Raw genomic sequence first — 72089 nt, 5'->3', positions numbered from 1 at the left:
CGTATCAGCTATCAGCCTGCAGAGAGGTCGTGTGTTGAAGCTTCCAGTTTGTATGTCAAGGTCACATCATTAATCAAATGTATCATTAGGGGACCTGCAGAAACCTTCAGCATACATTTGCATATTGAATGACTGCAGAAAGGCCTCACACGCAAACACACACACACAGACACGATTTTAACTGATTCTCTGCTTTAACTCCCTGAGATATCATGATTGGATTCCACAAAATACCAGTGCAGTGAGTGATTTATTTCAGGAATGCCAAACAGTGAATAACAACGTCAACAGTGTGAAATGTGTGCCTGCTTCCACTCAGTAGAAATTAGCTGGAACATTTAATGAGTCGAAATATTACTTGGATTCATTCAATCTGTCCAGCATCCTGTTATAGCCTATCGTAAACAGGTGGGAAAAAAGTGACAGGACTTGTAAACAAAAATAACGTTAAGTACATGAAAAAATGACTCCAAGCAAAGTTAAATTCTCACGTAGTTGAAAAGCAAAATCCTGAAGACCACAGCAAGATCAAAGAACAGAAACAAACAAAACCACACAAAAATAAGAAGAAAGAAAGAAAGAAAGAAAGAAAGAACGGGGGATAAGAGTGTGTCGGAATACAACTGCTTCAGGGATGAAAAATATCAAGAGCTCCGCAAGCACGTATATTCCAGTGGTTGAATTCTGTGCATCCAACATTAGAATCATTGCATTCAGAAAATTAGAACACACCAGTAAAACCAACATTTCTCATCTCTGAACACCAAGACAAGGAGGAAAATAGGATTAAATTATGTTTAGGAAAATACCATGAAGAAGGTACTCACCGAGTGGGAGAAATTGTTGTCAATTAAAAAAGAAATTGGGCGTAAAGCAGAGGGGGGATGGCGGTGTGTAGGTTTGTGTACCGGAGAACTCTACCTCCCTCGCGCGCGCTCTAGTTCACTCTGCCGCTAGCTGGTCATGTGATAAGGATCGGCCCCGTTTTTTTATTAATCCACTGCACTGGTAGCCTGTAGTTCTCAACTTTATTGTGCTGTTCATTGCAGTTATTTATTCCTGAATCTGGAGCTGAACTAGACTCAAGACAAATGTATACATATAAGTGCCAAATAGGGTTGTTTGTGTTAGCCAACTCCATTGTTTGGAACCAATGTCTTTGGAGGCTAAACAAACAGTGTATAGCTTCGAAATATGATTAAAACTATCACACTGACCTCGGACTGTCCTTGTTTCCATAGCTCCATCTATGAATATGAGAGTGGTTACATACCTCTTGCCCCATTCCTCAACTTTATAACAAACCAAGAGCTGGAGGCTGATTTCAGCACCAGGGACAGCAGCCAACACTGTCATTATGAAGGGAGCATGATAGAAATGTCCTCTGTCATTGATAGTCGCTTTCTGTTCAGCGCACATGGTCATTCTCTGGTACTGCCTGGCAGGGCTCCTAGGAAATATACAGATAGATAAACAGTAGCACATCTGCCAAGCAGGGCTCATACGCTGTCTGACACCACATCAATGGCCATGTATCTATGGAAGAGGGAGGCACATCTGGTCTTATAGGGAGCCACAATGTCTGCCATTTTGTTTTGGTTTTGGTTTTTGAGATATCATGGCCTCTTTTTCTCCATCACTTTTCCTTCTTTCTCCGTCCTCCTTTCTCCGTCCTCCTTTCTCCGTCCTCCTTTCTCCGTCCTCATTTCTCTGTCCTCCTTTCTCCGTCCTCCTTTCTCCGTCCTCCTTTTCCGTCCTCCTTTCTCCCTTTCTCCGTCCTCCTTTCTCCGTCCCCCTTCCTCCGTCCTCCTTTCTCCGTCCTCCTTTCTCCGTCCTCCTTTCTCCGTCCTTCTTTCTCCGTCCTCCTTTCTCCGTCCTCCTTTCTCCGACCTCCTTTCTCCAGTGTTGTCCACAGAACCAGACACCGCTAAGGCAATAATACGTTTAGGATCAAAGGATCCACTGTTGCCATATACAGTAATTTCCTAGTAAATACCAGGCAATAACCAGTGGATACAGGACCGTAAAATGAAGTGTTGCCGAAATGTCTTTGCTTTTTATTGATACAATACCAAGAGCCTTACATTCTATGCATTATATACAGTAATATGACAATAGGACACTTGGGCACCACTCTATCCTCCTTGTTCAGTCAGTATGGGCCCGATTCGGACTTGAGAGAAGTTGACTTAACATGGACTTAAGTCCATGTTAAGTCTACTTACCTCAAGTCTGAATCAGGCCCTATGTGAGGAGAATGGTTGATTCAGAGAGGGTTCAGATAGGTGTCCGGACTGTATCCATCTGTTTCATTACTCTGTCGATATGGCCGCCCATCTGGTCAGAGCTTTTAGTCTGCTCTCACATTAACCTGGTTCGAAACCCCGGGTCTCCTGTGCAGCGCCACAAGAATGTGTTAGCCCTCTGAGCTAAAGACTAGGCATTCACAAGGGTGTCTCTGAGAGATTTGACCTTGTGTTTGTGTTGTGATTAGAGTGACAGTGTGTCTCACCGGCATGTTGACATTGCAGCACTCAAAATGATACTGAACTAAGTAAACAATTAAGTTGCCAACATTCTGAAATAACACTTACACAAAGCCATGAATTTGTATGAGTATACAAAATATAAATATCTCAATGTTCTTTTCTCTATTGTTGAGAAAAGTGTCCCCTGGTTTTTCATTTGGAAAAACGTGTTCATTCCAACCCAGAGAGATTGCTATTTTCAATGTAAATCAGGTAGGAGTAGACAGTCTGTGAATCAATACAGTATCCGAGTGAGTGGAATTAGCTGTCATGCCTTGGGGACTCTTAAATTACACTAGTTTATTACACAAGAGAGAAGGACAGCGGTGTGGATTTCCTAGTGTCAAAATATTGGCTTGGTAAATTAGTATGCAAAGGCCTTGAGATATAATTTGGCCACCTAGCCTTATGTTGCCCATAGTAATAGAATTTATAGAACGGATGTCCCCATTTTATTTCTATGGTTTTGCCATCCATACCTTTTAAATGTGTACAAAGCAAGGTCTTTATGTACAAACATGCATATATATTTATGTTATGGGACATTTTCATCAGGGAAGGGAAAGATATCACTTAACTGCGATTCTTTCACCATTATGCAGAAGTTAATGGGGAAAGAGTGTTTAAAGTTCTATAAGAAACACATTGTGCCCCAGGACACGTTAGTAGAGATGCACAGAGCTCTGCTCAACCCTGAAGAGCACTTAAGAGTTCTTAAGATCTTGATTAATTTAAGTTCTGTAGAAGTTGGATGAAACTTTCTTTGCATTGGCCTAGATATGAGATGATTAAACAAAGTACACCCACACTGAAAATAGAGAATGTTTTCAATGTTGTTCACTGTGTTAAAGTAGCAACTGCAAGCTGAGTAGTGAGTACAACTAGAATGATTATTTTAATATTAAAATGTTGCAAATGTACTAAAACACTAACAGACACAACCTATTGTCACGTTCGTTGATGAACGGGAAGGACCAAAACGCAGCGTGAAATGCCTCCATGTTTATTGAACATAATAAACATACAAAAACAACGAAACGTGACGTCGGAAGGCTAACACTAACAAGCCACACTAACCGAACACAAACAAAAACCCACAACACAGGCAGGAAAACTGGCTGCCTAAGTATGATCCCCAATCAGAGACAACGAGCGACAGCTGCCTCTGATTGGGAACCACACCCGGCCAAACATAGACATACAAACATAGATATTCACACCCTGACTAGCTAGAGTTCTATAGGCCAGGGCGTGACACCTATACAATTAATATACAATAAAAATGATCAGAGAGAGGTGAAATACAGTGCATTCGGAAAGTATTCAGACCCCTTGACCTTTTCCAAAGTTCGTTAAATAACAGCCTTATTCTAAAATGGATTAAATAGTTTTTTGTCTCATCAATCTACACAAAATACCTCATAATGACAAAGTGAAAACAAGTTTTTTGACATTTTAGCAAACGGAAATACCTCTTTTACATAGGTATTCAGACCCTTTGCTATGAGACTCGAAATTGAGCTCAGGTGCATCCTGTTTCCATTGATCATCCTTGAAATGTTTCTACAACTTCATTGGAGTCCACCTGTGGTACATTCAATTGATTGGACATGATTTGGAAAGGCACACACCTGTCTATATAAGGTCCCACAGTTGACAGTGCATGTCAGAGCAAAAACCAAGCCATGAGGTCGAAGGAATTGTCCGTAGAGCTCAGAGACAGGATTGTGTCGAGGCACAGATCTGGGGAAGGGTACCAAAAAATGTCTGCAGCATTGAATGTCCCCAAGAACACTGTGGCCTCCATCATTCTTTAATGGAATAAGTTTGGAACCACCAAGACTCTTCCTAGAGCTGGCCGCCCGGCCAAACTGAGCAATCGGGGGAGAAGGGCCTAGGTCAGGGATGTGACCAAGAACCCGATGGTCACTCTGCCTGCCAGAGCTCCAGAGTTCCTGTGTGGAGATGGGAGAACCTTCCAGAAGGACAACCATCTCTGCAGCACTCCATCAATCAGGCCTTTATGGTAGAGTGGCCAGACGGAAGCCACTCCTCAGTAAAAGGCATATGACAGCCCGCTTGGAGTTTGCCAAAAGGCACCTAAAGGACTCTCAGACCATGAGAAACAAGATTCTCTGGTCTGATGAAACCAAGATTGAACTCTTTGGCCTGAATGCCAAGCGTCATGATTGGAGGAAACCTGGCACCATCCCTACGGTGAAGTATGGTGGTGGCAGCATCATGCTGTAGGGGTGTTTTTCAGTGGCATGGGCTGGGAGACTAGTCAGGATCGAGGGAAAGATGAACGGAGCAAAGTACAGAGAGATCCTTGATGAAAACCTGCTCCAGAGCTTTCAGGACCTCAGACTGGGGCGAAGGTTCACCTTCCAACAGTACAATGAACCTAAGCACACAGCCAAGACGACGCAGGAGTGGCTTCGGGACAAGTCTCTGAATGTCCTTGAGAGGCCCAGCCAGAGCCGGACTTGAACCCGATCTAACATCTCTGGAGAGACCTGATAATAGCTGTGCAGTGACACTCCCCATCCAACCTGACAGAGCTTGAGAGGATCTGCAGAGAAGAATGGGAGAAACTCCCCAAATACAGGTGTGCCAAGCTTGTAGCGTCATACCCAAGAAGACTCGAGGCTGTAATCGCTGCCAAAGGTGCTTCAACAAAGTACTGAGCAAAGGGTCTGAATACTTATATAAATGTGATATTTCCGTTATGTATTTCTAATACATTTGCAAACATTTCTAAAAACCTGTTTTTGCTAAGTCATTATGGGGTATTGTGTGTAGATTGAAGAGGAAAAAAAAAACATTTAAATAAATTTTAGAATAAGGCTGTAATGTAACAAAATGTGGAAAAAGTCAAGGGTTCTGAATACTTTCCGAATAACAAAAACTAGTAGCTTTGAAAATCTGGTACATTCAGTAATGCAGTAATGCAGTAATTCAGTAATGCAGTAATTCAGTCATTCTCTTCACAACAAGCCCATAAAGTACCAGTGTGTCATGTTACCAGAACAGAGAGAGACAATGAATTCTGTGTAGAAGGTGATAAGGGGACAATGAGTTCCGTGTATGTCACGGGGTGCTGAAGGTGGGTGTGGTGCAGGAATCAAGCGCAGGACGCAGAAGCTCAGTCCAAAAGACTTTAGTGAAATATTCACGTAGAAAATAAGCACAATAAGCCCGGAGGCGAAATAACGGCGCACACAGGCGTCAAACAAACGGCGCACTAACATGTGCGAAAACCTCTCCAAACACTGGAGGGAAGTACGTAGCTCCAATACCAAAACAGAAGAACAATCACAGGCACACACAACGAGAACTAAATAGGACACTAACGAGGACTAACTAGACACAGGTGTACAACATCAAGACAAAACCAAACGAACATGAAACATAGATCGGTGGCAGCTAGTACTCCGGGGACGACGACCGCCGAAGCCTGCCCGAACCAGGAGGAGGAGCAGCCTCGGCCGAAACCGTGACAGTGTAAAAGGTGATAAGGGGACAATGAGTTCCGTGTAAAAGGTGATAAGGGGACAATGAGTTCTGTGTAAAAGGTGATAAGGGGACAATGAGTTCTGTGTAAAAGGTGATAAGGGGACAATGAGTTCTGTGTAAAAGGTGATAAGGGGACAATGAGTTCTGTGTAAAAGGTGATAAGGGGACAATGAGTTCTGTGTAAAAGGTGATAAGGGGACAATGAGACTGCAGAGAAAATGTTTATGATAAAAATGACAAAGTTATCCTGCATCCACTTGACTGCACTATGTATCTAAAATACCATACGACATACCATCCTTAGCATACTCTTTCAAATAGTTTGGGTGTGCATACAGCAAACCATGGTTTCAAATAGTATTAGATTTTTGTTTTTAATATTTTGAGCATTTGATTGAGCCTGCCTGGAGTGCCAGCAGATGGGTTTGCAGTTTTTGGAACTATTCTACTGGATTCCATTAAGCCAGGCTAAAGTATTTTTAAGTATTCAAAAAAAAGAATCACATACTATTTGAACCCAGGTACTTTAAAGTTACCTTACATGTCATCCTGTAAGGGTTAGTATGGGAATTTCAGAACCAAAATCTATTATTATTTTCTGTGCCTCTCTCTCCTCTTCTTTCCCTCTTGTCTCTCACTCCTCCTCTCCCACATGTCACAGATGAAAAGAACTGAGTTCATCTTTTATAGATTTCAAAAGGCAGCGAGCAGGAGCTCCATCTTAAATCGAATCTTGAAAATAATCATCTTCTTGGCAGCTGCCTCAATGGAAGTTGAGACGTTGATAGTTTCAGAGTGCTCCTCCATTCAGGGCAGGCTGATTCATGTTCTGTCATTCTCTTGGGACCTGTCACACCGTGTGATATTTTATCAGACCTCAAACCCTACGCTGTTCAGAACTGCTATTCAGTATAACATTGAATATAACTTTCTTACCCATTGTTGAATGGAAATGTATTTTTGCTGCCACGTTGCAGGCTACATGGGGGGGGGCAGGGGCCACAGTTGCACGACCGTTTAGGACACACCTGTTAAAAAGAAAGTGAAATCCTCTGACAGTTGGTCAACGTCAAGAATGTTGTTAGCGGGACATCTGGCAAGAATCTGGTAGTCGATCATGACATCTGGTGCTGAGCTTTGTGCTGGGTAACATGTATCTGAACAGACTATAAAAACACAGAAACAAACAAAATAACTGTTCTGAATACTTTTGAATGCGTGTATAGTACAGATCAGTTTGCCTCCCTCCATCGGTGCATTCCTGTTTCACGGTTTACAACTGTGATTGCTCACATTGCTCTGCATTTCTTCGTATTTTTTTTGTGAGTCGCTAAATGCACATGAACAAATGGAACACGAGAGTCAACACGAATGAATGGTAGTCTTCAGAGCAGAGTCCGCCTACCCGACTGTTCAGTTTACCTGCCTCGGGCAATTGGGCAACCGTTAATGTCTATCCCCGTGTTGACACTTCTGTTACTTTTGATGGAGCATTGGGAGACAGATAGTTCAGCAGTCTAACATCTGCTGTCAGACTATAGCTGTGTTGTTGACAGGCTGAGACAGACAGCTACTGTAAAGAACCGAGAAAACTCTACTCTCTGTCCACATTGACATTCTCATTCTGTATCTGTTGGGATCCTTCACCCAAATTTTTTTTACATTTGAGTTTGAATCAGCATCTTGACAAGTGAACCAAGAAACTTTGTTCACATCCTCTTGTTGAGGCAATGGGATTCTATCTTGTATTAAACTTTGATGAACAGATTCCTCGCCGTCCGCTACTCTCAACTCATTCGTGTACTGAATGTAAATGTACAGTACTGCATATTAAACTGCAGAAACATTCAGACACACACTGTTCAGCTCAGGTTTAAGTTAATATTGCCTTTTGATGAACGTGTACGAGGCTATTTTCAGTTGGTTAATGTGACCGACCAGGGTTTGAAACCCAGGTATCCTGCGGTTAAAAACACTGTGTTATCTCTCTGAGCTAAAGCCTTTCAGTTCATTCACTGCCTCATTACCAAACCTAGCTAGCCCTGTTTGAGCTAATTATATTCCTATAGGGTCTCCTGGGGTGCTGAGGACTCGCAGAAGTAAAGTCAGCACAAACGCAGCCCCAATGCTGACTCAAGCACCCCGGGCTAACGCTAGGTCTTCTCAAGCCTCCAAGGCCATGACTTAGGGAGGAACGACCACGGCAAGTCAGCTAGAATCTGCACCACAACACTTGAGTGGGGTTGCCCAGTGAATAACAACCAGCTAAATGATTGGTTACACATGCACACACACGCACGCACGCACGCACGCACGCACGCACGCACGCACACACACACACACACACACACACACACTTTCTTTCCCTCTCTCTCTTCTTCTCTCTACACTATCTGATAGCAGTGTTACTGTTACCCCTGAGTTGGCCATCGTTGGCAGGCAGGCATACTGAAGTGGGATAGATCGATGACAAGGGTTGTCACAGCGCCTCAATGTTACTCACAGCTTGATTGTGTTTGAAAGACTGTGTGCCACGCAGCTAATGAATGAAAGAAGTGCACAGTCAAGTCTGATCAGTTCTCCTGACAACCCTCATCAGTACTGTCTGTTAGAACAGCAGCGCTCCCATTGGACAATGTGACGGGTGAGTCATGACACACACCGTCTTCAGAACTGGTTGGATCCTCCGCCAATCCGCACGGTGGACATGGTTGATGTTACTAGAGGTTATTGTCATTATTTTTTTTTACCTTTTGATACAGAAAGAAGAGAATAGCTGAAACGTGGTCATTTCGGACGGTGCATATCTTTCTCATTCATTTGGAGTTGGACCTACACAATAGATTGTGTGGGGGACAGGGAACTCATCTCACCATTAGGTTACTATTTTGGTCTGAAAACATTGGATAATCTTTGGTTTTGGAGAACACTATCCCTTTACTGCCCTCAAAACACTGAAGGAAGTGCACTGAAAAAAACACCACCAAAACCAATTAGGCTGCTTTCCCCCACTGCTGCAGCGAATGTTTATGAGCGAAAATAGATTTGAAAAGCACTAGCAATAATATGGGAAAATCTCCATGGGACCTTTCTACACTGTTATGCGTTTGCTAGCCTGCTGTGAGGCACCACAATGTTTAGGAATCGAACACTTGTAAAAACTCAGAGGAAAACATTTTAGATGAATATAGATGTGGCTTTATATCTTTAATTGCTGACTTGTCTCCCTTCTCACACCCACAGTCTAACACACAACTCTTCTTCAACCCACGGCCTAACGCACAACCCTTCTTCAACCCACAGTCTAACTCACAACTCTTCTTCCATCACATTACTTCTTCTATACTTTCTCCTCTCACTCTCCTGTTCTCATTAACAGAGCCCATATGTGTAACAACATCCCCTGGCTGTTTCATATGTAACTCTGGGTACTATCTCCATATCATTCTCAATGTATAATGTATATCCATAACATTCTACTTTTATCATTGAAATATTGTAGCAGATGGTTTGGTTAATATCGATACTACCTTCCTGAAATCTGTAGGCTACTGTCAGTCCCAACCTAGAAATGCCTTGTGTTTTCTGTATCAGTGGTATTGACAGTGTTCCTGGAGTAGGTGGCGTTGCGGCGTGGGTTCGAATCTCGGGTCCACCGTAGTAGGGATGGACCATTATATAATAACACTACATAGAGGTTTATCCAACATGCAGTATTTACTCATGTTTTACAAGATACCTAGATTTGTTGTTTTGTTAAAGACATGTTGTGTTTGGCTGGTGTAGGGCTAATCAGAAGTGTGTCACTGTGTTCATATCTCCTCTTTATATGCTGTACACGGACGCAAACCTGCATGAACACACACACACACACACACACACACACACACACACACTGGTTATAGTTACAGCACTGGCAAAACTAAGACTAGGCCCCATCTTGTTTGGGGCATATAACTCAATGACACACAGATGTATCAATCATCTCAAAGAAGGAACAACACACTGAATGATCAATGCAACACATTCCGACTTGACATTACAGCAGAGATGGAGCAACATTAGCTCTATTGCTCCCTCTCTGGTGTGATGTCACAAAGGAATGCACTCTGGAGTTTCCCTCACCTTCTACTTCCTCTCTGGCAGTGGAATTCCTATGTGGTACACACACCCTGCTGGATAGCTATATTTCCATCTTCAAGCATGTCCCATTATACTGTATTTAAGACGACAATTCATTACCAGCCAATAATTACTACAAAATACAACAACAATGATGATTAATTACAAATGTGTTCCAGTGTGAGATGCTGCTTGAAGCTTATCATAATAATATCGTGATAGCATAATTCAGAGCAATTAGTCTTTACCGAAGCGTGAAATTGATTCCAAATATTCTCTGCTCTATCCATAGTATTTTATTTCTGTTCCTCAAAAGGAAATATTGTTCATTCAACTTTTGGGCAGATTCGTCGAAATGCGGTTCCAATATATTACATTTGGTAGATTATTAAACTGATTGGTTTCTGAGGCAATATAAGCATTCTTGAGGAGTCAACAGTCACAACATTTTACTCCAAGGATGTATAGACAACGTTTTGAAAAATGTTTTTAAAAACATACAGTTGTTTTCCAGATAAAGCCACAGAAAGGTATTGCTTATTATTCAAGAAGTATTCCCTATTACGCAAGAAACAGTTATTTTGGCACTCAAAACTTTCTGCACACTAACCCAGGTTTCTCTGGTTACTTGTGCCATCTTGTGGAGGAAGCATATCATTGCGAAGGTGTGTTTACAGTCTTGATATACCTGGAGACATTTTGGCATTCTATCTTTACAGTTTTGTTGAGGGTATGAAGGGCCTAGCTAAATCCACTTAGCCTGCTCAAATCACTTCAAAGTAACATCAAACTAAGTAATTTAGCTAATTCCTTTGATGTGGGATTGGAGATGTGTACAGTAAATGCCCAGTATCAATCAAATATAACATTTATTTGAATTATACGTTAAAAACTATTTGAGTTTTAAAATTAAAGCAATTTTTAGTTGAACAATGTTTTCCAAAATACTTAACTGGAAAGTGGCAGAATGTTTGGTATGAGATTTTTTTTTTACTGCAAGGTATTTAATGGCTAAATGAGCTGGGTTTAATTCACTGAGATTACTTGTTAATGTCTAAATGAGCTGGGTTTAATTCACTGAGCTGACTTGGGTATGCAATTTACAATGTTTTAACATGTTTTGCTTCAAGTTTCACTTTCACATTTATCTGTCACAGTACAGACTTTTGAAGGATGAAATGACGGACACTGCATCATTCAGAGACAAAGGTAAGAGCAGTAAAACCTCAACAATATATATTTTGGCCTTATGTTCATCAAATCTTGTAACTTATCATTCATATTGTTGGCCTACATGTCTAACTCAATATGGCAAACTGGCAAAATAAATGTTTTTGTTGGCTCATCTTGGGCAACTGCTCTTCGTCTAGTATGGCCTACCTCAATCTCTACCCTTCAGCGCTGTATCTTTGGAAAATACATTTACAGGAAATATCTGAAACAAGTGGTTCTGGAGAAGGCATCATGTTATTGTTTTCCAGTTTATATTTATAAAAATGTAACACCTAAAAAATAATATTTTGGTTTAAAAATTACTTTCAACATTCTATTAAGCAACAATGGAATTTGGTGTAAGTCGATGAATCTGCAATGCTACAAAGGCCATAGAAATAACTGAAAAATAATAATTATATATACAGTGGGGAGAACAAGTATTTGATACACTGCCGATTTTGCAGGTTTTCCTACTTACAAAGCATGTAGAGGTCTGTAATTTTCATCATAGGTACACTTCAACTGTGAGAGAATCTAAAACAAAAATCCAGAAAATCACATTGTATGATTTTTAAGTAATTAATTTGCATTTTATTGCATGACATAAGTATTTGATCACCTACCAACCAGTAAGAATTCTGGCTCTCACAGACCTGTTAGTTTTTCTTTAAGAAGCCCTCCTGTTCTCCACTCGTTACCTGTATAAAAGACACCTGTCCACACACTCAATCAAACAGACTCCAACCTCTTCACAATGGCCAAGACCAGAGCGCTGTGTATGGACATCAGGGTTAAAATTGTAGACCTGCACAAGGCTGGGATGGGCTACAGGACAATAGGCAAGTAGCTTGGTGAGAAGGCAACAACTGTTGGCGCAATTATTAGAAAATGGAAGAAGTTCAAGATGACGGTCAATCACCCTCGGTCTGGGGCTCCATGCAAGATCTCACCTCGTGGGGCATCAATGATCATGAGGAAGGTGAGGGATCAGCCCAGAACTACACGGCAGGACCTGGTCAATGACCTGAAGAGAGCTGGGACCACAGTCTCAAAGAAAACCATTAGTAACACACTACGCCGTCATGGATTAAAATCCTGCAGCGCACGCAAGGTCCCCCTGCTCAAGCCAGCGCATGTCCAGGCCCGTCTGAAGTTTGCCAATGACCATCTGGATGATCCAGAGGAGGAATGGGAGAAGGTCATGTGGTCTGATGAGACAAAAATATAGCTTTTTGGTCTAAACTCCACTCGCCGTGTTTGGAGGAAGAAGAAGGATGAGTACAACCCCAAGAACACAATCCCAACCGTGAAACATGGAGGTGGAAAAATCATTCTTTGGGGATGCTTTTCTGCAAAGGGGACAGGACGACTGCACCGTATTGAGGGGAGGATGGAAGGGGCCATGTATCGCGAGATCTTGGCCAACAACCTCCTTCCCTCAGTAAGAGCATTGAAGATGGGTCGTGGCTGGGTCTTCCAGCATGACAACGACCCGAAACACACAGCCAGGGCAACTAAGGAGTGGCTCCTTAAGAAGCATCTCAAGGTCCTGGAGTGGCCTAGCCAGTCTCCAGACCTGAACCCAATAGAACATCTTTGGAGGGAGCTGAAAGTCCGTATTGCCCAGTGACAGCCCCGAAACCTGAAGGATCTGGAGAAGGTCTGCATGGAGGAGTGGGCCAAAATCCCCGCTGCAGTGTGTGCAAACCTGGTCAAGACCTACAGGAAACGTATGATCTCTGTAATTGCAAACAAAGGTTTCTGTACCAAATATTAAGTTCTGCTTTTCTGATGTATCAAATACTTATGTCATGCAATAAAAAGCTAATTATTTACTTAAAAATCATACAATGTGATTTTCTGGATTTTTGTTTTAGATTCCGTCTCTCACAGTTGAAGTGTACCTATGATAAAAATTACAGACCTCTACATGCTTTGTAAGTAGGAAAACCTGCAAAATCGGCAGTGTATCAAATACTTGTTCTCCCCACTGTATATACAGTGGAGAAAAAAAGTATTTAGTCAGCCACCAATTGTGCAAGTTCTCCCACTTAAAAAGATGAGAGAGGCCTGTAATTTTCATCATAGGTACACGTCAACTATGACAGATAAAATGAGAAAAAAAATCCTGAAAATCACATTGTAGGATTTTTTATGAATTTATTTGCAAATTATGGTGGAAAATAAGTATTTGGTCAATAACAAAAGTTTCTCAATACTTTGTTATATACCCTTTGTTGGCAATGACACAGGTCAAACGTTTTCTGTAAGTCTTCACAAGGTTTTCACACACTGTTGCTGGTATTTTGGCCCATTCCTCCATGCAGATCTCCTCTAGAGCAGTGATGTATTGGGGCTGTCGCTGGGCAACACAGACTTTCAACTCCCTCCAAAGATTTTCTATGGGGTTGAGATCTGAAGACTGGCTAGGCCACTCCAGGACCTTGAAATGCTTCTTACGAAGCCACTCCTTCGTTGCCCGGGCGGTGTGTTTGGGATCATTGTCATGCTGAAAGACCCAGCCACGTTTCATCTTCAATGCCCTTGCTGATGGAAGGAGGTTTTCACTCAAAATCTCACGATACATTGCCCCATTCATTCTTTCCTTTACACTGATCAGTCGTCCTGGTCCCTTTGCAGAAAAACAGCCCCAAAGCATGATGTTTCCACCCCCATGCTTCACAGTAGGTATGGTGTTCTTTGGATGCAACTCAGCATTCTTTGTCCTCCAAACACGACAAGTTGAGTTTTTACCAAAAAGTTCTATTTTGGTTTCATCTGACCATATGACATTCTCCCAATCCTCTTCTGGATCATCCAAATGCACTCTAGCAAACTTCAGACGGGCCTGGACATGTACTGGCTTAAGCAGGGGGACATGTCTGGCACTGCAGGATTTGAGTCCCTGGCGGCGTAGTGTGTTACTGATGGTAGGCTTTGTTACTTTGGTCCCAGCTCTCTGCAGGTCATTCACTAGGTCCCCCCGTGTGGTTCTGGGATTTTTGCTCACCGTTCTTGTGATCATTTTGACCCCACGGGGTGAGATCTTGCGTGGAGCCCCAGATCGAGGGAGATTATCAGTGGTCTTGTATGTCTTCCATTTCCTAATAATTGCTCCCACAGTTGATTTCTTCAAACCAAGCTGCTTACCTATTGCAGATTCAGTCTTCCCAGCCTGGTGCAGGTCTACAATTTTGTTTCTGGTGTCCTTTGACAGCTCTTTGGTCTTGGCCATAGTGGAGTTTGGAGTGTGACAAGTTCAAACAGGTGCCATTAATACGGGTAACGAGTGGAGGACAGAGGAGCATCTTAAATAATAAGTTACAGGTCTGTGAGAGCCAGAAATCTTGCTTGTTTGTAGGTGACCAAATACTTATTTTCCACCATAATTTGCAAATAAATTCATTAAAAATCCTAAAATGTGATTTTCTGGAAAAAAAAATCTCAATTTGTCTGTCATAGTTGACATGTACCTATGATGAAAATTACAGGCCTCTCTCATTATTTTAAGTGGGAGAACTTGCACAATTGGTGGCTGACTAAATACTTTTTTTCCCCACTGTATATATATAAACCAATAGGCCATTACCTAATACAAGAACTATGATGCACCTGCCTATTTATTCATAGAAATATACATATTGTAATGTCTTTGAGTATCCACATGTGATAATGATCAATAGGCATGACTTGCACTTTACATTTGCAACATAGTTGGGAGTTAAATTAGTGGCTAAATTTACTTAGATAATCACTGATAAAAGATCCATCATGAACTAATTTACTGGAATGACTTAAGCTAGCTGTTGATTCATTATTTGTTTACTAAAATGACCGTAGCATTTTTGTGTTTTCAACATTGCCGAGTGCCGACCAGAATATAGTACAGTAACCACAGCCTAGGTAGTTGGCTGTGTGCTGCAGCACTTGAATGTGCCAGAGCCTGTCATAGAATGGTCTGGAATGTGGAAGAAGTGCACAAGCTGCACCCTGCCCATAAGATCAGGGTGGCATTTCCATCAGCTTGGCAGAGATTCTGTATGCGACATAGATACGCATCCAGTCATCACACTAGCTGACTAACCAGTTAAGTGAGTGCTTTGTTAACTTTTGCCTTGATGTGCTTTGTTAACTTTTGCCTTGTTCAGACTAGCAGTTTGAAGTGACCCAAATCCGATTTTTTCACATATCTGATACAAATTCAATATTTTTCGTGAGGTCTTAACAGCCAAAAAGCACATGCTCAAATAAGATTTTATCACATTCATATGTGTTTTGAAATCAGGAAAACATCTGATACCTGGCCTTGCGACGTGTCTGATCGGTCAGATCGGATTTCTTTGCCCTCGAGTGTTTGTTTTTTTACTCTCTCCGTGACACACTGTTGTCTGACATCATCACTTCGCGACACAAAGAACAAACAAACACTGAGGACAACACAAGCATCTGAGATATATCAACACATATGTGACTGACCGGCTCAATTCGGTCTTATGTAGCAAAATTTAAAATTGTGTTTTTTGGATAAAAGTAGAGACTCAGAGCTAGAAAAGTGTATATCATACACTACAGTTGAGGAACAATGGGAAAGTAATTCTGCTTTGAAAGTTGATAAACTTGTAACCCCACTTTTGAGAAAATGTCCCTTGAATGTTTTGGTACAACTACTGCAGAGCTTTTCTTTGTCTACACCCATTCAGCATAGTTCACACCCTCTTAAGCCTTAGCCCCACCCATCTCTTTAAGGATTCACATGTGAGGCCATGTGCTAAACAAACAACTAAAGATTTCAAGACTAAAGGCTGGTTTATATTACATCTATTGACGTGTCTGTAGACAGTTGTCGCAGTGACATCATTAACATTATATTGTCGTCCGACATCAAACTTGTGGTTGTCGTTATGAAAAAGTATAAACACAAAAATGACAAGCTGCGTGACATCAGAAGCTTGGGGGTCCAAAATAGCATAACTGGTGTATTTTAATACCAATAAACCCATCCGTTTACCATCCGTTTATCTACCAAACCAGGCAACTAAAAGCAGCTTTGTAAACAATGTTTTGGTTCGTTTCTAGCTTGTTATCTAGCTAGCTATCGTTAAGTTAGCTGACTAGCAAGTTCAAATAATGACCATATCGTATAGCTGACAATGTTCTAACCTTAGCTAATTGGTATTCATTATTACAGGAAAATAAACTCACAACAAGAGCATTTTTACAAGTTAATGGCGAGCTAATTACAGAAAATAGCTTACGGTTATGAGTGTGGCGAAATTCAAGCAGGTCATTCTACCTGAGAATTGTAGAACTTGGACACAGTCTCATTGGCCTAACGTTATATCCTAATTTGACTGGTGCAGGTCATGTTCTTCACATTACCATCTCTGGTAAACACACACTATATCAAATAAAATCAAAGTTTATTTGTCACATGCACAGGATACAGAAGGTGTAAACGGTACAGTGAAATGGTTGCTTACATAGTGTAATATTTTGTTTGGACATGTAGCTAGCTAGCTAAACAATGAACCATAATCCAAAATGGCTCTGAGATACAAATAATATTACTACACAGATCATACACGTAATGTTGGCTAGCAAGCCAGCCAGCTAACATTAGCTAGCTAGAGAACAGTACGCTTTAACTTGCAATGAAAACGACTTTCTGACAAAATTAGAAACGTATAATAACTGAACATGTAGCTAGCTAGACTCTCTTACCCGTATACATGGATGAACGCTTCTCCCTCCGTCATGGATGCAATGGTTGCCCTTAGTTTGAAGATGTAATCCAGAGACAGGTGTTTTACACAATAGCTTGCTGTGTGTTCTCTTTTCGACTCCCTCCACATATTTGCAATCAAACGCCAGGATTTTCTACATCTCCTTAGCTATCATTGGGCTCCCGAGTGGCGCAGCGGTCTAAGGCACTGCATCTCAGTGCTTGAGGCGTCACTACAGACCCCCTGGTTCGATTCCAGCCTGTATCACAACCGGCCGTGATTGGGAGCCCCATAGGACGGCGCACAATTGGCCCAGCGTCGTCCGTGTTTGGCCGGTGTAGGCCGTCATTGTAAATAAGAATTTGTTCTTAACTGACTTGCCAAGTTAAATAAAGGTAAAATAAAATAAATAAATACTCTGCTTCCACCGTGGCTAGACCAACTAAGCTCGTAATTTAACAATTGTATTCGTATTTACAAATGGCATAAAAGTTTGTTATTAAGAATCATGAAAGTTCAAATGTTCCAGAAGGCATTTCTGCAAAAGAAAAACGCATTTTGATTTTTAAAAATATTGTTTACATTCACAAATCTCTCCCTCCTCAGTAATTTGCCCTGTCTTTGCATTAAAGTGCGCTGAATGCGTTCCTGACTGCGACTAGCCATGATTCCCTAAAGAGAGACAGAGTAACCCCGCTAACAATTCAAGGGAGACAGAATGTTTTTGTTTCCCGTAATGTTCACCTGATGGCTTATATCAATCTCTATGCTACTGTGCTGTATCTTCGGAAAATAAATGTACAGGAAATATGTTGTATTTGCAAGGTATTTCATGGCTAAATGAGCTGGGTTTAATTCTCTGAGATGACTTGGGTATGCAATTTAAAGTACTGTATGCCAGGTGGAGAAGATTCAGTCTCATTGTTATTCTGACTACAAATGCTCAAGTTAGTGGTTTGTAAACATATTCAACATGTAGATTGCAGTCTCTCCACAACTCCACAAAACTCCACAACTCCCTTTAACAGGTAGGAAAATTTTTTTCTTCAAGTTTCACTTTCACATTTATCTGTCACAGTACAGACTTTTGAAGGATGAAATGACGGACACTGCATCATTCAGAGACAAAGGTAAGAGCAGTAAAACCTCAACAATATATATTTTGGCCTTATGTTCATCAAATCTTGTAACTTATCATTCATATTGTTGGCTTACATGTCTAACTCAATATGGCAAACTGGCAAAATAAATGTTTTTGTTGGCTCATCTTGGGCAACTGCTCTTCGTCTAGTATGGCCTACCTCAATCTCTACCCTTCAGCGCTGTATCTTTGGAAAATACATTTACACCAAAGTAATGTACTTAAATAAAAGGTTGGATTTTTCTCTTTTTTTGCATTTGGGTTCTATGTTGTTTTAAAAAAAAGGAGAATTTTTGGAAGTCCTCGACCACATCTTAAACAGGGGTGCCAATAATAGTGGAGGGCACTGTATATATATATATATATATATATATATATATATATATATATATATATATATATATATATATATATATATATATATATATATATATATATAAACCAATAGGCCATTAACTAATACAAGAACTATGATGCACCTGCCTATTTATTCATAGAAATATACATATTGTAATGTCTTTGAGTATCCACATGTGATAATGATCAATAGGCATGGCTTGCACTTTACATTTGCAACATAGTTGGGAGTTAAATTAGTGGCTAAATTTACTTTGTTATATAATCACTGATAAAAGATACATCATGAACTAATTTCCTGGAATGACTTAAGCTAGCTATTGATTCATTATTTGTTTACTAAAATGACCGTAGCATTTTTGTGTTTTCAACATTGCCAAGTGCCGACCATAATGTAGTACAGTAACCGCAGCCTAGGTAGTTGGCTGTGTGCTGCAGCGCTTGAATGTGCCAGAGCCTGTCATAGAATGGTCTGGAATGTGGAAGAAGTGCACAAGCTGCACCCTGCCCATAAGATCAGGGTGGCGTTTCCATTTCCATCAGCTTGGCAGAGATCCTGTATGCGACATAGATACGCATCCAGTCATCACACTAGCTGACTAACCAGTTAAGTGAGTACTTTGTTAACTTTTGCCTTGATGTGCTTTGTTAACTTTTGCCTTGTTCAGACTAGCAGTTTGAAGTGACCCAAATCCAATTTTTTCACATATCTGATACAAATTCAATCTTTTTCGTGAGGTCTTAACATCCAAAATGCACATGCTCAAATAAGATTTGTATCACATTCAAATGGGTTTTGAAATCATGAAAAAATATGATACCTGGCCTTGCAACGTGTCTGATCGGTCAGATCGGATTTCTTTGCCCTCGAGTGTTTGTTTTTTTACTCTCTCCGTGACACACTGTTGTCTGACATCATCACTTCGCGACACAAAGAACAAACAAACACGGAGGACAACACAAGCATCTGAGATATATCAACACATATGTGACTGACCGGCTCAATTCGGTCTTATGTAGCAAAATTTGAAATTGTGTTTTTTACATTGGATAAAAGTAGAGACTCAGAGCTAGAAAAGTGTATATCATACACTACAGTTGAGGAACAATGGGAAAGTAATTCTGCTTTGAAAGTTGATAAACTTGTAACCCCACTTTTGAGAAAATGTCCCTTGAATGTTTTGGTACACATACAGCAGAGCTTTTCTTTGTCTACACCCATTCAGCATAGTTCACACCCTCTTAAGCCTTAGCCCCACCCATCTCTTTAAGGATTCACATGTGAGGCCATGTGCTAAACAAACAACTAAAGATTTCAAGACTAAAGGCTGGTTTATATTACATCTATTGACGTTTCTGTAGACATTTGTCGCAGTGACATCATTAACATTCTATTGTCGTCCGACATCAAACTTGTGGTTGTCGTTATGAAAAAGTATAAACACAAAAATGACAAGCTGCATGACATCAGAAGCCTGGGGGTCCAAAATAGCATAACTGGTGTATTTGAACACCAATAAACCCATCCGTTTAAAAATGAATTTAGTATATGTCAATCTACCAAACCAGGCAACTAAAAGCAGCTTTCTAAACAATGATTTGGTTAGTTTCTAACTTGTTATCTAGCTAGCTATCGTTAAGTTAGCTGACTAGCAAGTTCAAATAATGACCATATCGTATAGCTGACAATGTCTTAACCTTAGCTAATTGGTATTCATTATTACAGGAAAATAAACTCACAACAAGAGCATTATTTACAAGTTAATGGCGAGCTAATTACAGAAAATAGCTTACGGTTATGAGTGTGGTGAAATTAAAGCAGGGCATTCTACCTGAGAATTGTAGAACTTGGACACAGTCTCATTGGCCTAACGTTATATCCTAATTTGACTGGTGCAGGTCATGTTCTTCACATTACCATCTCTGGTAAACACACACTATATCGAATAAAATCAAAGTTTATTTGTCACATGCACAGGATACAGAAGGTGTAAACGGTACAGTGAAATGGTTGCTTACATAGTGTAATCTTTTGTTTGGACATGTAGCTAGCTAGCAAGCTAAAAAATGAACCATAATCCAAAATGGCTCTGAGATACAAATAATATTACTACACAGATCATAAACGTAATGTTAGCTAGCAAGCCAGCCAGCTAACATTAGCTAGCTAGAGAACAGTACGCCTTAACTTGCAATGAAAACGACTTTCTGACAAAATTAGAAACGTATAATATCTGAACATGTAGCTAGCTAGACTCTCTTACCCGTATACATGGATGAACGCTTCTCCCTCTCCATCATGGATGCAATGGTTGCCCTTAGTTTGAAGATGTAATCCAGAGACGGGTGTTTTACACAATAGCTTTCTGTGTGTTCTCTTTTCGACTCTCTCCGCATATTTGCAATCAAAACGCCAGGATTTTCTACATCTCCTTAGCTATCATTGGGCTCCCGAGTGGCGCAGCGGTCTAAGGCACTGCATCTCAGTGCTTGAGGCGTCACTACAGACCCCCTGGTTCGATTCCAGCCTGTATCACAACCGGCCGTGATTGGGAGCCCCATAGGACGGCGCACAATTGGCCCAGCGTCGTCCGTGTTTGGCCGGTGTAGGCCGTCATTGTAAATAAGAATTTGTTCTTAACTGACTTGCCAAGTTAAATAAAGGTAAAATAAAATAAAATAAATAAATACTCTGCTTCCACCGTGGCTAGACCAACTAAGCTCGTAATTTAACAATTGTATTCGTATTTACAAATGGCATAAAAGTTTGTTATTAAGGATCATGAAAGTTCAAATGTTCCAGAAGGCATTTCTGCAAAAGAAAAACACATTTTGATAAAAAAAAATATTGTTTACATTCACAAATCTCTCCCTCCTCAGTAATTTGCCCTGTCTTTGCATTAAAGTGCGCTGAATGCGTTCCTGACTGTGACTAGCCATGATTCCCTAAAGAGAGACAGAGTAACCCCACTAACAATTCAAGGGAGACAGAATGTTTTTGTTTCCCGTAATGTTCACCTGATGGCTTATATCAATCTCTATGCTACTGTGCTGTATCTTCGGAAAATAAATGTACAGGAAATATGTTGTATTTGCAAGGTATTTCATGGCTAAATGAGCTGGGTTTAATTCTCTGAGATGACTTGGGTATGCAATTTAAAGTACTGTATGCCAGGTGGAGAAGATTCAGTCTCATTGTTATTCTGACTACAAATGCTCAAGTTAGTGGTTTGTAAACATATTCAACATGTAGATTGCAGTCTCTCCACAACTCCACAAAACTCCACAACTCCCTTTAACAGGTAGGAACATTTTTTTCTTCAAGTTTCACTTTCACATTTATCTGTCACAGTACAGACTTTTGAAGGATGAAATGACGGACGCTGCATCATTCAGAGACAAAGGTAAGAGCAGTAAAACCTCAACAATATATATTTTGGCCTTATGTTCATCAAATCTTGTAACTTATCATTCATATTGTTGGCCTACATGTCTAACTCAATATGGCAAACTGGCAAAATAAATGTTTTTGTTGGCTCATCTTGGGCAACTGCTCTTCGTCTAGTATGGCCTACCTCAATCTCTACCCTTCAGCGCTGTATCTTTGGAAAATACATTTACAGGAAATATCTGAAACAAGTGGTTCTGGAGAAGGCATCATGTTATTGTTTTCCAGTTTATATTTATAAACATGTAACACCTAAAAAATAATATTTTGGTTTGAAAATTACTTTCATCATTCTATTAAGCAACAATGGAATTTGGCGTAAGTCGATGAATCTGCAATGCTACAAAGGCCATAGAAATAACTGAAAAATAATAAATATATATATATATGTATATATATATAAAAACCAATAGGCCATTAACTAATACAAGAACTATGATGCACCTGCCTATTTATTCATAGAAATATACATATTGTAATGTCTTTGAGTATCCACATGTGATCATGATCAATAGGCATGACTTGCACTTTACATTTGCAACATAGTTGGGAGTTAAATTAGTGGCTAAATTTACTTTGTTATATAATCACTGATAAAAGATACATCATGAACTAATTTACTGGAATGACTTAAGCTAGCTATTGATTCATTATTTGTTTACTAAAATGACCGTAGCATTTTTGTGTTTTCAACATTGCCAAGTGCCGACCATAATGTAGTACAGTAACCGCAGCCTAGGTAGTTGGCTGTGTGCTGCAGCGCTTGAATGTGCCAGAGCCTGTCATAGAATGGTCTGGAATGTGGAAGAAGTGCACAAGCTGCACCCTGCCCATAAGATCAGGGTGGCGTTTCCATTTCCATCAGCTTGGCAGAGATTCTGTATGTGACATAGATACGCATCCAGTCATCACACTAGCTGACTAACCAGTTAAGTGAGTGCTTTGTTAACTTTTGCCTTGATGTGCTTTGTTAACTTTTGCCTTGTTCAGACTAGCAGTTTGAAGTGACCCAAATCCGATTTTTTCACATATCCGATACAAATTCAATCTTTTTCGTGAGGTCTTAACAGCCAAAAAGCACATGCTCAAATAAGATTTGTATCACATTCATATGTGTTTTGAAATCAGGAAAACATCTGATACCTGGCCTTGCAACGTGTCTGATCGGTCAGATCGGATTTCTTAGCCCTCGAGTGTTTGTTTTTTTACTCTCTCCGTGACACAGTGTTGTCTGACATCATCACTTCGCGACACAAAGAACAAACAAACACGGAGGACAACACAAGCATCTGAGATATATCAACACATATGTGACTGACCGGCTCAATTCGGTCTTATGTAGCAAAATTTGAAATTGTGTTTTTTTGAAAAAAGTAGAGACTCAGAGCTAGAAAAGTGTATATCATACACTACAGTTGAGGAACAATGGGAAAGTAATTCTGCTTTGAAAGTTGATAAACTTGTAACCCCACTTTTGAGAAAATGTCCCTTGAATGTTTTGGTACACCTACTGCAGAGCCTTTCTTTGTCTACACCCATTCAGCATAGTTCACACCCTCTTAAGCCTTAGCCCCACCCATCTCTTTAAGGATTCACATGTGAGGCCATGTGCTAAACAAACAACTAAAGATTTCAAGACTAAAGGCTGGTTTATATTACGTCTATTGACGTGTCTGTAGACAGTTGTCGCAGTGACATCATGAACATTCTATTGTCGTCCGACATCAAACTTGTGGTTGTCGTTATGAAAAAGTATAAACACAAAAATGACAAGCTGCATGACATCAGAAGCCTGGGGGTCCAAAATAGCATAACTGGTGTATTTTAATACCAATAAACCCATCCGTTTAAAAATGAATTTAGTATATGTCAATCTACCAAACCAGGCAACTAAAAGCAGCTTTCTAAACAATGATTTGGTTCGTTTCTAACTTGTTATCTAGCTAGCTATCGTTAAGTTAGCTGACTAGCAAGTTCAAATAATGACCATATCGTATAGCTGACAATGTCTTAACCTTAGCTAATTGGTATTCATTATTTCAGGAAAATAAACTCACAACAAGAGCATTATTTACAAGTTAATGGCGAGCTAATTACAGAAAATAGCTTACGGTTATGAGTGTGGCGAAATTAAAGCAGGGCATTCTACCTGAGAATTGTAGAACTTGGACACAGTCTCATTGGCCTAACGTTATATCCTAATTTGACTGGTGCAGGTCATGTTCTTCACATTACCATCTCTGGTAAACACACACTATATCGAATAAAATCAAAGTTTATATGTCACATGCACAGGATACAGAAGGTGTAAACGGTACAGTGAAATGGTTGCTTACATAGTGTAATCTTTTGTTTGGACATGTAGCTAGCTAGCTAGCTAAACAATGAACCATAATCCAAAATGGCTCTGAGATACAAATAATATTACTACACAGATCATACACGTAATGTTAGCTAGCAAGCCAGCCAGCTAACATTAGCTAGCTAGAGAACAGTACGCCTTAACTTGCAATGAAAACGACTTTCTGACAAAATTAGAAACGTATAATATCTGAACATGTAGCTAGCTAGACTCTCTTACCCGTATACATGGATGAACGCTTCTCCCTCTCCGTCACGGATGCAATGGTTGCCTTTAGTTTGAAGATGTAATCCAGAGACGGGTGTTTTACACAATAGCTTTCTGTGTGTTCTCTTTTCGACTCCCTCCGCATATTTGCAATCAAACGCCAGGATTTTCTACATCTCCTTAGCTATCATTGGGCTCCCGAGTGGCGCAGCGGTCTAAGGCACTGCATCTCAGTGCTTGAGGCGTCACTACAGACCCCATGGTTCGATTCCAGCCTGTATCACAACCGGCCGTGATTGGGAGCCCCATAGGACGGCGCACAATTGGCCCAGCGTCGTCCGGGTTTGGCCGGTGTAGGCCGTCATTGTAAATAAGAATTTGTTCTTAACTGACTTGCCAAGGTAAAATAAAATAAAATAAATAAATACTCTGCTTCCACCGTGGCTAGACCAACTAAGCTCGTAATTTAACAATTGTATTCGTATTTACAAATGGCATAAAAGTTTGTTATTAAGGATCATGAAAGTTCAAATGTTCCAGAAGGCATTTCTGCAAAAGAAAAAAACGCATTTTGATGTAAAAAAATATTGTTTACATTCACAAATCTCTCCCTCCTCAGTAATTTGCCCTGTCTTTGCATTAAAGTGCGCTGAATGCGTTCCTGACTGTGACTAGCCATGATTCCCTAAAGAGAGACAGAGTAACCCCGCTAACAATTCAAGGGAGACAGAATGTTTTTGTTTCCCGTAATGTTCACCTGATGGCTTATATCAATCTCTATGCTACTGTGCTGTATCTTCGGAAAATAAATGTACAGGAAATATGTTGTATTTGCAAGGTATTTCATGGCTAAATGAGCTGGGTTTAATTCTCTGAGATGACTTGGGTATGCAATTTAAAGTACTGTATGCCAGGTGGAGAAGATTCAGTCTCATTGTTATTCTGAATACAAATGCTCAAGTTAGTGGTTTGTAAACATATTCAACATGTAGATTGCAGTCTCTCCACAACTCCACAAAACTCCACAACTCCCTTTAACAGGTAGGGACATTTTTTTCTTCAAGTTTCACTTTCACATTTATCTGTCACAGTACAGACTTTTGAAGGATGAAATGACGGACGCTGCATCATTCAGAGACAAAGGTAAGAGCAGTAAAACCTCAACAATATATATATTTGGCCTTCTGTTCATCAAATCTTGTAACTTATCATTCATATTGTTGGCCTACATGTCTAACTCAATATGGCAAACTGGCATAATAAATGTTTTTGTTGGCTCATCTTGGGCAACTGCTCTTCGTCTAGTATGGCCTACCTCAATCTCTACCCTTCAGCGCTGTATCTTTGGAAAATACATTTACAGGAAATATCTGAAACAAGTGGTTCTGGAGAAGGCATCATGTTATTGTTTTCCAGTTTATATTTATAAACATGTAACACCTAAAAAATAATATTTTGGTTTGAAAATTACTTTCATCATTCTATTAAGCAACAATGGAATTTGGCGTAAGTCGATGAATCTGCAATGCTACAAAGGCCATAGAAATAACTGAAAAATAATCAATATATATATATATGTATATACAGTGCCCTCCACAATTATTGGCACCCCTGTTTAAGATGTGGTCGAGGACTGCCAAAGATTCTCATTTTTTTTAAACAACATAGAACCCAAATGCAAAAAAAGAGAAAAATCCAACCTTTTATTTAAGTACATTACTTTGGTGTAAAAAAAAAAAAAATCACACATTTAGAAAAAAAAAAACTTGAAATCACGTGTCCCACAATTATTGGCACCCCTGATGTTAATACTTTGTACAACCCCCTTTTGCCAACAAGACAGCACTTAATCTCCTCCTATAACATTTCACAAGATTGGAGAACACAGAGAGAGGGATCTTTGACCATTCTTCTTTGCACAATCTTTCTAGATCATCCAGTGTCCTGGGTCCTCTCTTATGCACTCTCCTCTTTAGCTCGCCCCACAGGTTTTCGATTGGGTTGAGGTTTGGGGACTGAGATGGCCATGGGAGGACCTTGAGTTTGTGACTGCTGAACCATTTTTGTGTAGATTTTGCCACATGTTTTGGATCATTATCCTGCTGAAAGACCCAATGACGACCCATCTTCAGCTTTCTGGCAGAGGCCATCAGGTTTTTATTTAAAATGTCCTGGTAGTTCAAAGCGTTCATAATGCCATGCACCCTAACAAGGTTCCCAGGGCCTTTGGAAGAGAAACAGGCCCACAGCATCACAGATCCTCCACCATACTTCACGGTGGGCATGAGGTGCTTTTCGGCATACTCATCTTTTGTTTTACGCCAGACCCACTTAGAGTGTTTGTTGCCAGAAAGTTCAATCTTAGTCTCATCTGACCAAAGCACACGATCCCAGTTGAAGTCCCAGTGCCGCTTAGCAAACTCCAGACGTTTACGTTTGTGAGTGTTAGTGAGAAAAGGCTTTTTCCTTGCATGCCTCCCAAACAGCTTGTTGGCATGTAGAGAGAGTCTGATGGTTGTTTTGGAGACTTTGTGACCCCAAGATGCCACTCTTTGATGCAATTCTGTGACAGTGAGCTTAGGACTTTTTTTTACTTCTCTTACCACTCCTCACTGTGCGTTGTGGCAAGATCAACTTGGGACCTCTTCCAGCCTTGTTTGTCACTGTTCCAGTTGTTTTAAACTTCTTAATGATTCCTCTGACTGTAGATACGGGCAAGTTAAGGCGAGTGGCTATTTTCTTGTAGCCATTGACTGACTTATGAAGGTCGACACAAATCTGCCTTACTTGAATGGTGTGTTCTCTTGTCTTTGCCTGTTGACAAATGGGTAAGAGAATTAGGCCTCTGTGTCACATCATATTTATACCCCAGGGAAACAGGAAGTCATGAATTACTAATTAAAAGTTCCTAGATACCCTGACCAACTTTAGCAACTACAGAAAAATATATTTAAAAAAATATCAATTAAAATTTTCTGCGGAATTGTTAGGGGTGCCAATAATTGTGGGACACATGATTTCAAGTTTTTTTTTTTCTAAATGTGTGATTTTTTTTTTTACCACCAAAGTAATGTACTTAAATAAAAGGTTGGATTTTTCTCTTTTTTTGCATTTGGGTTCTATGTTGTTTAAAAAAAAAGGAGAATTTTTTGAAGTCCTCGACCACATCTTAAACAGGGGTGCCAATAATAGTGGAGGGCAATGTATATATATAAACCAATAGGCCATTACCTAATACAATAACTATGATGCACCTGCCTATTTATTCATAGAAATATACATATTGTAATGTCTTTGAGTATCCACATGTGATAATGATCAATAGGCATGACTTGCACTTTACATTTGCAACATAGTTGGGAGTTAAATTAGTGGCTAAATTTACTTTGTTATATAATCACTGATAAAAGATACATCATGAACTAATTTACTGGAATGACTTAAGCTAGCTATTGATTCATTATTTGTTTACTAAAATGACCGTAGCATTTTTGTGTTTTCAACATTGCCAAGTGCCGACCACAATATAGTACAGTAACCGCAGCCTAGGTAGTTGGCTGTGTGCTGCAGCGCTTGAATGTGCCTGAGCCTGTCATAGAAGGGTCTGGAATGTAGAAGAAGTGCACAAGCTGCACCCTGCCCATAAGATCAGGGTGGCGTTTCCATTTCCATCAGCTTGGCAGAGATTCTGTATGCGACATAGATACGCATCCAGTCATCACACTAGCTGACTAACCAGTTAAGTGAGTGCTTTGTTAACTTTTGCCTTGATGTGCTTTGTTAACTTTTGCCTTGTTCAGACTAGCAGTTTGAAGTAACCCAAATCCGATTTTTTTCACATATCTGATACAAATTCAATACTTTTCGTGAGGTCTTAACAGCCAAAAAGCACATGCTCAAATAAGATTTGTATCACATTCATATGTGTTTTGAAATCAGGAAAACATCTGATACCTGGCCTTGCAACGTGTCTGATCGGTCAGATCGGATTTCTTTGCCCTCAAGTGTTTGTTTTTTTACTCTCTCCGTGACACAGTGTTGTCTGACATCATCACTTCGCGACACAAAGAACAAACAAACACGGAGGACAACACAAGCATCTGAGATATATCAACACATATGTGACTGACCGGCTCAATTCGGTCTTATGTAGCAAAATTTGAAATTGTGTTTTTTGGAAAAAAGTAGAGACTCAGAGCTAGAAAAGTGTATATCATACACTACAGTTGAGGAACAATGGGAAAGTAATTCTGCTTTGAAAGTTGATAAACTTGTAACCCCACTTTTGAGAAAATGTCCTTTGAATGTTTTGGTACACCTACTGCAGAGCTTTTCTTTGTCTACACCCATTCAGCATAGTTCACACCCTCTTAAGCCTTAGCCCCACCCATCTGTTTAAGGATTCACATGTGAGGCCATGTGCTAAACAAACAACTAAAGATTTCAAGACTAAAGGCTGGTTTATATTACGTCTATTGACGTGTCTGTAGACAGTTGTCGCAGTGACATCATGAACATTCTATTGTCGTCCGACATCAAACTTGTGGTTGTCGTTATGAAAAAGTATAAACACAAAAATGACAAGCTGCATGACATCAGAAGCCTGGGGGTCCAAAATAGCATAACTGGTGTATTTTAATACCAATAAACCCATCCGTTTAAAAATGAATTTAGTATATGTCAATCTACCAAACCAGGCAACTAAAAGCAGCTTTCTAAACAATGATTTGGTTCGTTTCTAACTTGTTATCTAGCTAGCTATCGTTAAGTTAGCTGACTAGCAAGTTCAAATAATGACCATATCGTATAGCTGACAATGTCTTAACCTTAGCTAATTGGTATTCATTATTTCAGGAAAATAAACTCACAACAAGAGCATTATTTACAAGTTAATGGCGAGCTAATTACAGAAAATAGCTTACGGTTATGAGTGTGGCGAAATTAAAGCAGGGCATTCTACCCGAGAATTGTAGAACTTGGACACAGTCTCATTGGCCTAACGTTATATCCTAATTTGACTGGTGCAGGTCATGTTCTTCACATTACCATCTCTGGTAAACACACACTATATCGAATAAAATCAAAGTTTATATGTCACATGCACAGGATACAGAAGGTGTAAACGGTACAGTGAAATGGTTGCTTACATAGTGTAATCTTTTGTTTGGACATGTAGCTAGCTAGCTAGCTAAACAATGAACCATAATCCAAAATGGCTCTGAGATACAAATAATATTACTACACAGATCATACACGTAATGTTAGCTAGCAAGCCAGCCAGCTAACATTAGCTAGCTAGAGAACAGTACGCCTTAACTTGCAATGAAAACGACTTTCTGACAAAATTAGAAACGTATAATATCTGAACATGTAGCTAGCTAGACTCTCTTACCCGTATACATGGATAAACGCTTCTCCCTCTCCGTCACGGATGCAATGGTTGCCTTTAGTTTGAAGATGTAATCCAGAGACGGGTGTTTTACACAATAGCTTTCTGTGTGTTCTCTTTTCGACTCCCTCCGCATATTTGCAATCAAACGCCAGGATTTTCTACATCTCCTTAGCTATCATTGGGCTCCCGAGTGGCGCAGCGGTCTAAGGCACTGCATCTCAGTGCTTGAGGAGTCACTACAGACCCCATGGTTCGATTCCAGCCTGTATCACAACCGGCCGTGATTGGGAGCCCCATAGGACGGCGCACAATTGGCCCAGCGTCGTCCGGGTTTGGCCGGTGTAGGCCGTCATTGTAAATAAGAATTTGTTCTTAACTGACTTGCCAAGGTAAAATAAAATAAAATAAATAAATACTCTGCTTCCACCGTGGCTAGACCAACTAAGCTCGTAATTTAACAATTGTATTCGTATTTACAAATGGCATAAAAGTTTGTTATTAAGGATCATGAAAGTTCAAATGTTCCAGAAGGCATTTCTGCAAAAGAAAAAAACGCATTTTGATGTAAAAAAATATTGTTTACATTCACAAATCTCTCCCTCCTCAGTAATTTGCCCTGTCTTTGCATTAAAGTGCGCTGAATGCGTTCCTGACTGTGACTAGCCATGATTCCCTAAAGAGAGACAGAGTAACCCCGCTAACAATTCAAGGGAGACAGAATGTTTTTGTTTCCCGTAATGTTCACCTGATGGCTTATATCAATCTCTATGCTACTGTGCTGTATCTTCGGAAAATAAATGTACAGGAAATATGTTGTATTTGCAAGGTATTTCATGGCTAAATGAGCTGGGTTTAATTCTCTGAGATGACTTGGGTATGCAATTTAAAGTACTGTATGCCAGGTGGAGAAGATTCAGTCTCATTGTTATTCTGAATACAAATGCTCAAGTTAGTGGTTTGTAAACATATTCAACATGTAGATTGCAGTCTCTCCACAACTCCACAAAACTCCACAACTCCCTTTAACAGGTAGGGACATTTTTTTCTTCAAGTTTCACTTTCACATTTATCTGTCACAGTACAGACTTTTGAAGGATGAAATGACGGACGCTGCATCATTCAGAGACAAAGGTAAGAGCAGTAAAACCTCAACAATATATATATTTGGCCTTCTGTTCATCAAATCTTGTAACTTATCATTCATATTGTTGGCCTACATGTCTAACTCAATATGGCAAACTGGCATAATAAATGTTTTTGTTGGCTCATCTTGGGCAACTGCTCTTCGTCTAGTATGGCCTACCTCAATCTCTACCCTTCAGCGCTGTATCTTTGGAAAATACATTTACAGGAAATATCTGAAACAAGTGGTTCTGGAGAAGGCATCATGTTATTGTTTTCCAGTTTATATTTATAAACATGTAACACCTAAAAAATAATATTTTGGTTTGAAAATTACTTTCATCATTCTATTAAGCAACAATGGAATTTGGCGTAAGTCGATGAATCTGCAATGCTACAAAGGCCATAGAAATAACTGAAAAATAATCAATATATATATATATGTATATACAGTGCCCTCCACAATTATTGGCACCCCTGTTTAAGATGTGGTCGAGGACTGCCAAAGATTCTCATTTTTTTTAAACAACATAGAACCCAAATGCAAAAAAAGAGAAAAATCCAACCTTTTATTTAAGTACATTACTTTGGTGTAAAAAAAAAAAATCACACATTTAGAAAAAAAAAAACTTGAAATCACGTGTCCCACAATTATTGGCACCCCTGATGTTAATACTTTGTACAACCCCCTTTTGCCAACAAGACAGCACTTAATCTCCTCCTATAACATTTCACAAGATTGGAGAACACAGAGAGAGGGATCTTTGACCATTCTTCTTTGCACAATCTTTCTAGATCATCCAGTGTCCTGGGTCCTCTCTTATGCACTCTCCTCTTTAGCTCGCCCCACAGGTTTTCGATTGGGTTGAGGTTTGGGGACTGAGATGGCCATGGGAGGACCTTGAGTTTGTGACTGCTGAACCATTTTTGTGTAGATTTTGCCACATGTTTTGGATCATTATCCTGCTGAAAGACCCAATGACGACCCATCTTCAGCTTTCTGGCAGAGGCCATCAGGTTTTTATTTAAAATGTCCTGGTAGTTCAAAGCGTTCATAATGCCATGCACCCTAACAAGGTTCCCAGGGCCTTTGGAAGAGAAACAGGCCCACAGCATCACAGATCCTCCACCATACTTCACGGTGGGCATGAGGTGCTTTTCGGCATTCTCATCTTTTGTTTTACGCCAGACCCACTTAGAGTGTTTGTTGCCAGAAAGTTCAATCTTAGTCTCATCTGACCAAAGCACACGATCCCAGTTGAAGTCCCAGTGCCGCTTAGCAAACTCCAGACGTTTACGTTTGTGAGTGTTAGTGAGAAAAGGCTTTTTCCTTGCATGCCTCCCAAACAGCTTGTTGGCATGTAGAGAGAGTCTGATGGTTGTTTTGGAGACTTTGTGACCCCAAGATGCCACTCTTTGATGCAATTCTGTGACAGTGAGCTTAGGACTTTTTTTTACTTCTCTTACCACTCCTCACTGTGCGTTGTGGCAAGATCAACTTGGGACCTCTTCCAGCCTTGTTTGTCACTGTTCCAGTTGTTTTAAACTTCTTAATGATTCCTCTGACTGTAGATACGGGCAAGTTAAGGCGAGTGGCTATTTTCTTGTAGCCATTGACTGACTTATGAAGGTCGACACAAATCTGCCTTACTTGAATGGTGTGTTCTCTTGTCTTTGCCTGTTGACAAATGGGTAAGAGAATTAGGCCTCTGTGTCACATCATATTTATACCCCAGGGAAACAGGAAGTCATGAATTACTAATTAAAAGTTCCTAGATACCCTGACCAACTTTAGCAACTACAGAAAAATATATTTAAAAAAATATCAATTAAAATTTTCTGCGGAATTGTTAGGGGTGCCAATAATTGTGGGACACATGATTTCAAGTTTTTTTTTTTCTAAATGTGTGATTTTTTTTTTTACCACCAAAGTAATGTACTTAAATAAAAGGTTGGATTTTTCTCTTTTTTTGCATTTGGGTTCTATGTTGTTTAAAAAAAAAGGAGAATTTTTTGAAGTCCTCGACCACATCTTAAACAGGGGTGCCAATAATAGTGGAGGGCAATGTATATATATAAACCAATAGGCCATTACCTAATACAATAACTATGATGCACCTGCCTATTTATTCATAGAAATATACATATTGTAATGTCTTTGAGTATCCACATGTGATAATGATCAATAGGCATGACTTGCACTTTACATTTGCAACATAGTTGGGAGTTAAATTAGTGGCTAAATTTACTTTGTTATATAATCACTGATAAAAGATACATCATGAACTAATTTACTGGAATGACTTAAGCTAGCTATTGATTCATTATTTGTTTACTAAAATGACCGTAGCATTTTTGTGTTTTCAACATTGCCAAGTGCCGACCACAATATAGTACAGTAACCGCAGCCTAGGTAGTTGGCTGTGTGCTGCAGCGCTTGAATGTGCCTGAGCCTGTCATAGAAGGGTCTGGAATGTAGAAGAAGTGCACAAGCTGCACCCTGCCCATAAGATCAGGGTGGCGTTTCCATTTCCATCAGCTTGGCAGAGATTCTGTATGCGACATAGATACGCATCCAGTCATCACACTAGCTGACTAACCAGTTAAGTGAGTGCTTTGTTAACTTTTGCCTTGATGTGCTTTGTTAACTTTTGCCTTGTTCAGACTAGCAGTTTGAAGTAACCCAAATCCGATTTTTTTCACATATCTGATACAAATTCAATACTTTTCGTGAGGTCTTAACAGCCAAAAAGCACATGCTCAAATAAGATTTGTATCACATTCATATGTGTTTTGAAATCAGGAAAACATCTGATACCTGGCCTTGCAACGTGTCTGATCGGTCAGATCGGATTTCTTTGCCCTCAAGTGTTTGTTTTTTTACTCTCTCCGTGACACAGTGTTGTCTGACATCATCACTTCGCGACACAAAGAACAAACAAACACGGAGGACAACACAAGCATCTGAGATATATCAACACATATGTGACTGACCGGCTCAATTCGGTCTTATGTAGCAAAATTTGAAATTGTGTTTTTTGGAAAAAAGTAGAGACTCAGAGCTAGAAAAGTGTATATCATACACTACAGTTGAGGAACAATGGGAAAGTAATTCTGCTTTGAAAGTTGATAAACTTGTAACCCCACTTTTGAGAAAATGTCCTTTGAATGTTTTGGTACACCTACTGCAGAGCTTTTCTTTGTCTACACCCATTCAGCATAGTTCACACCCTCTTAAGCCTTAGCCCCACCCATCTGTTTAAGGATTCACATGTGAGGCCATGTGCTAAACAAACAACTAAAGATTTCAAGACTAAAGGCTGGTTTATATTACGTCTATTGACGTGTCTGTAGACAGTTGTCGCAGTGACATCATGAACATTCTATTGTCGTCCGACATCAAACTTGTGGTTGTCGTTATGAAAAAGTATAAACACAAAAATGACAAGCTGCATGACATCAGAAGCCTGGGGGTCCAAAATAGCATAACTGGTGTATTTTAATACCAATAAACCCATCCGTTTAAAAATGAATTTAGTATATGTCAATCTACCAAACCAGGCAACTAAAAGCAGCTTTCTAAACAATGATTTGGTTCGTTTCTAACTTGTTATCTAGCTAGCTATCGTTAAGTTAGCTGACTAGCAAGTTCAAATAATGACCATATCGTATAGCTGACAATGTCTTAACCTTAGCTAATTGGTATTCATTATTTCAGGAAAATAAACTCACAACAAGAGCATTATTTACAAGTTAATGGCGAGCTAATTACAGAAAATAGCTTACGGTTATGAGTGTGGCGAAATTAAAGCAGGGCATTCTACCCGAGAATTGTAGAACTTGGACACAGTCTCATTGGCCTAACGTTATATCCTAATTTGACTGGTGCAGGTCATGTTCTTCACATTACCATCTCTGGTAAACACACACTATATCGAATAAAATCAAAGTTTATATGTCACATGCACAGGATACAGAAGGTGTAAACGGTACAGTGAAATGGTTGCTTACATAGTGTAATCTTTTGTTTGGACATGTAGCTAGCTAGCTAGCTAAACAATGAACCATAATCCAAAATGGCTCTGAGATACAAATAATATTACTACACAGATCATACACGTAATGTTAGCTAGCAAGCCAGCCAGCTAACATTAGCTAGCTAGAGAACAGTACGCCTTAACTTGCAATGAAAACGACTTTCTGACAAAATTAGAAACGTATAATATCTGAACATGTAGCTAGCTAGACTCTCTTACCCGTATACATGGATAAACGCTTCTCCCTCTCCGTCACGGATGCAATGGTTGCCTTTAGTTTGAAGATGTAATCCAGAGACGGGTGTTTTACACAATAGCTTTCTGTGTGTTCTCTTTTCGACTCCCTCCGCATATTTGCAATCAAACGCCAGGATTTTCTACATCTCCTTAGCTATCATTGGGCTCCCGAGTGGCGCAGCGGTCTAAGGCACTGCATCTCAGTGCTTGAGGCGTCACTACAGACCCCATGGTTCGATTCCAGCCTGTATCACAACCGGCCGTGATTGGGAGCCCCATAGGACGGCGCACAATTGGCCCAGCGTCGTCCGGGTTTGGCCGGTGTAGGCCGTCATTGTAAATAAGAATTTGTTCTTAACTGACTTGCCAAGGTAAAATAAAATAAAATAAATAAATACTCTGCTTCCACCGTGGCTAGACCAACTAAGCTCGTAATTTAACAATTGTATTCGTATTTACAAATGGCATAAAAGTTTGTTATTAAGGATCATGAAAGTTCAAATGTTCCAGAAGGCATTTCTGCAAAAGAAAAAAACGCATTTTGATGTAAAAAAATATTGTTTACATTCACAAATCTCTCCCTCCTCAGTAATTTGCCCTGTCTTTGCATTAAAGTGCGCTGAATGCGTTCCTGACTGTGACTAGCCATGATTCCCTAAAGAGAGACAGAGTAACCCCGCTAACAATTCAAGGGAGACAGAATGTTTTTGTTTCCCGTAATGTTCACCTGATGGCTTATATCAATCTCTATGCTACTGTGCTGTATCTTCGGAAAATAAATGTACAGGAAATATGTTGTATTTGCAAGGTATTTCATGGCTAAATGAGCTGGGTTTAATTCTCTGAGATGACTTGGGTATGCAATTTAAAGTACTGTATGCCAGGTGGAGAAGATTCAGTCTCATTGTTATTCTGAATACAAATGCTCAAGTTAGTGGTTTGTAAACATATTCAACATGTAGATTGCAGTCTCTCCACAACTCCACAAAACTCCACAACTCCCTTTAACAGGTAGGGACATTTTTTTCTTCAAGTTTCACTTTCACATTTATCTGTCACAGTACAGACTTTTGAAGGATGAAATGACGGACGCTGCATCATTCAGAGACAAAGGTAAGAGCAGTAAAACCTCAACAATATATATATTTGGCCTTCTGTTCATCAAATCTTGTAACTTATCATTCATATTGTTGGCCTACATGTCTAACTCAATATGGCAAACTGGCATAATAAATGTTTTTGTTGGCTCATCTTGGGCAACTGCTCTTCGTCTAGTATGGCCTACCTCAATCTCTACCCTTCAGCGCTGTATCTTTGGAAAATACATTTACAGGAAATATCTGAAACAAGTGGTTCTGGAGAAGGCATCATGTTATTGTTTTCCAGTTTATATTTATAAACATGTAACACCTAAAAAATAATATTTTGGTTTGAAAATTACTTTCATCATTCTATTAAGCAACAATGGAATTTGGCGTAAGTCGATGAATCTGCAATGCTACAAAGGCCATAGAAATAACTGAAAAATAATCAATATATATATATATGTATATACAGTGCCCTCCACAATTATTGGCACCCCTGTTTAAGATGTGGTCGAGGACTGCCAAAGATTCTCATTTTTTTTAAACAACATAGAACCCAAATGCAAAAAAAGAGAAAAATCCAACCTTTTATTTAAGTACATTACTTTGGTGTAAAAAAAAAAAATCACACATTTAGAAAAAAAAAAACTTGAAATCACGTGTCCCACAATTATTGGCACCCCTGATGTTAATACTTTGTACAACCCCCTTTTGCCAACAAGACAGCACTTAATCTCCTCCTATAACATTTCACAAGATTGGAGAACACAGAGAGAGGGATCTTTGACCATTCTTCTTTGCACAATCTTTCTAGATCATCCAGTGTCCTGGGTCCTCTCTTATGCACTCTCCTCTTTAGCTCGCCCCACAGGTTTTCGATTGGGTTGAGGTTTGGGGACTGAGATGGCCATGGGAGGACCTTGAGTTTGTGACTGCTGAACCATTTTTGTGTAGATTTTGCCACATGTTTTGGATCATTATCCTGCTGAAAGACCCAATGACGACCCATCTTCAGCTTTCTGGCAGAGGCCATCAGGTTTTTATTTAAAATGTCCTGGTAGTTCAAAGCGTTCATAATGCCATGCACCCTAACAAGGTTCCCAGGGCCTTTGGAAGAGAAACAGGCCCACAGCATCACAGATCCTCCACCATACTTCACGGTGGGCATGAGGTGCTTTTCGGCATTCTCATCTTTTGTTTTACGCCAGACCCACTTAGAGTGTTTGTTGCCAGAAAGTTCAATCTTAGTCTCATCTGACCAAAGCACACGATCCCAGTTGAAGTCCCAGTGCCGCTTAGCAAACTCCAGACGTTTACGTTTGTGAGTGTTAGTGAGAAAAGGCTTTTTCCTTGCATGCCTCCCAAACAGCTTGTTGGCATGTAGAGAGAGTCTGATGGTTGTTTTGGAGACTTTGTGACCCCAAGATGCCACTCTTTGATGCAATTCTGTGACAGTGAGCTTAGGACTTTTTTTTACTTCTCTTACCACTCCTCACTGTGCGTTGTGGCAAGATCAACTTGGGACCTCTTCCAGCCTTGTTTGTCACTGTTCCAGTTGTTTTAAACTTCTTAATGATTCCTCTGACTGTAGATACGGGCAAGTTAAGGCGAGTGGCTATTTTCTTGTAGCCATTGACTGACTTATGAAGGTCGACACAAATCTGCCTTACTTGAATGGTGTGTTCTCTTGTCTTTGCCTGTTGACAAATGGGTAAGAGAATTAGGCCTCTGTGTCACATCATATTTATACCCCAGGGAAACAGGAAGTCATGAATTACTAATTAAAAGTTCCTAGATACCCTGACCAACTTTAGCAACTACAGAAAAATATATTTAAAAAAATATCAATTAAAATTTTCTGCGGAATTGTTAGGGGTGCCAATAATTGTGGGACACATGATTTCAAGTTTTTTTTTTTCTAAATGTGTGATTTTTTTTTTTACCACCAAAGTAATGTACTTAAATAAAAGGTTGGATTTTTCTCTTTTTTTGCATTTGGGTTCTATGTTGTTTAAAAAAAAAGGAGAATTTTTTGAAGTCCTCGACCACATCTTAAACAGGGGTGCCAATAATAGTGGAGGGCAATGTATATATATAAACCAATAGGCCATTACCTAATACAATAACTATGATGCACCTGCCTATTTATTCATAGAAATATACATATTGTAATGTCTTTGAGTATCCACATGTGATAATGATCAATAGGCATGACTTGCACTTTACATTTGCAACATAGTTGGGAGTTAAATTAGTGGCTAAATTTACTTTGTTATATAATCACTGATAAAAGATACATCATGAACTAATTTACTGGAATGACTTAAGCTAGCTATTGATTCATTATTTGTTTACTAAAATGACCGTAGCATTTTTGTGTTTTCAACATTGCCAAGTGCCGACCACAATATAGTACAGTAACCGCAGCCTAGGTAGTTGGCTGTGTGCTGCAGCGCTTGAATGTGCCTGAGCCTGTCATAGAAGGGTCTGGAATGTAGAAGAAGTGCACAAGCTGCACCCTGCCCATAAGATCAGGGTGGCGTTTCCATTTCCATCAGCTTGGCAGAGATTCTGTATGCGACATAGATACGCATCCAGTCATCACACTAGCTGACTAACCAGTTAAGTGAGTGCTTTGTTAACTTTTGCCTTGATGTGCTTTGTTAACTTTTGCCTTGTTCAGACTAGCAGTTTGAAGTAACCCAAATCCGATTTTTTTCACATATCTGATACAAATTCAATACTTTTCGTGAGGTCTTAACAGCCAAAAAGCACATGCTCAAATAAGATTTGTATCACATTCATATGTGTTTTGAAATCAGGAAAACATCTGATACCTGGCCTTGCAACGTGTCTGATCGGTCAGATCGGATTTCTTTGCCCTCAAGTGTTTGTTTTTTTACTCTCTCCGTGACACAGTGTTGTCTGACATCATCACTTCGCGACACAAAGAACAAACAAACACGGAGGACAACACAAGCATCTGAGATATATCAACACATATGTGACTGACCGGCTCAATTCGGTCTTATGTAGCAAAATTTGAAATTGTGTTTTTTGGAAAAAAGTAGAGACTCAGAGCTAGAAAAGTGTATATCATACACTACAGTTGAGGAACAATGGGAAAGTAATTCTGCTTTGAAAGTTGATAAACTTGTAACCCCACTTTTGAGAAAATGTCCTTTGAATGTTTTGGTACACCTACTGCAGAGCTTTTCTTTGTCTACACCCATTCAGCATAGTTCACACCCTCTTAAGCCTTAGCCCCACCCATCTGTTTAAGGATTCACATGTGAGGCCATGTGCTAAACAAACAACTAAAGATTTCAAGACTAAAGGCTGGTTTATATTACGTCTATTGACGTGTCTGTAGACAGTTGTCGCAGTGACATCATGAACATTCTATTGTCGTCCGACATCAAACTTGTGGTTGTCGTTATGAAAAAGTATAAACACAAAAATGACAAGCTGCATGACATCAGAAGCCTGGGGGTCCAAAATAGCATAACTGGTGTATTTTAATACCAATAAACCCATCCGTTTAAAAATGAATTTAGTATATGTCAATCTACCAAACCAGGCAACTAAAAGCAGCTTTCTAAACAATGATTTGGTTCGTTTCTAACTTGTTATCTAGCTAGCTATCGTTAAGTTAGCTGACTAGCAAGTTCAAATAATGACCATATCGTATAGCTGACAATGTCTTAACCTTAGCTAATTGGTATTCATTATTTCAGGAAAATAAACTCACAACAAGAGCATTATTTACAAGTTAATGGCGAGCTAATTACAGAAAATAGCTTACGGTTATGAGTGTGGCGAAATTAAAGCAGGGCATTCTACCCGAGAATTGTAGAACTTGGACACAGTCTCATTGGCCTAACGTTATATCCTAATTTGACTGGTGCAGGTCATGTTCTTCACATTACCATCTCTGGTAAACACACACTATATCGAATAAAATCAAAGTTTATATGTCACATGCACAGGATACAGAAGGTGTAAACGGTACAGTGAAATGGTTGCTTACATAGTGTAATCTTTTGTTTGGACATGTAGCTAGCTAGCTAGCTAAACAATGAACCATAATCCAAAATGGCTCTGAGATACAAATAATATTACTACACAGATCATACACGTAATGTTAGCTAGCAAGCCAGCCAGCTAACATTAGCTAGCTAGAGAACAGTACGCCTTAACTTGCAATGAAAACGACTTTCTGACAAAATTAGAAACGTATAATATCTGAACATGTAGCTAGCTAGACTCTCTTACCCGTATACATGGATAAACGCTTCTCCCTCTCCGTCACGGATGCAATGGTTGCCTTTAGTTTGAAGATGTAATCCAGAGACGGGTGTTTTACACAATAGCTTTCTGTGTGTTCTCTTTTCGACTCCCTCCGCATATTTGCAATCAAACGCCAGGATTTTCTACATCTCCTTAGCTATCATTGGGCTCCCGAGTGGCGCAGCGGTCTAAGGCACTGCATCTCAGTGCTTGAGGCGTCACTACAGACCCCATGGTTCGATTCCAGCCTGTATCACAACCGGCCGTGATTGGGAGCCCCATAGGACGGCGCACAATTGGCCCAGCGTCGTCCGGGTTTGGCCGGTGTAGGCCGTCATTGTAAATAAGAATTTGTTCTTAACTGACTTGCCAAGTTAAATAAAGGTAAAATAAAATAAAATAAATAAATACTCTGCTTCCACCGTGGCTAGACCAACTAAGCTCGTAATTTAACAATTGTATTCGTATTTACAAATGGCATAAAAGTTTGTTATTAAGGATCATGAAAGTTCAAATGTTCCAGAAGGCATTTCTGCAAAAGAAAAAAACGCATTTTGATGTAAAAAAATATTGTTTACATTCACAAATCTCTCCCTCCTCAGTAATTTGCCCTGTCTTTGCATTAAAGTGCGCTGAATGCGTTCCTGACTGTGACTAGCCATGATTCCCTAAAGAGAGACAGAGTAACCCCGCTAACAATTCAAGGGAGACAGAATGTTTTTGTTTCCCGTAATGTTCACCTGATGGCTTATATCAATCTCTATGCTACTGTGCTGTATCTTCGGAAAATAAATGTACAGGAAATATGTTGTATTTGCAAGGTATTTCATGGCTAAATGAGCTGGGTTTAATTCTCTGAGATGACTTGGGTATGCAATTTAAAGTACTGTATGCCAGGTGGAGAAGATTCAGTCTCATTGTTATTCTGACTACAAATGCTCAAGTTAGTGGTTTGTAAACATATTCAACATGTAGATTGCAGTCTCTCCACAACTCCACAAAACTCCACAACTCCCTTTAACAGGTAGGAACATTTTTTTCTTCAAGTTTCACTTTCACATTTATCTGTCCCAGTACAGACTTTTGAAGGATGAAATGACGGACACTGCATCATTCAGAGACAAAGGTAAGAGCAGTAAAACCTCAACAATATATATTTTGGCCGTATGTTCATCAAATCTTGTAACTTATCATTCATATTGTTGGCCTACATGTCTAACTCAATATGGCAAACTGGCAAAATAAATGTTTTTGTTGGCTCATCTTGGGCAACTGCTCTTCGTCTAGTATGGCCTACCTCAATCTCTACCCTTCAGCGCTGTATCTTTGGAAAATAGATTTACAGGAAATATCTGAAACAAGTGGTTCTGGAGAAGGCATCATGTTATTGTTTTCCAGTTTATATTTATAAACATGTAACACCTAAAAAATAATATTTTGGTTTGAAAATTACTTTCATCATTCTATTAAGCAACAATGGTAAGTCGATGAATCTGCAATGCTACAAAGGCCATAGAAATAACTGAAAAATAATAAATATATATATATATATATATGTATATATATATAAAAACCAATAGGCCATTAACTAATACAAGAACTATGATGCACCTGCCTATTTATTCATAGAAATATACATATTGTAATGTCTTTGAGTATCCACATGTGATAATGATCAATAGGCATGACTTGCACTTTACATTTGCAACATAGTTGGGAGTTAAATTAGTGGCTAAATTTACTTTGTTATATAATCACTGATAAAAGATACATCATGAACTAATTTACTGGAATGACTTAAGCTAGCTATTGATTCATTATTTGTTTACTAAAATGACCGTAGCATTTTTGTGTTTTCAACATTGCCAAGTGCCGACCAAAATATAGTACAGTAACCGCAGCCTAGGCAGTTGGCTGTGTGCTGCAGCGCTTGAATGTGCCTGAGCCTGTCATAGAATGGTCTGGAATGTGGAAGAAGTGCACAAGCTGCACCCTGCCCATAAGATCAGGGTGGCGTTTCCATTTCCATCAGCTTGGCAGAGATTCTGTATGCGACATAGATATGCATCCAGTCATCACACTAGCTGACTAACCAGTTAAGTGAGTGCTTTGTTAACTTTTGCCTTGATGTGCTTTGTTAACTTTTGCCTTGTTCAGACTAGCAGTTTGAAGTGACCCAAATCCGTTTTTTTTCACATATCTGTTACAAATTCAATATTTTTCGTGAGGTCTTAACAGCCAAAAAGCACATGCTCAAATAAGATTTGTATCACATTCATATGTGTTTTGAAATCAGGAAAACATCTGATACCTGGCCTTGCAACGTGTCTGATCGGTCAGATCGGATTTCTTTGCCCTCGAGTGTTTGTTTTTTTACTCTCTCTGTGACACAGTGTTGTCTGACATCATCACTTCGCGACACAAAGAACAAACAAACACGGAGGACAACACAAGCATCTGAGATATTACATTTACATTTTACATTTTAGTCATTTAGCAGACGCTCTTATCTAGAGTTATCTTATCTAGTTAGTGAGTGCATACATTATTTATTTTTTTAAATTATTTTTTTATACTTGTGGGAAACGAACCCACAACCCTGGCGTTGCAAACGCCATGCTCTACCAACTGAGCTACATCCCTGCCGGCCATTCCCTCCCCTACCCTGGACGACGCTGGGCCAATTGTGCGCCGCCCCATGGGTCTCCCGGTCACGGCCAGCTACGACAGAGCCTGGATTCGAACCAGGATCTCTAGTGGCACAGCTAGCACTGTGATGCAGTGCCTTAGACCACTGCGCCATATATGTGACTGACCGGCTCAATTCGGTCTTATGTAGCAAAATTTGAAATTGTGTTTTTTACATTGGATAAAAGTAGAGACTCAGAGCTAGAAAAGTGTATATCATACACTACAGTTGAGGAACAATGGGAAAGTAATTCTGCTTTGAAAGTTGATAAACTTGTAACCCCACTTTTGAGAAAATGTCCCTTGAATGTTTTGGTACACATACAGCAGAGCTTTTCTTTGTCTACACCCATTCAGCATAGTTCACACCCTCTTAAGCCTTAGCCCCACCCATCTCTTTAAGGATTCACATGTGAGGCCATGTGCTAAACAAACAACCAAAGATTTCAAGACTAAAGGCTGGTTTATATTACGTCTATTGACATGTCTGTAGACAGTTGTCGCAGTGACATCATGAACATTCTATTGTCGTCCGACATCAAACTTGTGGTTGTCGTTATGAAAAAGTATAAACACAAAAATGACAAGCTGCATGACATCAGAAGCCTGGGGGTCCAAAATAGCATAACTGGTGTATTTTAATACCAATAAACCCATCCGTTTAAAAATGAATTTAGTATATGTCAATCTACCAAACCAGGCAACTAAAAGCAGCTTTCTAAACAATGATTTGGTTAGTTTCTAACTTGTTATCTAGCTAGCTATCGTTAAGTTAGCTGACTAGCAAGTTCAAATAATGACCATATCGTATAGCTGACAATGTCTTAACCTTAGCTAATTGGTATTCATTATTACAGGAAAATAAACTCACAACAAGAGCATTATTTACAAGTTAATGGTCAAGCTAATTACAGAAAATAGCTTACGGTTATGAGTGTGGCGAAATTAAAGCAGGGCATTCTACCTGAGAATTGTAGAACTTGGACACAGTCTCATTGGCCTAACGTTATATCCTAATTTGACTGGTGCAGGTCATGTTCTTCACATTACCATCTCTGGTAAACACACACTATATCGAATAAAATCAAAGTTTATTTGTCACATGCACAGGATACAGAAGGTGTAAACGGTACAGTGAAATGGTTGCTTACATAGTGTAATCTTTTGTTTGGACATGTAGCTAGCTAGCAAGCTAAAAAATGAACCATAATCCAAAATGGCTCTGAGATACAAATAATATTACTACACTGATCATACACGTAATGTTAGCTAGCAAGCCAGCCAGCTAACATTAGCTAGCTAGAGAACAGTACGCCTTAACTTGCAATGAAAACGACTTTCTGACAAAATTAGAAACGTATAATATCTGAACATGTAGCTAGCTAGACTCTCTTACCCGTATACATGGATGAACGCTTCTCCCTCTCCGTCACGGATGCAATGGTTGCCCTTAGTTTGAAGATGTAATCCAGAGACGGGTGTTTTACACAATAGCTTTCTGTGTGTTCACCTGATGGCCTACATCAATCTCTATGCTACTGTGCTGTATCTTCGGAAAATAAATGTACAGGAAATATGTTGTATTTGTTTTAAAAATATATATACAGTACCAGTCAAAAGCTTGGAAACCCTACTCATTCAAGGGGTTTTATTGATTTTTTAAACTATTTTCTACATTGTAGAATAATAGTGAAGACATCAAATCTATGAAATAACATATGTGGAATCATGTAGTAACCAAAAAAGTGTTGAATAAATCAATATATATTTTATATTTTAGATTCTTCAAAGTAGCCACCCTTTGCCTTGATGACAGCTTTGCACACGCTTGGCATTCTCTCAACCAGCTTCACCTGGAATGCTTTTCCAACAGTCTTGAAGGAGTTCCCACATATGCTGAGCACTTGTTGGCTGCTTTTCCTTCACTCTGTTACCATATGTGACCGACCGGCTCAAATCAGTCTTATGTAGTAAAATTGTAGAACTCTGACGAGAAGCCATCTAGGCCGGGTGCCTTGCCAGAAGGCATTGCCTTAATAGTTCCCCAAACCTCTTCAGGAGTAAAGGGAGCATTTAGTCTATTTCTATGCTCATCTGATATAGTGGGCAAGATTATCTCATTCAGATATTTTGTAATTTCGTCGTTCGATCTTGTACATTGTGAAGTATAAAGAGATTTATAGAAGTCGCAAAACGTGTTATTGACAAGCAATGGATCATAAGAAGTGGAGCCATCTGCCATCCTTATAGACTTAATCGATCTTTCATTCTGTTACTTTTAAGATGGTGTGCAACTAGACGGCTTGGACGGTTACCGAATTTATAGTATTTTGCTTGGTAAAAAAACTAATCAAATCAAATTGTATTTGCCACATGCGCCGAATACAACAGGTGTAGACATTACTGTGAAATGCTTACTTACAGTCCTTAACCAGCAATGCATTTATTTTTATATAAAAAAGTAAAATAAAACAACAACAACAAAAAAGTGTTGAGAAAAAAAGAGCAGAAGTAAAATAAAAGAACAGTAGGGAGGCTATATACAGGGGGGTACCGGTGCAGAGTCAATGTGCGGAGGCACCGGCTAGTTGAGGTAGTTGAGGTAATATGTACATGTGGGTAGAGTTATAGTGACTATGCATAAATAATTAACAGAGTAGCAGCAGCGTCAAAAGATGGGGTGGGGTGCGGGGACAGTGCAAGTAGTCTGGGTAGCCATGATTAGCTGTTCAGGAGTCTTATGGCTTGGGGGTAGAAGCTGTTGAGAAGCCTTTTGGACCTAGACTTGGCACTCCGGTACCGCTTGCCGTGCGGTAGCAGAGAGAACAGTCTATGACTAGGGTGGCTGGAGTCTTTGACAATTTTGAGGGCCTTCCTCTGACACCGCCTGGTATAGAGGTCCTGGATGGCAGGAAGCTTGGCCCCAGTGATGTACTGGGCCGTATGCACTACCCTCTGTAGTATGAAAAATGTATGCACTCACTAACTGTAAGTCGCTCTGGATAAGAGTGTCTGCTAAATGACTAAAATGTAAATGTAGTGCCTTGCGGTCGGAGGCCGAGCAGTTGCCATACCAGGCGGTGATGCAACCAGTCAGGATGCTCTCGATGGTGCAGTTGTAGAACTTTTTGAGGATCTGAGAATCCATGCCAATTTTTTTCAGTCTCCTGAGGGGGAATAAGCTTTGTCTTACCCTCTTCATGACTGTCTTGGTGTGTTTGGACCATGATAGTTTGTTGGTGATGTGGACACCAAGGAACTTGAAGCTCTCAACATGTTCCACTACAGCCCCGTCGTTGAGAATGGGGGCGTGCTCAGTCCTCTCTTTTTCCTGTAGTCCACAATCATCTACTTTGTCTTGGTCACGTTGAGGGAGAGGTTGTTATCCTGGCACCACACGGCCAGGTCTCTGACCTCCTCCCTATAGGCTGTCTCATCGTTGTCGCCGGCAAACTTAATGATGGTGTTGGAGTCGTGCCTGGCCATGCAGTCATGGGTGAACAGGGAGTACAGGAGGGGACTGAGCACGCACCCCTGAGAGGCCCCCGTGTTGAGGATCAGTGTGGCAGATGTGTTGTTACCTACCCTTACCACCTGGGGGCGGCCCATCAGGAAGTCTAGGATCCAGTTGCAGAGGGAGGTGTTTAGTCCCAGGATCCTTAGCTTAGTGATGAGCTTTGAGGGCACTATGGTGTTGAACGCTGAGCTGTAGTTAATGAATAGCATTCTCACGTAGGTGTTCCTCTTGTCCAGGTGGGAAAGGGCAGTGTGGAGTGCAATAGAGATTGCATCATCTGTGGATCTGTTGGGGCAGTATGCAAATTGTAGTGGTTCTAGGGTTTCTGGGATAATGGTGTTGATGTGAGCCATGACCAGCCTTTCAAAGCACTTCATGGCTACAGACATCAGTGCTACGGGTCGGTAGTCATTTAGGCACGTTATCTTAGTGTCCTTGGGCACAGGGACTATGGTGGTCTGCTTGAAACATGTTGGTATTACAGACTCAGTCAGGGACATGTTGAAAATGTCAGTGAAGACACTTGCCAGTTGGTCAGCACATGCTCGGAGTACACGTCCTGGTAATCCGTCTGGCCCTGCGGCCTTGTGAATGTTGACCTGCTTAAAAGTCTTACTCACATCGGCTATGGAGAGCGTGATCACATAGTCATCCGGAACAGCTGGTGCTCTCATGCATGCTTCAGTGTTGCTCGCCTCGAAGCGAGCATAGAAGTGGTTTAGCTCGTCTGTTAGGCTTGTGTCACTGGGCAGCTCGCGGCTGTGCTACCCTTTGTAGTCTGTAATAGTTTTCAAGCCCTGCCACATCCGACGAGCGTCAGAGCCGGTGTAGTACGATTCAATCTTAGTCCTGTATTGACTCTTTGCCTGTTTGATGGTTCGTCGGAGGGCATAGCGGGATTTCTTATAAGCGTCCGGGTTAGAGTCCCGCTCCTTGAAAGCGGCAGCTCTACCCTTTAGCTCAGTGCGGATGTTGCCTGTGATCCATGGCTTCTGGTTGGGGTATGTACGTACGGTCACTGTGGGGACGACGTCATCGATGCACTTATTGATGAAGCTAGTGACTGATGTGGTGTACTCCTCAATGCTATCTGAAGAATCCCGGAACATGTTCCAGTCTGTGCTAGCAAAACAGTCCTGTAGCTTAGCATCTGCGTCATCTGACCACTTTCTTATTAACCGAGTCACTGGTGCTTCCTGCTTTAGTTTTTGCTTATAAGCAGGAATCAGGAGGATAGAGTTATGGTCAGATTTGCCAAATGGAGGGCGAGGGAGAGCTTTGTATGCGTCTCTGTTTGTGGAGTAAAGGTGGTCTAGAGTATTTTTTTCTCTGGTTGCACATTTAACATGCTGGTAGAAATTAGGTAGAACGGATTTAAGTTTCCCTGCATTAAAGTCCCCGGCCACTAGGAGCGCTGCCTCTGGATGAGCATTTTCCTGTTTAGTTATGGCCTTATACAGCTCATTGAGTGCAATCTTAATGTCAGCATTGGTTTGTGGTGGTAAATAGACAGCTATGAAAAATATAGATGATAACTCTCTTGGTAAATAGTGTGGTCTACAGCTTATCATAAGATACTCTACCTCAGGTGAGCAAGACCTCGAGACTTCCTTAGTATTTGATTTTGTGCACCAGCTGTTGTTTACAAATATACACAGATCGCCACCCCTTGTCTTACCTGAGTCAGCCATTCTATCCTGCCGATGTAGCGTATATCCCGTCAGCTGTATGTTATCCATGTCGTCGTTCAGCCACGACTCGGTGAAACATAAGATATTACAGATTTTAATGTCCCATTGGTAGGATAACCGTAATATTAGGTAATCTAATTAATTTTCAAATGATTGAACATTGGCTAATAGGATTGATGGAAGAGGCAGTTTACTCGCTCGCCGTCAGATCCTTACAAGGCACCCCGACCTACGTCCATGATATCTCAGTCTCTTTCTCCTGCGAATGACGGGGATTTGGGCCTTGTCGGATGTCTGTAGGATATCATTCGCGTCCGACTTATTTAAGAAAATATCTTCGTCCAATACGAGGTGAGTAATCGCTGTCCTGATATCCAGAAGCTCTTTTTGGTTATAAGAGACGATGGCAGAAACATTATGTACAGAATAAATTACAAATAACGTGAAAAAACACACATAATAGTACAATTGGTTAGAGGGCTGTAAAACAGGTTATTTTACATGCTTTGTGTGATCTAAATAGAGTTTGGCCGTGAATTCCAATTTGCCTGGATTGGTTTTTGTTTATGAAAAAGTTCTAAATGCTTTACTTCAGCCTCCAATTTTCCCTATTTTTCATTCTAAGCTTCTTTATCAGAGAGGCTTGGGAAATGATATAACCCCTTATGGTTGCTTTAGCAGCCGAAGGAATAGGTCGAAGGAATTGACCGTAGAGCGCCGAGACAGGATTGTGTCGAAGGCACAGGTCTGGGGAAGGGTACAAAAAAATGTCTGCAGCATTGAAGGTCCCCAAGAACACAGTTGCCTCCATCATTCTTAAATTGAAGAAGTTTGGAACCACCAAGACTCTTCCTAGAGCTGGCCGCCAAGCCAAACTGAGCAATCGAGGGAGAAGGGCCTTGGTCAGGGAGGTGACCAGAACCCGATGGTCACTCTGACAGAGCTCTAGAATTCCTCTGTGGAGATGGGAGAACCTTCCAGAAGGACAACCATCTCTGCAGCACTCAAACAGGCCTTTACGGTAGAGTGGCCAGACTGAAGCAACTCCTCAGTAAAAGGCACGACAGCCCGAATGGAGTTTGCCAAAAGGCACCTAAAGACTCTCAGACCATGAGAAACAAGATTCTCTGGTCTGATGAAACCAAGATTGAACTCTTTGGGCTGAATGCCAAGCGTCACGTCTGGAGGAAACCTGTCACCATCCCTACGGTGAAGCATGTTGGAGGCAGAACCATGCTGTGGGGATGTTTTTCAGCGGCTGGGACTGGGAGACTAGTCAGGATAGAGGCAAAGATGAATGGAGCAAAGTACAGAGAGCTCCTTGATGAAAACCTGCTCCAGAGCACTCAGGACCTCAGACTGGAGCGAAGGTTCACCTTCCAACAGGACAACGACCCTAAGCACACAGCCACTGAAAATAACTGTGCAGCGACGCTCCCCATCCAACCTGACAGAGCTTGAGAGGATCTGCAGTGAAGAATGGGAGAAACTCCCCAAATACAGGTGTGCCAAGCTTGTAGCGTCATACTCAAGAAGACTCAAGGCTGTAATTTCTGCAGGTCTGCCAACAAAGTACTGAGTAAAGGGTCTGAAAAGTTATGTAAATGTATATTCCGTTTTTTATATTTAATAAATTAACAAAACTTTCTAAACCTGTTTTTGCTTTGTCATTATGGGGTATTGTGGGTAGATTGACGAGGAAAAAAACAATTTAATACATTTTAGAATAAGGCTGTAGCCTAACAAGGGGTCTGAATACTTTCCAAAGGCTCCGCTTGCCATTGTAGTTCAGCTGTCCTCTTTCGCGGGAGGTCCGAAGACTTTCCTCTTTGGTCTGGAAGTAATGCAGGCAGACCAGCATTGCTCTGGGAGGATGACCAGGCTGTGGTTTTGCCGCTAGAGTGCGATGCGCCCTGTCGATGACTGGGGGCCTGTCAAACGTCCCTCTGCCGAGCACGTCTTGCAGGAAAGAGGCCATGAACTCGTTAGGATTGCGCCCTTCCGTCCCTTCTGGGATTCCGACCACACGTATGTTCTGTCTCCGGAAATGGTTTTCCTGTTTATCTAGACTAACCTTTAGCTTCATGTTCTCGGAGGTAAACTCATCGTTTTTTGTTCTTCAATTTGGTAAGCTGCTTATCGATGTTGGTCAACGACATTTCCCATATCCTTTATTTTTGGGGTTTGTGTCGCAACAGTTTATAGTGTCAAAATTGTTTTTCTTTCGTATTTTTTCTTTTTCTTTAGGATGTAGATCAGCTTTAATATTGCAGATAGATTGTAACTTCCATCAATGTAATTGTCTGCATCATGTTTTTTTTGTTTTTTTTTCTCGCATATCCAGTGAAGGAAAAAAGTATTTGATCCCCTGCTGATTTTGTACATTTGCCCACTGACAAAGAAATGATCAGTCTATAATTTTAATGGTACGTTTATTTGAACAGTGAGAGACAGAGTAACAACAAAAAAATCCAGAAAAACGCATGCCAAAAATGTTATAAATTGATTTGCATTTTAATGAGGGAAATAAGTATTTGACCCCCTCTCAATCAGAAAGATTTCTGGCTCCCAGGTGTCTTTTATACAGGTAACGAGCTGAGATTAGGAGCACACTCTTAAAGGGAGTGCTCCTAATCTCAGTTTGTTATCTGTAAAAAAGACACCTGTCCACAGAAGCAATCAATCAATCAGATTCCAAACTCTCCACCATGGCCAAGACCAAAGAGCTCTCCAAGGATGTCAGGGACAAGATTGTAGACCTACACAAGGCTGGAATGGGCTACAAGACCATCGCCAAGCAGCTTGGTAAGAAGGTGACAACAGTTGGTGCGATTATTCGCAAATGGAAGAAACACAAAATAACTGTCAATCTCCCTCGGCCTGGGGCTCCATTCAAGATCTCACCTCGTGGAGTTGCAATGATCATGAGAACGGTGAGGAATCAGCCCAGAACTACACGGGAGGATCTTGTCAATGATCTCAAGGCAGCTAGGACCATAGTCACCAAGAAAACAATTGGTAACACACTATGCTGTGAAGGACTGAAATCCTGCAGCGCCCGCAAGGTCCCCCTGCTCAAGAAAGCACATATACAGGCCCGTCTGAAGTTTGCCAATGAACATCTGAATGATTCAGAGGAGAACTGGGTGAAAGTGTTGTGGTCAGATGAAACCAAAATTGAGCTCTTTGGCATCAACTCAACTCGCCATGTTTGGAGGAGGAGGAATGCTGCCTATGACCCCAAGAACACCATCCCCACCATCAAACATGGAGGTGGAAACATTATGCTTTGGGGGTGTTTTTCTGCTAAGGGGACAGGACAACTTCACCGCATCAAGGGACGATGGACGGCGCCATGTACCGTCAAATCTTGGGTGAGAACCTCCTTCCCTCAGTCAGGGCATTGAAAATGGGTCGTGAATGGGGTTTCCAGCATGACAATGACCCAAAACACACGGCCAAGGCAACAAAGGAGTGGCTCAAGAAGAAGCACATTAAGGTCCTGGAGTGGCCTAGCCAGTCTCCAGACCTTAATCTCATAGAAAATCTGTGGCGGGAGCTGAATGTTCGAGTTGCCAAACGTCAGCCTCGAAACCTTAATGACTTGGAGAAGATCTGCAAAGAGGAGTGGGACAAAATCCCTCCTGAGATGTGTGCAAACCTGGTGGCCAACTACAAGAAACGTCTGACCTCTGTGATTGCCAACAAGGGTTATGCCACCAAGTACTAAGTCATGTTTTGCAGAGGGGTCAAATACTTATTTCCCTCATTAAAATGCAAATCAATTTATAACATTTTTGACATGCGTTTTTCTGGATATTTTGTTTGTTATTCTGTCTCTCACTGTTCAAATAAACCTACCATTCAAATTATAGACTGATCATGTCTTTGTCAGTGGGCAAACATACAAAATCAGCAGGGGATCAAATACTTTTTTCCCTTCACTGTATATATACACACACCCATACATACACATACATACAGTATCTCACAAAAGTGAGTACACCCCTCACATTTTTGTAAATATTTGAGTATATCTTTTCATGTGACAACACTGAAGAAATGACACTTTGCTACAATGTAAAGTACTGAGTGTACAGCTTGTATAACAGTGTACATTTGCTGTCCCCTCAAAATAACACAACACACAGCCATTAATGTCTAAACCGCTGGCAACAAAAGTGAGTACACCCCTAAGTGAAAATGTCCAAATTGGGGCCTACATGAGATACTGTATATACATACATATCCTTTAAAAAAATATATATTTCCCTTTATTACTTTCCAACCCCACCATCCCTTCCCTAATTGGAGTAAACTAGCGAAAAACAATGCTTAGGCCTCTACTTCTTGCTTTTACATACTATATACATTTTATGGACACAGTCAATAATTATATTTTGTTTGTTTTTACTCCTGAACTTCCTCCGATCATTTTCATGATGTCCATCTGGTATGCTTCTATATGCCATATATTTCTAACTGTGCTCTTTCACAAAAGCTCACAATATATAACCTATATACTTATTATGGACACAGCGTGTCTTACACTAGTTATATTGTTGTTATTAGTTGTTGTTATTAGTCCCATCCGTCAGCTCCATTCAACACCCCCCATCTATCTCTTAACACCATCCATATTGGATTTCTATTTGCCATATATTTTTCAACTGTACTGTAATGTTTTACAAAAGTTCTGAACCTTTCTATTCTCATTGTTTCTACAGTTTGTGAATTGAAAATAAACATTTTTGCTAAAAAAGTATTATTATATTATTGATCGATTGACTATGACTTTTAGTGTCACCATTGTTGACTGGAATTTCAGCTCGTAGACTTCACACAGAGGAACAAAGTTCAGTCATGAAATCAGAGCGTAGTGTAGCCATTTCTGCACGGATGGTGACTAGTATCTCCATAAAGTTAGCATCCGCCATCTTGTTGCTAGCCTTCGTCGTGTCTTCTTGTTTACCGTTTCGTCTCCTTTTCCCGGTTCCAGCCATATCCAAGAACGCCACCCAAATGTTGCTAGAGCCAGTAGGTGTGCAAAGTGTGTACTCGTTTTTATTAGATAAGAGGTTAAAACACAAAAGTATTAACCCTTAGTGGAGAGGCCTCGGAACACGTATTTACATAGCCATGTTGAAACTCTGCTCCCTTTATAGTGTAATTTAGACTAAACAGTAGTTAGCCTCCATCCAGAATGACTGGGCTTATCATCACTTTAAGGCACCACTATGGAGCCACCGAGAGAGGGTGGCTTGAGAACGTTCATAACAATGGCATGACGCGACCAAGTGACGGAGGTGCAGCCTATGAATAATGCTCAGTGTAATGTGGCTCATATAGCGAGGATCGCTACACTATCAAGCAAGGTAGCTAGCTACATAGCTAACTTTATCATCCACCTCCCTCCTGTTAGAATTTCTCATCAGAATCCTAGTACAAAAGCACTTTCACCAGGTATGATGTTTTATTGTTGACAACAGCTAAATGGATGGGCTGACCAGTGGAAAAACTGCTCTTGTCATCTTGAACAGTAGCTAACGTTAGCAGCAGCTGTATAGGAAATGGGTTGTCAGTCAACCTGAATTATATTAATTCACGGCCGTCAGTCCTGTGCTTTCAAAGCTTAGAAACCTTGACATATTCATAAAAGCTGTTTAAAAGAATTCTTATTCTTATTATAATTTTTATCATAATAACGTTGATATGACATTAAATTAGCTTAGCGATACCTACATAGCTACTCAACAAAACATTATTTCAGGAGAAAAGAAGTAGCAGGAGTGCTTCAGGTATTCCACAAGAACCACAGCTGGTCTTAGAGGGGAATCAGGGTGTATGACCTGATGAAGACGATATGCGTTGGTGTATTTTAATAACGTTTTAGCCCATACATTAAAGGGTTTTTAACTTTAAAACCCTCAATAGTGCATGGACTCACGAATGCCACTTAGCACCTATTTGTGGTTATAACTGTTCCTTTTTGCTTTTCAAAAAATGATTTCAGTTAGTCTTTAAATCCCTCATTTAATACTGCCCTGCGTTACACAAATTCAATTCAAGCAACAATCAACATGAAGGACTTTACAAAATACTGATGCTTGTGTTAATTTGATGTGTTTTCAGTCTCGAATCCAGGGGTCCAGAGACCCAACAGTGTGGAGTTATTGCCCCCAAAGAGTGAGTGATCAATAAAATATCAACTGATTTTCAATTCCTCTGTCTAGATTGAAGAGTTGTGCATTTATGTTGTTCTGTTGTAATATGGTGCGTAATGTTCATGGTGTTATCCTGAAAGAAAAGCAAACAAAAATGTAAGTGTCAACATTTTCAACAATGTTTTACAGCAGACATTTTTAACTTGGTTGTGGTTGTGTTTATGTTACAGTGTCTGAAAGTCCTACAGAGCTAAGGATTGTGCTGCTCGGCAAGAATGGCTCTGAGAAGAGTGCTGTTGGAAACTTCATCCTGGAAAGAGGGGCATTTGACCCCAACTATGTACAAAACCACTGTGAGAGAGCCAGGGGTCAAGTAGACGGAAGAGGCATAGCTGTGATCAACACTCCAGACCTGTTAGACCCTCACATCTCACATGACAAACTCTCAGAGGAACTGCGTTGGTGTGTCACTCTGTCTGACCCAGGACCTCATGTGTTCCTGTTGGTCCTGCAGCCTGAGGAGTTCACACAACAAGAGGGAGACAGAATAATTCAGATCCTAGACCGCCTCAGTGACCGGTCCTTTCACTACTCAATGGTACTGATAACTCGTGAAGACAGGAGGGGACACATTGATGAGGATCACCCTCTGAATCAGATGGTCAGAGAATGTAGAGGGAGGCAGTACGTCATGCACCTCAGTGACCGCACTCAACTTATGGCAGATGTTGACAAGATTGTAAAGGAGAATGGAGGACGCTATCTCACCTGTGAGCTATTTGAAGATACTACAAGTGGTATGGTACAAGGGAAAGAGGAAATCCACAGGAGTAAAACTGATGGCAGCCTCAAATCTTCCTCTGAGGAAGAACTTGGAAAGGATGTTTTGAAACAAGGTGAATCAGCACAATTTTGCAATTTGCAGAACAAAAGAGAAGTTGGTAAGTACACAGCACACTGACAAAAGTTATAGTAATATGAGCATTGAATATAAGTTGACAGTATTAAAGGGATAGTTACCCAACTTAACAATATTATATATTGGTTTCCTTACCCTCTAAGCACTCTTTGGACAAGGTAAGACGGCAACCCATGCTTTGGTTTTGTTTACCTGGCCACTGTCTCCAGATGCTAACTTTTTAGCATCTGTGGCACAAATCCAATGCCAGTCAACATCCCTAGTATTAGTATTTTTTGGCGCTCAATGTCAAAATCATCCAAGTCTCTTGTGGACAGATCTACGAAAACATCACTTGGACTGTAGAATCTGTCAGGAAGGATAGGGAGCAGCAGGAGTTCCAGTGTTTGGGTTTTTCGTCATTTATTTGAACAAATCACGACTTTGCAGGTGTTAGCATCTTTCGAATTTCGGAAGGGGAGGGGACATTCGGCCGTTATTTGCAAAGAGAGAAGGTGGAGCTCCATGTTCCGGTTTCGCTTCTCGTTCTAGCATCTCGTAATCCCTTCTCTTAACACGTATGGACCCAGAACTGAATCAGGCAGCTGACCAATTACGTAAGACTTCTGGGATAACTGAGATTAAAATCATTTTAAAGTAACTTAATTGAACTACAATCAATTTCAGACTCTTTAGGATGATTTGGACTTGAAACGTGAAAAATGCTAATATTGGGGATATTGAACTATAGCATTAATACTGTCAACTTATATTCAATCCTCATAGTAAGGATGACTGTTTTTTTGTTTCATCATGCTTGGTTGAAAGGGACTGCAAAGATAAAGTCACTGGTATTGATTGTCAACATTTTTTCAGGTTTGACGTTGCTTAAGGGAATTGTGGGGGAGCAATCACACAGTGGAGCAAAATGTGGTGGGTAAAATTCAGTATGTCTCATTTACACTATGTTACAACGTCTGTTTTAAAGTGGGATGGCTACAGCTCAGTTACGATTTGTCCAAATTATCATTATTTTTGAAGCGCTGTTTTCAAAATGTCTATCTTGATAGGCAAAAACAATATAACAGCTGTGTTGGCAGAATTGACATTTGAAAGTAAATAGATAACCGTTTTCTTATTCACTTGACTAACTATGATGATCATCTTGCAGAGCAGGACTTCAAAATGGTTATTTTTCATAATGTAATTAGATTATGTTTGTAAAATTCAGAACAATTGTGAAAACATTCCCAAGAGGGACATTGGTTCATGGGTCATGTAATTTGTTGTATTAGTAGTACATCATATTAGCTTAACTGAGGATTTAATACACATGTACTTACTTAATATTAGTGACTATTGCTGACATTTTAATTTGCAGCAGGAGTCAATCCAATATGAAAATTGATAAACTACAATTTGTTTAAATGCATATCCTTATGTTAATCAATGTTACATGTGTTTTACAGTGTCTTCACTCAGGATTGTGCTTCTGGGGAAGAGTGATGACAAGAAGAATGTAGTGGGTAACATGATCCTAAAGAAACAGGCTTTTAAGTCTAAACAGCAATGTGAGTCAGCCAGGGGGAAGGTGAAGGGCAAGTCTGTAACTGTAGTAAAGACTCCAGACTTATTTTCATTGACTATGGAGTCCCTGATGCAGGAGATGGAGAAATGTAAGTCCTGCTCTGCTCCTGGGCCTCATGGGATCCTGCTGGTGTTGAAGCCTGAGAAGTTCACAGAGAAGAACAGAAAAACATTGAAGTTCATCCTGAGCACATTTGGTAAAGAGGCCTTCAAGCACTCAATGGTGATCATTACTCACAAGGGAGTTGCAGGAAATCCTCATCTGAGACAAATGATCATAGAATGTGGAGGAAGGAATCACAAAATGATCAAACAAGGAAGTGACCACAAAGGGTTAACTGAAAAGATAGAAAAGATGGTAGAGGAGAATGAATGGAGATACCTCACCTCCAATGAAGAGACGACACATGATACCATGACACCAAAGGCTCAGAGACTGAACGTAGTGCTGTGTGGCAGAAGAGGAGCTGGGAAGACTTCTACAGCCAATGCCATACTGGGTCAGACAGAGTCCAGTCCAAAGTCCAGCTCTTCCTCAGTGTGTGTGAAGAGAGAAGGAGAGGTGTGTGGTCGGCCGGTCACCCTCATCGACCTGCCCGCTCTGTATAGAACACATCTCACTCAGGAGGAAGTGATGCGTGAGACTTTCCGCTGTGTCTCTCTCTGTGACTCTGGAGTCCATGCTTTCCTCCTCGTCGTACCTTTGGGTCCACTCACTGATGAAGACAAAGGAGAGTTAGAGACCATCCAGAAGGTTTTCAGCTCACGAGTCAATGACTTTGCCATGGTCCTGTTAAGACAGGATTGCATTCCAGTTGATAAAACTTCAGTTGACTTTGTGGAACAAAATGCAGACACAAAGCAACTGATCAAGATATGCGGAGGGCGGTATAAAATCTTTGATGCTTTGAAGATTGAGAACGCCAAGCAGACGACAGAGCTTGTAGCAGAAATAGTCCAAATGATGGATCAAAACAAGACATGCTACACTCTGTACATGTACATGGAGGCACAGGAGGCTAAGCATCAATCAGAACTGGAAGAAAATAACAGAATAATCAAGGATTTAGAGCAGAAAATCAGCAACATGTCAAAAGGTGAGTTTGTTGAACACAGGGATGAACAAATATTGGGCAGTGATTGGGAAAGCAAGCATCTCATAGTATGAATCTTCTATGTTGATTTCAATATCAGTTCATGTAGTAATTAACATTAATTTATGATAATGTATTGTTTAATTTGTAGGTGCTGAAATGGAGCGCTCCAGCACAGAGTGCGTGAGGGTGGTGCTGATTGGGAAAACTGGGAATGGGAAGAGCGCCTCCGCAAACACTATCCTGGGCAGAGATGCATTTGAGTCTGAATCCAGCACTGACTCTGTGACAACGGTTTGCAAGAAGGTAGTCGGTAAAGTTGATGGAAGAACAGTTGCTGTGGTGGACACCCCTGACCTTTTTGACACAACATTGTCTAATAAAGATGTTCAGCAAGAGATAGTGAAATGTGTTTCCCTGTCAGCTCCTGGACCCCATGTGTTTATCATAGTGTTGAGTATCGGGAGAATCACGCAAGAGGAGCTGGACACTTTGGACCTCATAGAGACAACCTTTGGTCCACGGGCAGGAATGTTCTGCTTAGTTCTGTTTACTAGAGGAGATGACTTGGAAAATAAATCAATTCAAGATTACATTGGGAAAAGCACGAATGCCAAACTGAAAAAACTGATCAGAGATTGTGGAGACAGACTCCATGTCTTCAACAACAGAGTTGAAGATGACCGCACACAGGTCACTGAGCTTCTTAAGAAGATTAACGAAATGGTGTCCACGAACAAGGGCTGTTTCTACACCAATGAGATGTTCCAGGAGGCAGAGGCAGCCATTAAACAGAAACAGGAAGAAATACTGAAGGAGAGAGAGATGGAGATTAAGGCTGACATGGAGAAACTGAAGGTCAGCCATGAAACAGCCATGGAAAAGATGAAGTCAAAGTTGGAAGAAGAGAGATTGAAAGTTCAGGAGGAAAGAAAGCAGAGAGAAAACATGTTGAGAGAGAGAGAGGAAGCTATTAGAAAAGAGCATGAAGAAAAGGAGAAAGCAGAGAAGGAAAAAAGAAAGTTGAAGGACAAGAAAAAGAAAGAAGATGAAAAGTTGAAAAAAGAAATATGGGACACAGAAAAAGACAAGATGGAAAAAGAGATACAATCTCAGAAAAAAAGGTTGGAAAAACAACAAAGAGAAAAGGAGAGAGAATATAAAATTAGAATGAAACAACAGAGAAAGGAAGAGAAAGACAAAGAAGAATTGGTTAAAAATCAAGAAAGGCAGTTTGCAGAACTGAAAAGGAAACAGGATGAAGAAATGGAAAAGAGAGAGAAAGAAGAGGATGAGAGGAGGAAACATGAAGAGAAAGAAAGACAAGAGTGGCAAAGCAAAATAGAGGAAGCAGAGAAAGGTCAAACAGAACTCCAAGCGGTCATGCGTAGAGAAAAAGATGAATGGGAGGAACAGTTGAAGAAAGAAAGAGATAGACAACAGGAAGAAGACAGGCTGATGAGACAGAAGGAGGTAGAAACTATTGGAGAACAAGAGAAAAAACAGAGGAGATTGAGAGAGGAGTTTGAAAGAGAGAGGGAACAAGAGAGAATAAAGATGAAGGAATTAGAAGATCAGAGAGAAAAAGAGCAGAAAGAAAGAGAAAAAATAGAAAAAGATTTTGAAGAAAAGAGGAGAGAGTTGACAGACAAAATTACAATGCAGAAAGATCAGTGGGAGAGAGAACATAGAGAGGAACAGGAAAGAAGATTTAAACAGGATGAAAATAGAAAAATGGAGGAGGAGCAAAAAATCAAGAAAATGCAACAAGAAGAGAAAAGAAAGAAAGAGAAGGAAGATGAAGCCAGGAAAGAAAAAGAAGAGAAGGAAATGAAGGAAATGGAGGAAGAGTATGAAAGGAAAACAAAAGAAAGTATGGGTAAATATGAAGAAGAGGCCAGAACACAAGCAGAGGATTTAAACTACCTTAGAGAGCTATGTAAAAATGACCAAATAAAAAAGTTTGAACAATTTAAAGAAAAGAAGAAACAATTAATAAAAAAGCACAAAGAGGAGTGTGATGAAATAAATGCTCTATATGGTCATGATGAAACAATACTGACTGATAAAATCAAGAAATTGGAGGAAAAGCACAAAGTAGAGATGAAAAAGTTGTTAAATCCATACAAATCATGTGAAATACTGTGAGAGTCCAATGGCCTGGCTAGGGTGCCACACGATACCATGTATGGGGATGCTATTGTGGTAGATGAGTGACACTCAATAATGGTTGGCAGCTGATGGACAGAAGTAGCTCGGAGAGCATTATATAAACTGAGAGATTTTCTATGGAAGTCATTCGGATGACAAGAGGCACGTACCGCTTGTCACATGAATCCAGTACTGAATTAAATAATGATAAATCAACTCTCCATCTGTGTCCCATATTCTCTCACATCCTGAAGTACTCGATACCAGAGAAACTCGTCATAACAGTTAACAAACAAAATGACAATGCAGAAAGATCAGTGGGAGAGAGAACATAGAGAGGAACAGGAAATAAGATTTCTAGAGGATGAAAATAGAAAAATGGAGGAGGAGCAAAAAATCAAAAACTGGTTACCATCGTAATTAGAGCAGTAAAATATTTTTGGGGTCATACCCTGGTATATGGTCTGATATACCACGGCTTCCAGCCAATCAGCATTCAGGGCTTAAACCACCCAGTTTCTTATAACTAATGAACATTGTAACTTAATACCTGAAATGTAAATATATGTTTAAACTGCAGCGATATGAGCAGCAGTTTGAACCAAAGATATTGCGGAGTAAGCGTGATGCAAGAGGCTAGACTACCACACAGAGCATCTGCGGCTGCGTGCTTGTCCATGATGCTTCACTTCACTCTCCTGTGATGTGATAGCTGCCTGATCTACAGAACTTCAGATACTATTTTGAATAGATGTTCTCTGTCCAAGAACTACATGTACATCAGTACATAAAGGGGAATTGTCCAAAACTCCATTTATGGTTTCTGAACCTATTTGTTGGAACTGTTTATTACCCTTGTTCAAAGCCCTTTCCTTTCCTTGGACAGATCAGACTGGCCATGACTCATGAAAGTAAAGATGTTGCTGGATTGTTGATGTCATTTTTTATCAACGTGCCAGGGTGTCATTTTCCGAAAGTCTGAAATTAGTTAACAGTCTCCATTCAAGATCACTGTCAATTACACTAAATACTAATACCCACAATATACATGTGATAAAGCAGCAGTCCGGGACAGAAAAGTGCTTCATTTTTTAAATTACAAAATGATAGACCTGCACATCTACAGAAAACAATATAATCTTTACATGAAGCGTTAGCAAAGTATATTGAAGGCCTACTAAAGTAAAATAAATAAATGGTGTGCAGTACATGACTGTGGTGATAGAAATACACCATTGATAAAATACACCACTTGTCATTGAATCATGATGGTGGTGTAAAAGCTGAGATAATGTTTAGTTTTGTTGATTTCATATGTTTAACTTTTCTATCTGTGACTGTGCTTTATATATTCTGATGCTATTTCTGTCTTTGTGTTGTTCAAACCAGAGAATAAAAGACAAATCAACAAATGTGTTTTATCTTTATTTCTTCCTTTCACTTCATAGCTGTTCCCATAGCCTTGTTTAAAACACAGCTGAGTTCTTTTAAAGGTCCCCAATAGAGATTCTCCATTGAAAATGTATTGTAGTCCAGGACTAGGGTTAATGAATGTGTGGGAACACGGCCCTACATGTGAAAACTAAGATAAAACTGCAGAGCTGTTTTACCCAAAGCTGTTTTAAAACCTTTTTGAGAAATTTGATTTCAGTGAGCAGTAAATCTAAAGTAGCCTCGGTAGTCCATTCCCTAGCCGAGTGGGTCTTAACTCTCTTCAACCAGCAGAAACACCAGAAACCAAATATTTACAAGACGACCCTGCAATTCAGGGCATATTTCCACAGGTTTCCAGAAGCACACTTTGGCCTCAAGGTGTAGCCAACTGCTGCTGACAGTTTTAAAAGCAGGTAGCAAGCAGGGGAGAATGTAATGACTACCTGAACCCAGTGTGTGTACTCCGTCTGGTGACAGTTGAAAAACAAGAGGGCTCCATCACCAACGGCGGCAGCTAAAGCAAACTGATACCTGTGAAACTCATTCAGTTGTTGTATTTTCCTTCTATGCTTCTCAGTCAGAAGGTTTGTAATATACTGAACTGTACGTTCATTTTGTTTCAGCACTTTAATGAGGGCTGGATGGAGCTCTGGCAATTCAATGTCCAGTCCAAGACACAGTGCCTTTCGTAATTAATGGGACAATGAAGCATTTTGTTATTATTTTGGCAATGAGGTTAAAGTGCAGACTGTCAGCTTTAATTTGAGGTTTAATCCATATCAGGTGAACCGTTAAGAAATGAAAGCAGTTGTTGCACATAGTCCCCCCATTTTAGGAGACCAAAAGTATTGGGACAAATTTGAGTGAGAAAGGTAGAGGGGGGGGGGGGGGGGGGGGGGGGGGGGGGGTGACTCAACATTATTTACCATTTATTTATATATTTCTATTGGGCACAAAATAATCTGAAACACAACCAAAACAAACAGCAAATGCATCCAACACATTTGTAGAGTCACAAGCTTGATGTAGTCATTGAGTGGTGTAAGCATGGGACCAAATACTTTTTACTACTTTAATACACATATAACAGTGAATTTGTCCCAATACTTTTGGTACCCTGAAATGGAAAAACGATGTTCAAAAAGTGCTGTAATTTCTAAACTGTCAACCTCTAATGGATGAAAATACCCTCAAATTAAAGCTGGCAGTCGGCATTGTAACACATAGCCATTTTTTGATTTCAAATCCAAACTTTTGGAGTATAGAGACAACATTTTAAAAATGCTTCACTGTCCCAATAATTATGGAGGGCACTGTATAAGAAAGCCATGAAATATGTGTAAATAATATGAGTCCATGACTGAGTGGAAAATCGTGTTATGTCTTCTACATCTGAGTCTATATAATGTTTCAGTCAGCTTTCAGTCGTAAGAAAAGCCATGTCGTGATATTGATACTTCTTCTGACTTCCTGGATACGCCTACAATGCCCTTCCTACACCGCTGGATCCCACTGCTGACACCACTGGTGAATTCAGGGGATGACCAGCGCTGAATATTATTATCTCTAAAATGCTGAACGTTTGCTAATATGACATACATTTCAGACAGCAATGGCTTTTTACTGTGTTTTCATGTGAGTATTCACACGTTATCAGAGAAACTGTGATATATCGGTTACGTCATTGTGTACTGTGGGTATTAATGCATGTTTCCATAAGAAAAATAGCAGCTTGTTTCAAAACGTTTTATTTGGAACTTTAAAAAATAACTAACCAGGGGAAGGGTTTGAGGTTGACAGGTTTTAGGAAAGCTATGAAAACAACATTAAATACACTCAAGAGAGACTATGTTCACAAAACACTGGAAAATGACAATGTACAACCACAGAAAACATACCAACATATTGACACAAATTTAGATTAGACAGTCTTCAAGTATGCTAGCTACCCCTATTCTACAAACACAATACAGAGGATTTCTTCTACAGATAAACATAGTTATTAATGCGCACCTTTCACACAGACTTCTATGGGACCATAAAACCTAGAGGGACTCATGTTGGGTTCCCCACAGACAGTATATCACAGACAGTATATCCCAGCCAGTATATCACTGACAGTAAAATGATACACCTTCAGGCACTGTAACTGAGCAAATCTGATTCACTATTGCAGGTCTGGATCTTCCTGTTGATAAGACACTAGTCGTCCTGCTTCAGCAGTACTGGACCATGGGAGATATGTTAGCAACTTGGGAGGACTGTGAGTGTGTGTGAGTGTGTGTGTGTGTGTGTGTGTGTGTGTGTGTGTGTAACATATTAACTTGTCTCATTTTCTTCCTAGTGATCTAGATCTAGCGTCTAGTTGACATTTGTGTGACGTTGTGTGTTTTTTAATTTACTTCTTCCTGTACTGACCCATGGCCATGTAGCTCCTGAGGAAGTCTTCGAACTGTGGGACGGCGTACTCAGGCACGGCCTTCTGCTGCACCGGCTCCTCCTTGGGCTCCTTGGCCGCCGGTTCCGTCGCAGCGGGGGAGTCCTCTGCACGACGAAGGCGGCAGTTGTAGTCGTATTCGGGGTCGCAGTCGGGATCGGGCAGGATCACGCCGCTCTTGGGCGTGTCGGCCTCTGCGGTGAGCGGAGCGCGGGCGGACATGCCGTTACAGGTGAAGTCGTAGGGATGGCACAGGGGTGCGGCGGGGGCCTTGGGTTCGTCGTTAGCCTCCACAGGAGTGCAGTCCTTGTCGTAGTGCACGTAGCAGTTATGGCCCTCCTTGGTCTTCCCGAGGACGCCCAGGCGGGAGCGGATCTGGAACTGTGGCAGCGCTGGGGGGGCCTTACGAGTGTTTGAGTGTTAAACAAATCAAAATATATTTGATATTTTAGATTCTTCAAAGTAGCCACCCTTTGCCTTGATGACAGCTTTGCACACTCTTGGCGTTCTCTCAACCAGCTTCAAACATACATACACACACACACACACACACACACCTAGACACATCCTTCAAACATACATACACACACACCTAGACACATCCTTCAAACATACACACACACACACACCCCTAGACACACCCTTCAAACATACATACATACACACACACACACACACACCTAGACACATCCTTCAAACATACATACACACACACCTAGACACATCCTTCAAACATACACACACACACACCCCCCTAGACACACCCTTCAAACATACATACATACACACACACACACACACACACACACACACACACACACACACACACACACACACACATACACCTAGACTCATCCTTCAAACATACATACACACACGTACTGTACACACATACCACCTCCTCCGCTGGAGGCCAGGCATGGGAACAGGAAGACTCCTCTTGCTGCGGACATCCCTGGATACTGCAGATGCTGGAACAATAGAGAGAAGGACAGCATATATTAAGAAGAGAATGTGGACTCAAAAAGTGCCATATTAGATTAAATAAAGACATCAACACCAGTACATAAGTATGTTTGAGTACACCACTACATGGACATTTGTGTATGTACTGTAAGGATGTGTGTATTGTCAGGATGTGTGTATTGTCAGGATGTGTGTACTGTAAGGATGTATGTACTGTAAGGATGTGTGTTCTGTAAGGATGTGTGTACTGTCAGGATGTGTGTATTGTTAGGATGTGTGTATTGTTAGGATGTGTGTATTGTAAGGATGTGTGTACTTGCATATAATGGTATCACAGTATGTTTATGTCTGAAAATGTTTTGGTATGACATACCATTCAGTATACAGTGTATTAGGAAAGTATTCAGACCCCTTGACCTTTTCCACAATTTGTTACGTTACAGCCTTATTCTAAAATGGATTAAATTATTTTTTTTCGTCATCAATCTACACACAATACCCCATAATGAGAAAGCAAAGGTTTTTTAGAAATTTGTGCAAATGTATTACAAATAAAAAACAGAAATACCTTATTTACATTAGTATTCAGACCCCCGCACAACTCTTCTTCAACCCACAGCCTAACTCACAGCTCTTCTTCAACCCACAGCCTAACTCACAACCCTTCTTCAACCCACGGCCAAACGCACAACTCTTCTTCAACCCACAGCCTAACTCACAGCTCTTCTTCAACCCACAGCCTAACTCACAACCCTTCTTCAACCCACAGCCAAACGCACAACTCTTCTTCAACCCACGGCCTAACTCACAACTCTTCTTCCATCACATTACTTCTTCTATACTTTCTCCTCTCACTCTCCTGTTCTCATTAACAGAGCCCATATGTGTAACAACCTCCCCTGGCTGTTTCATATGTAACTCTGGGTACTATCTCCATATCATTCTCAATGTATAATGTATATCCATAACATTCTACTTTTATCATTGAAATACTGTAGCAGATGGTTTGGTTAATATCGATACTGCCTTCCTGAAATCTGTAGGCTACTGTCAGTCCCAACCTAGAAATGCCTTGTGTTTTCTTTATCAGTGGTATTGACAGTGTTCCTGGAGCAGGTGGCGTTGCGGCGTGGGTTCGAATCTCGGGTCCACCGTGGTAGGGATGGACCATTATATAATAACACTACATAGAGGTTTATCCAACATGCAGTATTTACTAATGTTTTACAAGATACCTAGATTTGTTGTTTTGTTAAAGACATGTTGTGTTTGGCTGGTGTAGGGCTAATCAGAAGTGTGTCACTGTGTTCATATCTCCTCTTTATATGCTGTACACGGACGCAAACCTGCATGAACACACACACACACACACACACACTGGTTATAGTTACAGCACTGGCAAAACTAAGACTAGGCCCCATCTTGTTTGGGGCATATAACTCAATGACACACAGATGTATCAATCATCTCAAAGAAGGAACAACACACTGAATGATCAATGCAACACATTCCGACTTGACATTACAGCAGAGATGGAGCAACATTAGCTCTATTGCTCCCTCTCTGGTGTGATGTCACAAAGGAATGCACTCTGGAGTTTCCCTCACCTTCTACTTCCTCTCTGGCAGTGGAATTCCTATGTGGTACACACACCCTGCTGGATAGCTATATTTCCATCTTCAAGCATGTCCCATTATACTGTATTTAAGACGACAATTCATTACCAGCCAATAATTACTACAAAATACAACAACAATGATGATTAATTACAAATGTGTTCCAGTGTGAGATGCTGCTTGAAGCTTATCATAATAATATCGTGATAGCATAATTCAGAGCAATTAGTCTTTACAGAAGTGTGAAATTGATTCCAAATATTCTCTGCCCTATCCATAGTATTTTATCTCTGTTCCTCAAAAGTAAATATTGTTCATTCAACTTTTGGGCAGATTTGACAAAATGCGGCTTCAATATATTGAATTTGGTAGATGACTAAACTGATTGGTGTCTGAGGCAATATAAGCATTCTTTAGGAGTCAACAGTCACAACATTTTACTCCAAGGATGTATCTACAAAATTTTGAAAAATGTATTTAAAAACATACAGTTGTTTTCCAGATAAAGCCACAGAAAGGTATTGCTTATTATACAATAACTATTCCCTATTACGCAACAAACAGTTATTTTGGCACTCAAAACTTTCTGCACACTACCCAGGTTTCTCTGGTTACTGGTGCCACCTTGTGGAGGAAGCGTTTCATTGTGAAGGTGAGTTTACAGTCTTGATATACCTGGAGACATTTTGGCATTCTGTCTTTACTGTTTTGTTGAGGGTATGAAGGGCCTACCTAGATCTACCTAGCCTGCTCAAATCACTTCAGAGTAACATTAAATCAAGTAATTGAGCTAATTCCTTTGATGTGGGATTGGAGATGTGTACAATATATGCCCAATATCAATCAAATATAACATTTATTTGAATTGTACATTAAAAACAATTTTAGTTTTGGCCTCCCGAGTGGCGCAGCGGTCTAAGGCACTGTATCGCACTCACTACAGACCCGGGTTCGATGCCAGGCTGTGTCACAGCCGGCCATGACCGGGAGACCCATGAGGCGGTGCACAATTGGCCCAGCGTCGGTCACGGTTGGAACCAAAAATCTCCAATTTGGACTCCAGACCAAAGGACAAATTTCCACCGGACTATGTTAGGTAGTTAGTAGCTACTGTACTCAAAATGTAGCTAGCTTGTTGCTACCTGGATAGCTAACTAAACAATAGCTGGAATGACCTAGCTGTAATATTTGGAGACGCTTTCTCTCCGTTGGGACAGACGCGAACTGGCTGAATCGATTCAGTGGCTAGCTTTGCACTTAACTGGCTAACAGTAGCTACTAAGGGTAAGTTATAACCTACATTTATTTTTGTTTTGTTTTTACATACTGGTAACCAGAGTCGTTCAAGGGAATTCGGGACATGGGTGACTAGTTAACGTTAGCTTGGCTCTCTCTGTGTGTTTTGTGCCGTGGGAGGAGGGGTTGGTTCATTGGCAGAGAGCAATGGCTTGCTAGTATGCTACCTATTCTAGCTAACTAACTGGCTGAATAAGTTGACGACGTACTCACTCAAACTGTCAAAACTAACCCAAAACTTTACACAACGTTAGACACGGACACCAATGAACTGTTTGGCTTGTTAACACACTGGTGGTTTGTTGTAACCGAGTATTGGTGCTAAACCGTGTTATTGGAGGCTGGCAGGCTAGTTGGCTATGGCGTCATAGGATTCGGTGCCCTGGACGGTTTTCACGGAAGAATACTGTACCAAGTTAGCTAGCTGAATAAACTAAGTTAGAGTCTATTCCTAGAAAACATTGAACCGCTGTTGTTTACAACAATTATAATTTCTAAAGTGGAAGTTGGGAGAGTTATATTTGAGTGTTTCAGTGAAACGTAAGTGAGGGAGGCCCCGCTCTCTCGCTTTCCCAGATGTTTAGTTCATTTCATTCCGATCTCCTTTGCATTATTGTAGCCTTTTTCTGTAGCCTGTCAACTATGTGTCTGTCTATCCCTGTTCTCTCCTCTCTGCACAGGCCATACAAACGCTTCACACCGCATGGCTGCTGCCACTCTAATCTGGTGGTACCTGTGCGCACGACACACGTGGAGTTCCAGGTCTCCGGCAGCCTCTGGAACTGCCGTTCTGCGGCCAACAAGGCAGAGTTAATCTCAGCCTATGCTACCCTCCAGTCCCTCGACTTCTTGTGCCGTGACTTAATGTGCCGTCGCAAACCTTCGCTCTCTCTCCCGCTACTCTCTCCTCTTCCATCCTATCATCTCTTCCCTCTGCTAAATCCTTCTCCCTCCGATCTCCTGATTCTGCCTCCTCAACCCTCCTCTCCTCCCTTTCTGCATCTTTTGACTCTATGTCCCCTATCCTTCCGGCCGGCTCGGTCCTCCCCTCCTGCTCCGTGGCTTGACGACTCATTGCGAGCTCACAGAAGAGGGCTCCGGGCAGCCGAGTGGAAATGGAGGAAAACTAGACTCCCTGCGGACCTGTCATCTTTTCACTCCCTCCTCTCTACATTCTCTTCCTCTGTTTCCGCTGCTAAAGCCACTTTCTACCACTCTAAATTTCAAGCCTCTGCCTCTAACCCTAGGAAGCTCTTTGCCACCTTCTCTTCCCTGCTGAATCCTCCTCCTCCTCCTCCTCCCCCTCCCTCCTCCCTCTCTGTAGATGACTTCGTCAACCATTTTGAAAAGAAGGTTGACGACATCCGATCCTAATTTATGAAGTCAAATGACACCGCTGGTCCTGCTCACACTGCCCTACCCTATGCTTTGACTTCTTTCTCCCCTCTCTCTCTTGCGACTTGTGACGGCCGGCCGCCCAACAACCTGCCTGCCTGACCCTATCCCCTCCTCTCTTCTCCAGACCATTTCCGGAGACCTTCTCCCTTACCTCACCTCGCTCATCAACTCATCCTTGACCGCTGGCCATGTCCCTTCCGTCTTCAAGAGAGCGAGAGTTGCACCCCTTCTCAAAAAACCTACACTCGATCCCTCCGATGTCAACAACTACAGACCAGTATCCCTTCTTTATTTTCTCTCCAAAAAACTTGAGCGTGCTGTCTCTAGCCAACTCTCCTGCTATCTCTTTCAGAATTACCTTCTTGATCCAAACCAGTCAGGTTTCAAGACTGGTCATTCATCTGAAACTGCTCTTCTCTGTCACGGAGGCTCTCCGCACTGCTAAAGCTAACTCTCTCTCCTCTGCTCTTATCCTTCTAGACCTATCCGCTGCCTTTGATACTGTGAACCATCAGATCCTCCTCTCCACCCTCTCCAAGTTGGGCATCTCCGGCGCTGCTCACTCTTGGATTGCGTCCTACCTGACAGGTCACTCCTACCAGGTGGCGTGGCGAGAATCTGTCTCCGCACAACGTGCTCTCACCACTGGTGTACCCCAGGGCTCAGTTCTAGGCCCTCTCCTATTCTCTCTATACACCAAGCCACTTGGCTCTGTCATATCCTCACATGGTCTCTCCTATCATTGCTACGCAGACGACACACAATTAATTTTCTCCTTTCCCCCTTCTGATAACCAGGTGGCGAATCACATCTCTGCATGTCTGGCAGACATATCAGTGTGGATGTCGGATCACCACATCAAGCTGAACCTCGGCAAGACGGAGCTGCTCTTCCTCCCGGGGAAGGACTGCCCGCTCCATGATCTCGCCATCACGGTTGACAACTCCATTGTGTCCTCCTCCCAGAGTGCAAAGAACCTTGGTGTGACCCTGGACAACACCCTGTCGTTCTCCGCTAACATCAAGGCGGTGACCCGATCCTGCAGGTTCATGCTCTACAACATTCGCAGAGTACGACCCTACCTTACACAGAAAGCGGCACAGGTCCTAATCCAGGCACTTGTCATCTCCCGTCTGGATTACTGCAACTCGCTGTTGGCTGGGCTCCCTGCCTGTGCCATTAAACCCCTACAATTTATCCAGAACGCTGCAGTCCGTCTGGTGTTCAACCTTCCCAAGTTCTCTCATGTCACCCCGCTCCTCCGCACACTCCACTGGCTTCCAATTGAGGCTTGCATCTACTACAAGACCATGGTGCTTGCCTACGGAGCTGTGAGGGGAACGGCACCTCCTTACGTTCAGGCTCTGATCAGACCCTACACCCAAACGAGGGCACTACGTTCATCCATCCAGCCTGCTAGCTCCCCTACCTCTACGGAAGCACAGTTCCCGCTCAGCCCAGTCAAAGCTATTCGCTGCTCTGGCACCCCAATGGTGGAACAAGCTCCCCCACGACGCCAGGACAGTGGAGTCACTGACCACCTTCCGGAGACACTTGAAACCCTACCTCTTTAAGGAATACCTGGAATAGTATAAAGTAATCCTTCTTCCTCCACCCCCCATAAATAAAAAAATTAAAAAAGTGGTTGTCCCACTGGCTATCATAAGTTGAATGAACCAGTTTGTAAGTTGCTCTGGATAAGAACGTCTGCTAAATGATGTAAATGTAATGTCCATTGCTCATGTTTCTTGGCCAAAGCAAGTCTCTTCTTCTTTTTGGTGTCCTTTAGTAGTGGTTTCTTTGCAGCAATTCGACTATGAAGGCCTGATTCACGCAGTCTCCTCTGAACAGTTGATGTTGAGATGTGTCAGTTACTTGAACTCTGTGAAGCATTTATTTGGGCTGCAATTTTTGAGGCTGGTAACTCTAATGAACTTATCCTCTGCAGCAGAGGTAACTCTGGGTCTTCTATTCCTGTGGCGGTCCTCATGAGAGCCAGTTTCATCATAGCGCTTGATGGTTGTTGCGACTGCACTTTAAGAAACTTTCAAAGTTTTTGAAATGTTCCGTATTGACTGACCTTCATGTTTTAAAGTAATGATGGACTGTCGTTTCTCTTTGAGCTGTTATTGCCATAATATGGACTTGTTTTTTTATTTTTTATTTTTTTTAGGGGGTAGATCAGCATAATATTGCAGATAGATTGTAACTACCATCAATGTAATTGTCTGCATCACTTCCAATCCCCCATGTTTATATATATATATGTTTATATATATATATATATATATATATATATATATATATATATATATATATATATATATATATATATACACACATATATACCTACATATACATATATACATA

General features: G+C 40.7%; 1 protein-coding gene across 1 annotated transcript; it reads left to right on the top strand.

The window, feature by feature from the left end:
- The first annotated feature begins 25714 nt into the window (after positions 1 to 25714).
- LOC311146449 (uncharacterized protein) lies at positions 25715 to 61975 on the top strand. The gene is made up of 6 exons (XM_084182953.1): positions 25715 to 25762; positions 54811 to 54864; positions 55073 to 55783; positions 56617 to 56673; positions 57210 to 58424; positions 58573 to 61975. The coding sequence occupies exons 1-6, from the start codon at positions 25732 to 25734 to the stop codon at positions 60567 to 60569; spliced, it is 4065 nt and encodes a 1354-aa protein (XP_084039079.1). The 5' UTR covers positions 25715 to 25731; the 3' UTR covers positions 60570 to 61975.
- The last annotated feature ends 10114 nt before the right edge of the window (positions 61976 to 72089 follow it).

This window comes from Coregonus lavaretus (assembly GCF_964263955.1).
Source record: "Coregonus lavaretus genome assembly, chromosome: 19".
NCBI classification, from domain to species: Eukaryota; Metazoa; Chordata; class Actinopteri; order Salmoniformes; family Salmonidae; genus Coregonus; species Coregonus lavaretus.
The sequence above is the reverse complement of the archived record's forward strand: the minus strand, read 5'-3'. Positions and strand labels throughout refer to the sequence as shown.

What these genes read in the sequence shown, in the direction of transcription:
- LOC311146449 (XM_084182953.1), top strand. Translation starts at nt 25,732, where the DNA reads ATGACGGACGCTGCATCATTCAGAGACAAAG. An exon ending in TGCATCATTCAGAGACAAAG is followed by an intron (nt 25,763 to 54,810) that starts GTAAGAGCAGTA and finishes ATGTGTTTTCAG; the next exon opens with TCTCGAATCCAGGGGTCCAG. An exon ending in AATCAGCAACATGTCAAAAG is followed by an intron (nt 58,425 to 58,572) that starts GTGAGTTTGTTG and finishes TTTAATTTGTAG; the next exon opens with GTGCTGAAATGGAGCGCTCC.